This window comes from Megalopta genalis, unplaced genomic scaffold, assembly GCF_051020955.1.
Source record: "Megalopta genalis isolate 19385.01 unplaced genomic scaffold, iyMegGena1_principal scaffold0041, whole genome shotgun sequence".
NCBI lineage: Eukaryota > Metazoa > Arthropoda > Insecta > Hymenoptera > Halictidae > Megalopta > Megalopta genalis.
This window is the reverse complement of record NW_027476110.1, coordinates 1,728,750-1,800,838: the sequence shown is the minus strand read 5'-3', so window position 1 is coordinate 1,800,838 and position 72,089 is coordinate 1,728,750. Positions and strand designations below refer to the sequence as shown.

The following is a 72,089-nucleotide window of genomic DNA, read 5'->3' as shown; positions in this document are numbered from 1 at the left end:
CCTGGAAGAGCACCTGATCATAATATTTTTAGGGAAACATCAGGTCCGACTGGGTACAGTAAACGTAATATTATGAAAGGCGAAGTTAGGACGGCATTTTCTGTGATAATTGATAAGAATATAATCGAACTTATAAGAAAGTGCACAAAGGCAGAGGCATTTAGAGTGTTGGGATATAAATGGGAACTGTCTACTGCAAAGTTATATGCATTTTTTGAAATTCTGTATGCACGCGGCGCATATGAGGCTAAGAATATAGATATAGCACTTCTGTGGAATAAAAAGTGGGGCCCGCCTTTTTTCTCAAATACTATGAGTAGACATGACTTTACGGAGATTATGAGATTTATTCGATTTGACGACAGAAATCAACGAAGCCAACGGTTACAAACTGATAAATTCGCTATGATTTCCGAAGTTTGGTACAAGTTTATTTACAACAGTCAAAATTGTTATAAACCAGGACCATACATTACTATTGACGAACAATTGTTTCCAACGAAAGCAAGGTGTAGATTCACTCAATACATGCCCAATAAACCGGACAAATTTGGTATAAAATTTTGGTTAGCATCCGATGTACGCAGCAAATATATAATAAACGGCTTTCCATATTTGGGAAAAGATGAAAGTAGAGAACCCTCAGTTCCTCTTGGAGAGTTTGTCACTATGAAATTAGCAGAACCGTATGTAGGATGTGGAAGAAATATAACCACAGACAACTTTTTTACAAGCCTACCTTTAGCAACAAAACTTTTAGCAAACAAAACTACGATTGTTGGAACAATTAGAGCAAATAGGAAAGAGCTACCAAAACTAGTAAAACTGAAAAACGACGACATGGCACTTTTCTCAAGCAAACTCTATCGCTCAAATAATTGTATGTTGACAATTTACAAAGCCAAACCAAGAAAGAAAGTTTTAATTCTCAGTTCAATGCACAACTCCGTACAAGTTGAAGAAAACGACACCCGAACACCGGAGACAATTCAATTGTATAATAGCACCAAATTTGGCGTAGATGTGACCGATCAAATGGCCAGAAATTATTCGGTAAAATCTAAATCTCGGAGATGGCCTTTGCAAGTATTTTTTAATATCTTGGATTTAGCCGGGATAAATGCATGGGTGTTATATAAAGAAACTGCGGGAGGAGAAATTACAAGACAGGAATTTCTATTCCAATTGGCAGAAGAACTTGCCATCGAATATCAACGAGAGCTCGGCAAAGAAAATCAACCAATACCCATCGCAAGTACAAGTACAAGTACAGGTTCCCGTGAACGGAAAACATGTCAGATAAGGTATTGTAAAGATAATAAGACGAACAAAATCTGTCTAAAATGTAAAAAGTACGTATGCGGAAAATGTACAGTTGAGAAGCCCATTTGTAAAAAATGCGACGAAAAAGAATGAAATGTAGATTATGTACTCTTGAATAAAAGAAAATATATTTTTATACTGGTAAACTGGCTATTGGTCTGCATTCAATATTGAAAATATAAGTTGTGAAAAACCGGTCATTTGACCGGTCGCGGTAGGAATAGGTATACGTGAAGTGTCGGTAGGAATAGTGTTAATATGCTAGACAAGTTATGCAACGTAAAGTTACTTCCCTCAACTTCGCCTTCAATAAAATGTTTTAAACGCTGTGTTTGATTTCCTCTTGCATCAAACCAAGAGTCATATAAATCTTTAAAAGCTTTTGCAGCATTAGCTCCTGCTACATGCAAAATACTGGAAATATTAGTTAGATTTGTCTGGGTAGAATGCATCCGCAGCCCTTTGGTTTGTCGAGCGGTGCCAAACTACTTTTATGACACGAGCTGGCTGTGTTGGGTTCAGCAGTCAGCTCTATAAATTATACAGAAGCAAATACGTAAATAGCCACCCGCTGGCCTAACACGCTGTACTATTACTGTCGTGTAGCACTTTGGGGGTGACAACGCGGCAAGAAAGCCGTTGTAGCGGTTGGCGTGCGGTGCCGAGCACCCGCCAACGCGGTCGCCTAGCAGATCGACCATTCACTACTTTCATATTATTATCGCCGGCGAAATACTTAAAGCAGGCATACAACTCCTTGCAGCCGACAGAGAGTTAAGACCGGGTCTTCTGACTCCCCGGTCCAATGAACTTAAACAGCGAGGGCGCGATGGATCTAAGTCCCGGTTCCTTCGCAGCTGTTCACCGCTACTTTTCCATCGACGGTCATAAGTGATATCACACTTCGTACCGTCAGAGCAGGCTACGGCCTCATGAATGCTCTCATTAATAGACACTAGCTGTCCCTATCTACTAGCCTCCCCAGGCCGGAGGCCAGCTCAGGAACCGCCACCCCGCCCCACCCCCACCCGCCATCGTCCATCAGCATGATGGACACAGAGGCGTCGGACTCCGTGGGATACCAGAAGGTGATCAGCCGGAACCGGAAAAGTAAGCGCCGCATATAGTCGGACAATGACTCCGATACCCCCCCTCGCAGCAGTCCTCCCCCGCAAACCCAACAAGGCCGCGAAAAGATCCGTTGCTCCCTCCCCACCCCCGGTCTTCCCGCCCCAAATCCTGCCCCGTGCAGCGACAACCCGACCAAAGCCGCCCCCGTACCCGACCCCACCGCTAACGACCCACGGCTTAAGTCCGAAAAGATCACTATGGCCCTTATGCGGTTCCTTATGGACCAGGATAACGGCCTATACCCAGACGCGTCCCAGTTCATTGCCTCCAAGGTTGCTAAGTTGCAGAGCATACTCGGCGAGTCCCTGCTCCGCTGCAGCAACCTGGAAGGCCAAATAAAAGCCATCAGGTCCGAGAACAGACAGCAGAGAAAAACCCTCGTGTCTGTCACAGAGAACTGTCAAGCCCCGAAAGAACCCTCTCGGCCCACTACTTACGCCGAGAGAGTCGGGGTCCGATCAAAGACGGCCGCTCTCTCGAACCTGAGGCAGAACCCCCCCCCCAGCGCCATCACCATCCTCCCGCAGGACCCTAAGTCCTTTGAGTCTAGCGACAAGACAAAAGAAACGGTCCTCAAGCTGGTCTCCCCCGCGGATTGTAAGCTCCAGATTAAGAGCATCAGAAAAATCCAGGGGAACGGCATCCTGGTCGAGTCCCCGAGAGACTCTGACCTCAACACCCTCCGCAACAACGCCCAGCTCAAAGCTGCAGTCCTCATAGTCGGCGCCCCCCTCAGACGTAACCCCAGGATCATCCTTTATGACGTCCCTCAGCTGGAAAGTGACGAGGCCACCCTTCGAGCCATAGTCAGCCAGAATTTAGACGTCCCGGAAAAAGCTCTCTCCCAACAGATCAAGCTCGCGTTCAAGTCCGGAGACAGGACTAAAGATAAGAGCAACTGGATACTCGAGGTATCCAAGCAGGCCCGCGACTTCCTTATCAAAAAAGAACGCGTATATGTCGGATGGAGTTGTTGCCGGGTCAACGACTACATCGCGGCCACCCGGTGTTATAAGTGCCACAGTTTCGGTCACACCACCAAATTCTGTCGCGCCGAGAAAGACATCTGTGGCCACTGCGCCGAGCAGGGCCACTCATTTAAGACCTGCCCCAACAAGCCCAAACCAGCCCGCTGTCACAATTGCCACAAAACCGGCAAACCCTCCACCCACTCGGTCACCGACAGGCAATGCCCAGCCTACGTTGCGGCCATAAATCAGGTACTCTCACGTACGGATTATGGTTTGTAAACCTCACCCCCCCCCCCCCGCAATCTAAGCCCGTAATTAGGATAGGCCAGGTCAACGCGCAGAACTCCAGATCGGCTCTCGAGTAGTTAAAAGTCTGCGCCTTCGAGGAAGGAATCGACATTCTCACGATCCAGGAGCCCTACTCCTTCAATAACGCCCTCAGTAGCTTCGGACCGAACTCCCGGATAATCACCGACCGCAAAAGGTTCTCCAGCCTCTCGGTTCCCGACCTTCCCAAGGCGGCGCTTGTAGTCAGAAACCCCTTCCTAACCGTTCTCGAAATAGAAGCGCTGAGCAACACACATTGCATATGCGCAGAAATCACATTTCACGATCTGAAACTCATCGTCGTCAACATGTACTTCCAGTACAGTGACGACATCCAGCCCTTCCTTCACCACCTCGAAACCATCCTACATACCATCCAAAACCGTAACGTCCTGATCCTCGCAGACTGCAACGCCAAATCGCCACTCTGGCATAACCCATCCTCTGACGAGAGAGGCGAAATCATGGAGGACTTCATTGCCCAATCCCGACTAGGGATAGTCAACGAACCCGCCAACACCCCCACTTTCGATAACGCCCACAGTCGATCCAATATCGACCTCACGCTCGCCACACGCCTCTTCAGCCACGTCTCTTCGTGGACTGTCCACCTAGACAGGTCAACAAGCGATCACAATCTGATCACTTTCCTGATCTGTGCCCCCATGCCCACTGCCACCGCCCCCCCCCCCCCCAATCCCGATACAACACCAAGAGAGCCAACTGGGAGGATTTCGATAGAATTATCCCAGCTCTCACAGCGGAATACCCCCCCCCCATCCCAGACGACCACTATGCAGTTGACCTCGATATCCTTAGCGCGGACGTCCATCAAATAATCTCTTCAGCCTCCAATTCCGCGATCCCAAAGAAGACCAGATTCCCGAGATCAGTCCCGTGGTGGACTCCCCAGTTCACAACCCTCAGATCCGAGGTCCGCCACACGAAGAGAATCTACCAAACAGAACCCAACTCCGCTCGTAAAGAAATCCTGAAGGCCCAGTACAGGCAACTCAGAAACAGGTACACCGCCACCATCCGCAAATCCAAACTCCAAAGCTGGAGAGATTTCGTAACGGAACAGGGCAATGCCAACCCTTGGGGCATCCCATATAAAACGGTCACGGGCAAAGTCCGCGCCGAGGACTTCCCGGTCTCCATCTCCACCGAAAACGGCCAAACCACCTCCTGGGAGGAATCGAGTAGGGCTCTCCTCCACGCTCTGATGCCCGATGACACCCCTCAGACGGACTCCGCCTTCCACGCGGAAGTCCGCCAACTCGCGAACACCACCCCCGACACCCCCAACGCCCCCTTCTTCGAGATGGAGGAGGTCTCAAGCGCTATCAAACGCATCAAAAATAATAAAGACCCCGGCCAGGACCCGATGGAGGCAGTCACCCTCAAGCGTGCCTGGCGCCACCTCCATCAGGAAATCACTCTCTTGTTCAACAGCTGTCTCGCCCATGGCAAATTCCCCAGCATCTGGAAGACAGGAGTCGTAAAGGACCTTCTAAAGAGCACCGAGAAGCCCAGAACTGACCCAAAATCGTACGGGCCTATCTGCCTCCTACCTATCATTAGCAAAACCCTTGAAAGGCTCATCGCCGACAGACTGTCGAACCTCTTCAACAGTCATCCCCTAGCTTCCACCTCTCAGTTCGGGATCAAAACTGGGCTCTCCACCGAGCACGCCATCCTCCAACTACGCGAGTCCACCCAGAACAGCAACGAAAAATACGCGGTCGCCCTCCTATTCGACATCAGCGGCGCTTTTGACAACGTCTGGTGGCCCGCCATCCTCCAGCAGCTCAAAGCGAGAAGCTGCCCTAGCAATCTCTACAGGTTAATACAAGACTACCTGTCTAACAGATCAGCCATTATCTCCTCAAACAGCTCCGTAGTCTCCAAGAGGGTCGCCAAGGGCTGCCCGCAAGGCTCAGTCCTCGGTCCCTATCTATGGAATGTCGTTTTCGACGACCTCCTCACCGCCATCCACCGTTGCTGCTACGACGCAACGGCCTACGCCGACGACCTTGCAGTCACCGTTTCCGGCAACAGTAGAAAAGAAATAGAGTCCAGATCCGCCGTTATCACAGACATCATATCCGCATGGTATCGACGGAACAAACTTGAGCTGTCAAAAGCCAAGTCCGTAATCTTCCTCGCGAAAGGCTTCCTTGACACCCGCAGACCCCCTACCATTCGAATAGATAACTGCTCACTCAAGATGCCGGCTTCAATCCGGTATCTGGGTGTACATTTCGGCCCCCGCTTCAACATCACCCCGCACGTTAACTACGTGGCGGGCAGAAGCAAGACCATATTTAACCAGCTCTCTCGCATAGCCAAGACCCACTGGGGTCTTAACCAGAATAGCATGAGGACCCTCTACAAAGGCCTCCACGTCCCCATCGTATCTTACGCAGCCGCCAGTTGGGCCGATAGGCTCAACAAATGGCATGTCAGGAAGCTGAGACAATCACAGAGATTCGTCCTTATCGGTACCACCCGCGCCTATCGCACCACCTCACTCGACGCCCTGTCCATCGTTGCCGGAGCCCCCCCCCCCTCCCCCTAGACCTAATTCTTAGGGAGCGCAAAGCCCTCTTCCATCTCAGGAATAACCAACCCTTCACCATTGGCGAGCTACACCATACCCCCCACCAACCGAATACATCCCCCACAATAATCTCAGAAATAGCTAGTTCTATCAAAGAACAAACCCTGGCTACTTGGCAGAAGGAGTCGGATGAGTCGACCAACGGTCGTATCACCCACGACTTCTTCAGCAGCACGCACGAAAGAGTGCACCTTAAAGCCATCAACTTCTATGTGATCCAGCTCCTCACGGGGCATGGACGCATTAAAAAGAAGCTACACTCCCTCAGGATATCGTCAGACGACGCGTGTGCCTGCGGTGCCACCGACACTGTCAGACACATTATCTTCGAATGCTCCTCCGTCCACGACCACAGGGTGGAGCTCGCACTCAAATTGCGAGCAAACAACACCCCCTGGCCATGTCATCTCTATGAGCTAGCCAGCAAAAGTAACTTTCCACACTTTGCCAGTTTCGCGGTCAAAGTGATGAAGCTCAGAGATGACCTCATTATCGACGCCAGACCCCCGTCACCCCCCCGACCCCCGCCCCCAGGTCCCAGCACCCGCAGTGGTAGGCAGCCATCAAGCTGCCCGCCCCCGGACCCCGCGCAGACAACCACAAGAGCCAGAAGGAGTTATGTGTGGAGGACCAGAGCAAAAACCTCACGGGTAAAAGAGCTAGACCGCCCCAGCCATCCACCTAAGACTAACCCCCCCCCCCCCCCAAACACCCACCAGGCTACCGCCGGAATCGCAGGCACCAACTGTCCTAGACAACGCCCCCCCCCCCCCGTGGTTCGTACCTTGTCGTGGTGGGGGGGGCTTGCGAGCCTCGATGATCCACAAGGCTGTGCCGGCGGGGAACTTGATTCCCTGGCAGATCTAACCTAACCGGAGTGGCTTGAGGTGAGAGGCCAGACTAAAATTGAACCTCATACCGTAAGCCCGTGGTCATGTTTCACGGGCCCGGGGGTCTTGCCTTAACCGGCCGGACCGCAAGGATGACAACCTCTCTAAAAAATCCCTAACCCTAAGCTATGGTGCGCGGCGATGGGGTACACCCCGATCGATGGCATCGGGGTGTGACTGGTGGGTGCACCAGCCACTAGCGACCAACCTCTGAACGCCGGGCGAAGTTTAGTTGTACATAGCCTTGCCTGGGCATAGGGGGCTCTGCCCAGGTTGACCGTCTATCCCCCATACTCGTGGGAACATTATGAGAAAAAAAAATTCAAACATTAACTTAGAGACTATTTTGGGGTAGGGAAGGAGTGAGAAGGTAGGAGAAAGTAGCAATAGGGAGCCGGGAAGTGCTGAAAGAGGAAGAAATTCTGAAACGGGAAGAGGAAGTACCAGTAGGAGTCTGAGCAAGAGGCGAAAAATAGCAGAGAATGAGTCGAGTGATGAGGATGAAAGAAGTATGAGGTCAAATATGAGTGTGTGTGAAACAACGAATGTCCGGGATGCGGAAGCGAATGAGATGATGTGTATGAGAACAGTGGGTGAGAAATTGAGGAAATGCATATTTAATGAATCAAATCGCGTGTCGAAAGGTGTGAGTGAACTCGTATTGAACTGTGTGAGTGAGTATGAAGAATGCATGATGAGGCTGATATGCGAGAATGAGAGACTAAAAGGAAGATTAGAAGAATGTGTGAAAAACGCAAGTGTGCCTGTTACATCAAGTAAGACGTATGCAAATGTTGCTGGAGTGAATGTGATAAGGCAGAAGGAAAAAAGTAGAGTGAATGAAACAAAAGAGAAGAAGTATGCGGTAATTGTGAAACCAAAAGATGACAAGGTAAAAATGACCAGTGAGCAAGTGAGAGAGAAGGTGATGATTGAAGTAAGTAAGGAACTGAATGTGAGGGTGAAAGCGGTACGAAATATTAGAAGCGGTGGATTGGCTATCGAGACAGTCAGTATGGATGAGTTAAAGAAAGTGCGAGACTGTGAGAAGTTTTCCAAAGTGGGGTTGAAGGTCGAGATGCCGAGAAAAATTGGCCGAAGATCATGATATTCGATGTCCCAAACGAAATGGCAGGAGAAGATTTTATGAATGAGTTGTATGAGAAAAATTTGAAGGACTGTATGAGTATGGATGAGTTTCAGGAAAAAGTACGAGTAGTAAGTAGGAGGAGTAAAAAGGATGTGAGTGTAGGAAGCGTAATAGTGGAAATGAATGTGAAAATGATGAATAAATTATTTGAAGAAGGACGCGTGTATGTGAAATGGAGAGCATGTAAGTTTAAAGAAAATGTGAGTGTAATGAGGTGTTTCAAATGTTGTGGGTTTGGGCATATTGCCAAAGAATGTAAAGAAAAGGAGAATTTATGTCAGAAATGTTGTGAAAAAGGGCATGTGAGAATGAATTGCGAAAGAGATAAGTATGTATGTCGTAATTGTCGTTTGAAAGGGAATGAGTGCGACCACTCGGTTATGTCTGAACAGTGTCCGGAATATCTGCGTGTGGCTGAACGAGAGAGAATGAGAATTAGTTACGAGTAGAGGCAGTTTGAGTATGATACAGTGTAACTGTCAGCGGGCGTATACGGTGATGTGTGATCTGGGTGTGAGCATGAATGAAAAAAGGATAAGTGTGGCAATGCTACAAGAGCCATATGTGTTTACAGATGGGTGTGTGAAAGGATTGCCAGGTAGTATGAAAGTGTTTATGAACAAGAGTGAACGGGTTGGATCAGCTATAGTTGTAAATGACGTATGTATAGAAGCTGTTTGTGTGAATGAATGTACAAATGAATATGGAGTGTGTGTATGGCTGAAGGGAGACTTTGGTGAGCTGTATGTGGTGTCCGTGTATTGTAGATATGGTGAAGATATAGAGGGGTATCTTAGATACATGGACGCAGTGTGTGAGTGTTTACGAGGAAGAAAGATTGTGTTTGGCATGGATGCGAATGCTGTGTCTCCCTTATGGTACAGTAAGGGAGCTGGCCGCTCGAGAGAAAATGAAATGCGTGGACGAGAACTAGAAGAATGGGTGATAGCGAATGGAATGCAAGTGATAAACGAGCCGAGTGAGTGGTACACGTTCTCAGGCCCAAATGGACAGAGTGATATAGACGTGACTGTTGTGAGTGATTCGTGTGCCAGGTGTCAGTTTGAATGGAAAGTGGAGTGTGGATGGGGAATAAGTGACCATAATGTTGTGAGTATTAAAATGACAAGTGATGAAGAGCGAATGGAACGTTTCGATGCTGGGAGGAGGTGGACTTGTAAGAACGTTGATTGGCAAGGGTATATGAATGATCTAAGAGAAAGTGCGATTATGAGTGATCTAAGAGAAAGTGCGATTATGAGTGAACTAAATACGACGAATGGAAGAAGTGCGGATGAGTTGGTGGCCGAAATGTTGCAGTGGATTTATAGTGCGAATGATAAGTGGTTGAAGACACATCAGAAAGAAAGGAAGAGAAAGATTATGTGGTGGACGGAAAAGTTAGAGAGAATGAAGAAGAATGTAAGGAATATGCGAAAGAAAATGCAGATTACTCGACGACGAGGAGAGAATGTGAATGAAAAAGTGTTGGAGTATAAGAGAGGCGTGAATGAGTACAAGAAGGAGATCTGCAGAGTGAAGGAAGAAAGTTGGAAGCAATTTGTGAGTAAATGGAGTAACGAGGACCCGTGGGGCCCCGTTTACCGAGTATGTCGCGGGAAAGATCGAAATGAATGTTTGAATAATGTGTATGTAAATGGAACAATGACTGCAACATGGAGTGAAAGTGCAAGTGCGATAATGGACCATCTCTTCCCGGCATCGGAAATGAATGGTAGGGATGAAGTAATGAGTGATAACACTAGTGTAGTGAATAATGATGTGAATGAAGAGAATGAGAAAAAATTTGAATGGAATGAAATAGAGAGAGGAATAGGAGAAATGAGACTGGGAAAGGCACCTGGACTCGATGGTATAAATGCGGAAATGATGAGGAAAGTGTGACGAGCGATTCCGGAACGGATCAAAAGTATGTATGATTTGTGCCTGAGAGCGGATACATTTCCGAGTGAATGGAAGAAAGCGCGTCTGATTGTGTTACTAAAGTCTCCCGATAAAGTCAAGAGTGATCCTGGTTCTTATAGGCCGATATGCTTATTATCAGTACTAGGGAAAATACTAGAAAAAATTATGGTTAAAAGGTTAGAACAAAAGATGAGTGGAAGAATGAATGAAGCGCAACAGGGATTTATGAAAGGAAGATCGACTGAAACTGCGTGGCTGAAAGTGAAAGAATGTGTGCATCAGAGTAACTGTAAGTATGTACTGGGAATGTTTATTGATTTTAAAGGAGCGTTTGATAATTTAGAATGGAGTCGCGTGATTGGAAAGTTAAGACAGATTGAATGTGATGAGATTGGGTTATGGAAGGAGTACTTTAAGGATCGAATGGTTTGTATGACTGGAGTGAATGAAATAGTATGGAAGCATGTAGAGCGTGGATGTCCACAGGGCTCCATAGGTGGACCGTTTATATGGAACCTTATGATGGATGATTTTCTGACGAAACTGAATATGGAAGGATGTAAGTGCGTTGCGTATGCGGATGATTTAGTATTGATGGTTGAAGGACGTAATCGAGTGGAACTGGAAAGGAAGGGAACAGAATGGATGAAAATTGTTTGTGAATGGGGAAAACATGTGGGAGTGAATGTGACTGAAAGTAAGAGTGTAATGATGATGATGAAAGGGAATTTGGCATATACAAGAAGTCCGAATGTGCGTATGAATGAGAAAGCTATGAAGCGAGTTGAATGTGTAAAATATTTGGGTATATGGATGAGCGAGAGAATGCAATTTAAAAAACATTTGAACCAATTGAAGGAAAAGATAACGAAAGTGGTTGGGAAAATGAGTAGAGTAATGAAACGTGAGTGGGGAATGAGGAAGAAAGGCATGAGAGTGATATACAAAGGTCTGTTTGAAGCGTGTGCGATGTATGGTGCAAGTGTATGGTGTGATATGATGAGACATCTAGTGTGAATCCGGTCACCGCGAGGGTGACGCGGATATGTTACCTCGCCCTTACGGGCATACACAGCTAAGCGGCCATCTACCCCCAGTCCAACCACTGTCAAGGAGAGGGGCCAAGGAAAAATCCGCACGTGCCATTGAGCCGTTTGCAATGGACGAGTTCTTTAGCCGCTAGCGAGATTCTGGTTTTACCCTCCTCTCGCTAGCGCCCACGGGGAACCACGGGGAGGCGAACTCGTGACGCGACGCCTCGCGTCCACTAAGCGAAGACCTAGGAGGAAGGATGGGAGTTGGGAGGGATGGGTAGGGGTTTGGGGTTGTTGTTGATGGGGACATAAGTCGTCCCCTTCCGGGTCCTGGGGAGTACAGGTGTTCGGGGTTGCCTACATGAAGCCCTTTAGCCAAAGGGCTTCCCTACAGAAGTCGGAGAAGACCTGGAATGCCTCTGGAGACGACACGAAGTGTTGTGCCGCTTCCGGCCATTTCCAGTCTCCGGCTGGTACTACCTCGCGGAGGGCTTCTCTTTGCGGGTCGAAATTAGGACAGTCGAGGAGGAAGTGATCGACCGTGTCCGATCCGTGACCACACGCGCACTCCTCACCGTCGGAAACTCCGTACGCGCGTAGGCACGTCTGGAAGTTTCCGTGGCCGGTGAGGACTTGCGTGGTGTAGTGGTTCGGAAGAATTCCACATGGATTGCCACACCTTGTACGCCTCGACCGCTAACCTATGTTTTGCATCGTCGGCCCCCGCCGGAACGACGATGCTACCTAGTCTGGCGTCTTTACCTTTGCGCGTCTCGTACAAGACTTTGGTTTGCCTGAGCTTAACGTCAATGGGTATAGCACCGGCCACCACGCACATGCTGTCCCACGATGCCCGGCGATATGCGCCGGTCATCGCGATGAGAGCACGACGCTGTACAGCTCTCAGTACCTTGAGCTCCCCCTCCGTGCACCGATCGGCCCACCCGGCGGCAGCGTACGTTGCCACCGGGATGAAAACCCCACGGTACACGGCGGAGAGCGCCCCGAAGCGGAGCCCTCATTCACGCCTTGCCATTCTACCCAGCTTCGCGAAGAGCGAGCCGACCTTGTCACTTATATAGTTGCAGTGGGTTCGAACACCCATGCCCCTATCAAAGTGGACGCCGAGGTACTTGACGAAGGGTTTGAATTTCAAGGACTTATTTCCGATCCGAATGGTCGGTGGCCTTTTGACTAAGTCTAACTTGGAAGCGCGGACTGCCGTTCGTTTTCGGTCTGGGCGCGATCCTCCCCGTCGGCCTATTCTATCTCTCTCGATATATCCGCTGCGCAGGACAATCGCCTCGGATTTATTTTCGGAGATCTCTAGCTTTGCTGATCTGCACCAACCTAGGATCAGGTCAACAACTCGTTGACCCTCGATCTCTAGGTCTCTACGGCAGATATGATGAGACACAAGTATGCAAGAGAAATTATGAATAAATGTCAAAGAATAGTTTTGTATGCCTGTTTGAATGTGTGCAGGACTGTCTCGACCGAAGCCATGCAGGTCCTCATGGGTACACTCCCCTGGGACCTGGAGTGTGGAAGGAGAGGCATGATATGGAAAGTGAAGCATGATGTGAATGTAGGAGAGAATGAGTTATTGAGTGATAATGAAATGGCTGGAATGGATGAGAGTGAGAAAGAAAAATTTATGAATGAAAGAATGAGAGAGGTGTGGCAGCGAAGATGGCATGCAAGTGAGAAAGGACGGGTAACGTATGAATATATAAAGAATGTGCATTTTGCATGGAAGAATGTTGAGTTTGAACCGAGTTTGTATGTATGTTTCATGATGACTGGGCATGGAAGTATGAATGACTTTTTATGGGAACGTGGATTGTGTGAAACTAGGATGTGTGGATGTAATGAAGGAAATGAGGACTGGAAGCACGTTTTGGTTAGGTGTAAATGGTACGACGACCTCCGAAGGTTGAATGAAAGCGGTGTGAAAGTGTGTGAGGATGGAAGTGTGGATGTGGCGAGTGTGTTGGGTGATAGGGCAACATATGAATGTTTTAGTGAGATGGCTAAGAATATGTTTGCGAGGAAAAGGATGAAGGTTGCCGAAACGGTGGACGGGTGAAGCCTGGCGTATCCGAGGCGCAGGGGGGTTCCCTGCAGGTTGAAAGGTCGGTAGGATACGACTTGTCGGGTCCTGCCGGCTGATTCCTGTAAGGACCTTTGGTGAGTAGCGACACCACGAACCCGAAGCGCTGGCCGACCAATGCCGGGAGTGTAGGCCTCCCAAATTGGTAGTAGCTTTGCTACGAAAGATCCAACCAGTGATCACGACTGGTACCGCGGGGACCGGGCGCCCCCGAGGCTTGCCTCGGCCCGGTCATGGGTAGGACCATCGCGGGGGCAGTGGTAAGGCTGAATGCTGAGAGGCTCCTTTCCGGGGGCTTCGGCGGATGAGCTGCGCATGGTACAGCTCGGGCACCGTCCTCCAGAGACGGTAGAGCGTGGAAAGTCGCTCGGCACCACCGGTTGTCTGCTCACAGGACCTACATCTTGGGAGTATACCGGTAGTCCCTCGAGGACCCGCTGATTGGGCGATATCCCAATCCCGCGCCCGGGGGCCGTGTGGATAAGCCTTTGGGCAGGAGCTGCACGTTAAATCACTAGAGACTTAATGTCCTAGACAACGGTGTTCCGGGGTAACCCGCGGAGAATGTCCTCGCGAGCCGCTCCCCAGCGAGTCGCGACGACGGCCGCCGCAAATCTCTCAAATGGAGAACCTGTAAGAGATCGAGCGTTACGCTGGTAACTCCGCCTCCACATGGCCCCCGCTGGAAACATTCTCCCGGCGACTCGACCCCCCTCGGGGCCGAGCCGCCGGGGGAATGGCTAAGTGAGTTACCCCCTTTGTGGGACGATCTTCCTCTCCGATGAACCGTAAATGGTGAGGAAGGGGTTTTTCCGAGCACGACGTTCGCAGTTTCCGGATGCGGACCTCTCCCTTCGCAGTGGTCTCAGCTGCATAACATCGACTGGCATAAGCAAGCGCTGCTTCGCCCGGCCAGAGCCGGCCTCGGCCCTGTTGCTCAATTACTGTAGACATTAGATGTCCCTATCTACTTCGCCAGTATAAGCTGCATTCGGCAGCTTCGGTATGGCCTGAACCGGAGTAAGCCTTATCGCTCGAAATAAAAGTAGACAATTAAATGTCCCTATCTACTGGCGGGAGTTGCTAATGTATCTCTCAGGCGGGTGCGACCAGTCGGCGACCGCCTGAGGTGCTATCTCTTTTCTGGGCCGATTACGAACGCCAAAAAGTGCAGGATTGTGTCGGCCGGATTAGCCCATTACCGCCCTCTGTACCTGCACAGGTACAACTACTTAATCGATAAATTATGTATTTTATCTGTGGTAAGTGTTGAAAGTAGTTAGAAATTACAAATCTAGATGACACTAGTTACCATATAATAAATAAAAATAGGCGGTGTCGCGAAAACAAATTTCACTTATTGTGTAATAAAATACGGAGTCCAGACACGACATACAAGGTAAGATTATTTTGTTGGTTTTTATCAAAAATAGTGAAATATTTCAACTTCTTTTTTTAGTTTTATGGAGTCTATTTATTTGTGTTGGTAATAATAACATAAGAATTAAAGGTGATTACAAAACTTGTAAAGTAGGGTTTGTTTCATTTGCTGTACACAGGCGGGTACAGCGGGCAGATTCGTACTAAAATTTCGTTTTGTTTACAGTATTACTTATAAGTTGAAATGGCCAATCGGAACGTATTTACCAGCTATAAGAGACTGGAGGAAGCCTTGGAATCAATTATGGCTGATGAAAGCAATGATGAAGAGTACGATATGGTATTAGTGCCACCAGATCCGGCTGTGGTGAGTGATGAGGAAGAAGGTAATGAAGATAATTTGGCGGCTTCAAGATTCCCTATGGACGTTCCAGGGACTATTGAGGTAGGTCGGCGTCATCCTGACTACGATGTTTCGGAATTGAGCGACAGTGATGATGAGCCGCTAAGACCTATTCCTGCAAAACGTGCCAAAAAATGTGATGTACATTTACCTGTATGGAGGAAAACTCAGCCAACCTATAGTTCATCTTATGAAATTACCGATATCATACAAAAGAGACAAAAATACGTTGTTGAAAGCTTAGCAGACTGCAATCCCGTAATGTTGTTTGAAAAAATATTTGATCAGGACGTAATGGATTTGATAACAACTAACAGTGTCTTGTACGCTAATCAAAATAATAGGCATGGTTTTGAACTTGATAGTGCATGTTTGAAAAAATTTTTGGTGTACTGATACTGACCGGTTACCATGAATTGCCATCTGAACGTGCTTACTGGAGTTTGGATGAAGACCTTGGTGTTCCATTGATTGCTAATTGTATGTCACGCAATAGGTTTTTGGAGATAAAAAGAAATCTTCATTTTGTGGATAACGGTCTAATAGATGGTTCGAAAGATAAAATGATCAAACTCAGATCATTATGCGATTTGATTCAGCGAAACTCTAGTCAGTGGGGTGTATTTCATGAAAGCTTGTCTGTGGACGAGTCCATGATCAAATATTTTGGGCGTCATCCATCAAAACAATTTATACAAGGAAAGCCTGTAAGATTTGGTTATCGCAATTGGGCTGCGACAGGTTCAGATGGTTATTGCTACGCGTTTGATGTTTATTGTGGAAAATCCACAGAACCTTCTAATGATACCCTTGGTGCGAGAGTCGTGAAATCTTTATTGGCTAAAATGCCTGTAGTTCCTAAAGAGCATATCGTATATTTCGATAATTTTTTTACCAATCATCAATTGTTGCTCAATTTGGGTAGACTAGGTTTTAGAAGTACTGGAACCGTTCGAGAGAATCGGACGAAGAAATGTCCCCTGATCACAGTAAAAAATATGAAGAAGAAGCCTAGGGCGGAATATGATTATAGTTTTGATACAAAGAATGAGATAACTATGGTACGTTGGAAAGACAATAATGTCGTTACAATGGGAACTAATTTTGATGACATAGAGCCTCTGGGCAAAGTCAAACGATGGTGTAACATCAGAAAGCAAAAGGTTGACGTAAATATACCTAAAATGTTTGTCAACTATAATAAAGGAATGGGTGGAGTTGACCAAATGGATCAGTCTATCAGCCTTTATCGGATTTCAATAAAAGGAAAAAAGTGGTGGTGGGTTATATTTACCTATTTGTTAGATATGGCGATATCAAATGCTTGGCGACTACATGTTTTGCTCAGTAAAACTAAACAAGAGATAACTTACATGGACCAGTTATCTTTCAGACGAATTATTGCACGGACTTATTTACGTCCAACGAAAACTAAGAGCCGTCCGTCATCCTCAGCGGCACTAGGGGGTCGGAACAATAATGGTCATAATCCTGAACGGATGGAAAACCCATTGCGATGTGTTATCTGTCACCAAAGAATTCGCTGGCGTTGCGAAATATGTTTGAAAACGCTATGTGTTGAACGACCTTGTTTCAAACAATTTCACTCCTAAAGCGCCCATTGTACACGGCTGAGTACACCCCTAAAACTTGATATGTAAATATATTTTTTTCATTTTATCTTCTTATATAGCATAGTTTATCCCTTATGGACTAATAAATAGAAAAACAATAGAAAAATATACTGCAGTTTCATTTTGGGCGTTAATGGGTTAGAAGCGCATGGCTAACAAGCAGCGACCTCCCCGTGGTTCCTGCTATGAGTACCCCGAAGGACGTAGCAAACAAAAAAAAAGGAATATTCCACCTTCTAGCTATTACTTCGGGGAAACCAATGCTGCCGCTGCGAAAGGACTGGGGCCTGACTGTGTGTCTACGCTTGAGGGTCGGCAACCTCACCTTCCAGAGCCAAAAGTGTTTGTAGGGCCTAGGCCAGGTGATATCGGGCCTGAGGGAGCCCATGGGCAGGGTGGAGCCCATAAAAGAAAAAAAAGGGAAGTAACACCCAAACAAAAGGGGAGTAGTGCCCCGACTGGGTAATAACACCCAGAAGAAAACAAAGGGTTCGAAAGGTCGGAAGAGCCCAAGGGAGCGAAAGACAAAAGATAAAAGGAGCGAAAGACAAAAGACAAAAGAGGAAGAGCAAAGTAACGGGAAGGGTCTGACAAGGAGCCCAAAACAACGAGAAAAAATCGCCAGCCGAAAGCCGTACATTCACATACGACCAATGCTATTCAGACGGACATGAGAACGGAAAACGAACGAGAAAGGACGAAGGCGGGAAGTTATTTTTCAAAAAACCATTAATGCCAGACACAAAATACAAAGCTAGGGCCTCGGACACAGGGACTCCCGTCGGAATTAACCGCTAGGATTAGGAGGGACATCGGTAACGACCTAGGCAATGCAACAGGAGTAGATTCGGATAAACAATTGGACGGGATCGGTCTTCGCGCCGTCCGCGTCCACCTCGTAAGGTGCGACGCTGCGAATATAGGGAATATTAGGAAAACCAACCCCCGCGTCCCCCCAGCCCCAACGAGAAACCGCGGCCCCGCGATCGCGAATGTAACCACGGGAGTTAGGATCCTACAGCTGAACATACGACGTTCAGCTGAACATACGACGTTCAGCTGTAGTAACGGGCGAAGTTAGGGAACTTATAGCGCAAAAGCGGCTGGACGTCCTGCTCCTGCAGGAACTACACGTCAGCAGACAAGGCGCAGAATAAAGGGTAAACGGATTAGGGACCGGAGTGAGGGTGGCGACGGTGAAAACCAACTCCCCATGGGCCGCTGTCGCCATCCCCAACCCTCACTTTGAGGTCACTTTTATCTCGCAGCTCAGTAATCCGCACTGCGCATGTGCGGAAGTGCTGGCCCCCGGCTTCTCCTTCTACGCGGTGTCTTATTATTTCCAACAACAAGATGAGATAGAGAAGCACCTCAAGCATTTGGAGACGGTACTCCTGGCATTGAGGGGGAAGAGAATAATAATTTCAGTCGACGCGAACGCGCAATCCTCGCTCTGGAGCCCGCACAGCACAGACGAGAGGGGAGCGCAGTTAGAAAGATTAGTCTCCGCGTTTAGATTAACTGTAGCTAGCGACGCTAGTCAACCACCCACCTTCTGGACGCCAAAAGGATCGTCATACATCGACGTTACCTTGGCATCCCCCTCCATGGCCCCATATATCAGAGAATGGAGAATAAGAAGCGAATGGGCGACTAGCGATCATAACGCCATCGACATCCGGCTGCGGGCACCTAGGGCCGGGACGGGAAATCAGGGAGCAGCGAACTCTCGGTTCGACACTCGTCGAGCGGATTGGGAGCGGTTCTCGGTGGCCCTGTCCGATCACTCACGGTCGAGGCTCGAAGTCCTGAGTTTGGGGTCGGTGGAAGATGTAGGTAGAATGGCAGAGACGCTCACAGCCGTCATCACTGACGCCTGCACCGCGTCAATGCCTAGAAAAAGGAAATTTAGGAAGTCCAACCCGTGGTGGACAAAAGAGCTAACTAAGCTCAAAAAGGCCGTGTACAGGCAGAGGCGTGCCTTCCAGAAGACGATAGACGAACCCTCCTGCCTCCAAAAACTGCAGGAGTACCGTACTTCGTTGCGGAACTACAGCAGGGAGGTGAAGAGGGCGAAACAGGAAAGCTGGCAAAATTTCGTGACGTAGAACGGGAACACGGAACCCTGGGGCATCGTATACAAGCTTCAGGCGAATAAACTCCGTGTAGAGAAAGTAATAAGCACACTCCGGCGCAACAATAAAAGTACCACCGGTGCTTTAGAAACCGCCAGCGAGCTTCTGGAAGCCCACGTCCCTGACAACCGACCTGAACTCGACTCGCCGACACAAAGGGTTCTCCGGGAAGAGGCGCGAATCGCCCCGAATACCGCCGACGCCCCGCCCTTCTCCTTATGGGAGGAGGCCGGAGCGATTCGTTCCTTCGGTAACAAAAAGGCGCCAGGACCGGACCTCATTGAGGTACAAGTCTTGAAGGTCACCGCGAAAACAATCCTCGGGGAACTCGCGCGATTATTCAATGGGTGCCTTCGATGGGGCGCCTTCCCCTCCGCCTGGAAGGTGGGCTTTCTGAGAATCCTCCTGAAAGGCGAAGGAAAGGACGAGAAGGACCCAAAGTCCTACCGACCGATATGCCTCCTCTCCGTGATCGGGAAAACATTTGAAAAGCTCCTTAAGAGCAGACTAGAGCAGACGGCGATGGCGACGGGACGCATCTCCAGCAGACAGTACGGGTTTACGCGCGGAAAGTCGACTGAAGATGCAATTGTCGAGTTGCGCCGCATGGTCGATGACACCGAACATCGGCATGTGATCGCACTACTCTTCGACATTTCCGGAGCCTTCGACAATGTCTGGTGGCCCCTAGTGTTAGGTAGTCTTAGGGATCGAGACTGTCCGCGCAACGTCTTCGAGGTAATCTCCAATTACTTCGAGGACCCTAAGGTCAGTCTCACGGTAGGAACAGAAAGGATCTCCAAGCGCGCGACAAGAGGATGCCCGCAAGTTTCCGTCCTCGGCCCCGCGTGCTGGAACCTTATGTTCGACGGTCTCCTGAGGTTACTCGAAACCTCAGTTGAGAATAGATTCGTAGCGTTCGCGTTGTCGCGAACTCTCGGTTCGACACTCGTCGGGCCGACTGGGAACGATTCTCCGAGATCCTGTCCGATCTTTCACGATCGAGGCTCGAAGCCCTGAGCCTGGAGTCAGCGGAGGAAACAATAGGAATGGCAGAAACGCTCACAGACATCATTACAGATGCCTGCACCGCGTCAATGCCGAGAAAGCGTAGATTCAGGAAGTCCAATCCGTGGTGGACGAAAGGGCTTACGGTCATGAAGAAGGCTGTCTACCGACAGAGACGTGCCTTCCAGAAGGAAAGAGATGAGTCCTCACGCCTCCAAAAACTGCTGGAGTACCGCACTTCGTTGCGGAACTACAGCAGAGAGGTGAAGAGGGCGAAACTCGAGAGTTGGCGAAACTTTGTATCGTCGTACGGGAACACGGATCCTTGGGGCTTCGTGTACAAGCTGCAAGCGAACAAGCTCCGTGTCGAGAGGGTGCTCAGCACCGTCCGGCGAGTCAACGACAATACCACGAGCGCGATAGAGACAGCCAACAAACTTCTGGAAGCACACGTCCCGGACGACCGGCCGGAAGACGACACGCCCGCGCAGCGAGAGATTAGGGAGAACGTGCGAATCGCGCCAAACACCGCGGACGCCTCTCCGTTTTCACCGGACGAGGTCGTGGATGCGATCCATACATTCGGAAATGACAAGGCACCAGGACCGGACCTCATCGAGGTCCGAGCGCTGAAGGCCGCCGCGAAAGTAATGTTAGGACAGCTAGTTCGTCTATTCAACGGGTGCCTTCGTTGGGGCGTCTTTCCCCCCACCAGGAAGGTGGGCTCCCTCAGAATGCTCCTGAAGGGAGAGGGCAAGGACGTGAAGGCCCCGAAGTCCTACCGACCGATCTGTCTCATCTCCGTTGTGACAACTGAGGGGAATAAAGACCCCTGGGGAGTAGTCTATAGACTACAAACCAGGAAAGTCCACGCCGCTAAAGCTTGCAACAACCTCACAGACAACAGCACACACACACACAATGACATGGCAAGACACTGCTGCACTGCTTCTGAGCAGCCTCGTACCTGATGATGAAACGAGCACTGAGTCGCAACAGCACAGGCGACTTCGGTCCACCGTTTTCGAATCGCCCAACACTACTGACACCACTCCATTCACCATTTCAGAGATCGACACGGCCATCCGGAAACTGAAAAGGGGGAAGGCCCCAGGCATTGACGCAATGGAACCGGAAGTAGTACAAAGGGCCTTGCCCATACTACACGCGAAAATCACACATATGTACAACACGTGTCTCTCATCGGCGACATTTCCGGTAAGGTGGAAGCGGAGGGACGTCAAAGTTCTTCTGAAGAACGAAGAAAAGGACCCCGCCAACCCCAAATCCTACAGGTCTGTATGCCTCCTCCCGGTCCTTAGCAAGGTTCTGGAGAGGCTAATAGCAGGAAGACTAAAAGGCATCTTTGAGAATCACCCACATACCTCTGACCAGCAATTCGGCTTCCGTCCAGCCAGATCCACGGAGGAAGCAATTGTGAGAGTCAGGCGGATCACTTCATAAAGCCGAGAGAGATACGTGATTGGAATACTATTCGACATAGCTGGCGCATTCGACAATGTCTGGTGGCCCTCAACCCTGGACAACCTGAAGAAGCGCAACTGTCCGGCGAATCTGTACAGGCTTATCCAGAGTTATCTCTCGGGGAGGTCTGTGCAGATCAAGAACAATAATAACATTGCAGAAAAAGGGGTGACAAAGGGTTGCCCGCATGGCTCAGTCCTAGGACCGAGGTTTTGGAACCTGGTGCTTGACGGTTTTCTAAACACTCTGGCTCGCTGCAACATAATTACCATAGCATATGCCGACGACCTCCTGGTCCTGATCCCTGGCGACTCCAGGAGGGAACTCGAGGTCAGAGGCAATGCTACCACGAAGACCATAGCCGACTGGTGCAAGCAACACAAGCTGCATCTGTCGGACTCTAAAACGGAAATGATCCTTCTCAAGGGACTCCTTGACATCAGGCGCCCTCCCACGATCAAGATCGGGAATGGATCAATAGCAATGGAGAAGACCGTCAGATACCTAGGCGTCAACTTCGGCCCCAGATTTAACCCTTTCGCGGCGAACAGCGCCTTTAGGCGCTCATCTATAGATGCTCACTCTCAGCGAACAGCGCCTGATGGCGCTCAGGCAAATTTACCCGCTGCGAACGAACAGCGCCAGATGGTGCCCATCCGGAGCCGCTCTCTTCGAAAGAAAGCACCGTTCGTTTGTTATCAACAACTGCCCAATAATGTCCATTAAGTCGTTTGTTTTTGACGTGCTAGCAGCATACGCTTCTTGTGCAAAGATTTTTTTTACATAATCAAATATAATTATCCACAAATTTTGCCCTAATCATGGATAAATGGACGACGAATATGAGCTACGATGATATGGAATTTTCATCGGATTCTGACCTGTCTGAAATGTTTAGAGAAATTGGATACAAAGGTAGAATTCCAAATGCATATAATAAAAAGCGCCTAATGCCAAGTAGTTCGGAATCAGATTCTGAGAACATTGAGGAATTACCAGACATCGATCCGCGGCAATTCCTTTGGAGCGCACAAAATTTGGCTTTCCGAAAATATGGTTGAACATATTGTAAGAGAAAGCAATGCTTATTATACTACGAAAACTGTACGCAGTAGGCACTCACGATTGTTGGCATGAAAAAATACAACAGTTACCGAAATGTATCGATTTTTTGCTCTGTCGATGTTAATGTCAAGAGTAAGAAAAGTATCAATAGAAGAATATTGTTCAACCGACGAGTTATTACGAACGGAAAATTTTCCAAGAATAATGACAAAAGACAGGTATAAATCTCTATTACAAATGCTGCACTTTCATGATAACAATAAAACAACAAATCAAGACGTGCTAATAAAAATTCGGAGCATCATCGACAGACTGCGAAATTCTTTTTCACGAGCATTTTAGCCGTACAAGTATTTATGCATCGACGAAAGCTTGCTGCTTTTCAAAGGACGATGTTTCTTCAAGCAATATATACCTTCGAAACGAAACAGATTTGGCATCAAGTCGTATGTTATTTGTGACTGTTATACTGGATATATCCAAGATTTTATTGTCTATTGTGGAGCGCGCACGGATATAACAAACAATAATTTAGCAGAAATTTGAAAATCAGGAAATATTGTCATGACGTTGATGGAACCGTATCTAAATAAGGGTCATGTTTTGGTCACCGATAACTGGTATTCAAGCCCGGCATTATTTTCTCTCTTACATCACAATAGGACACATGCATTTGGAACCGTGAAGAAAACCAGACGTGGAATGCCTAATATATCCAATAAATTATGCAAAGGCGAAGTTGCATTTCAATCTACGGATAAATTATTAGCACTAAAATGGATGGACAAAAGAGAAGTGCTAATGTTATCAAGTTATCATTCTGCTGAGTATACAGAAACAAAAAGAAATGATATTAAAACGGGAAGACCAATTCTAAAACCAACTGTCGTAGTAGACTATAATCGCGTTATGGGAGCAGTTGATAAAACGGATATGATTTTAAATTCCATTAATACTATTCGTAAAACTCTAAAATGGTATAAGAAATTATTTTCCCATGTGGTGGACCTTTCGATTTACAATACTTACATACTTTACAAAATTACGTCAAAACAGAATATAACATTTGCGAAATTTCATTTACGTCTCATTAGAGAAATTCTACTCAAATATTCAAATAAAAATATATGTAACAATAAGTCTGGAGGCCAAACTGCATCCAAAGATAATCTGTTACGTTTGGTTCAAACACATTTTCCATCCAAATATATCAATCCCACAGGAAAGCGGCAGAACGGTCGGCGGAAATTTGTGGTTTGCAGCAAACACAAAAAGCGAACCGAAACTCGATTTGAATGTAAAGACTGTAAAGTTGGTTTATGTATTGAACCCTGCTTTAGATTGTACCACACAAAGGAATATTATTAAAAATTATCTAAGATTATTAAAGATTGTTAAACATTACTAAAATTGTTATTATTATTAATATTATTGTTTGATCGGCGTGCCGGCCAGCCGCGTTAGAGAAATGACCAGCAAAATCAGCTCCGCACACCGCGTTCGGAACGACTCGCGTATTTTGTCCGCGCGGTCGATCTGGCATCGGCTGCTTAGAGCGCAACTCATTTCAGAGCGCTCCGCCGCGAATGGGTTAAACAGTCTGGCCGTCCTTCAACAAGTCGTTCAACACAAAACATTGAAGCAGTTCGAGAGAGTGTTGCTGAGAGTCCAGGAACATCAATTCGGCGCCGTGGTCAAGAATTGCATCTTCATGCTTACAAAGTTCAATTGACTCAAGAACTGAAGCCTACTGACCACGCACAGCGAAGAGAGTTCGTTGAATGGATTATGGAACAACAAAAAGTGGATGCTGATTTTTCGAACAAAATCATCTTCAGCGATGAGGCTCATTTTCATCTGGATGGCTTTGTTAATCGACAATATTGTCGCATTTGGGGTTCAGAAAATCCACAAGTGATTGTTGAGAAACAAATGCATCCACAACGTGTCACTGTTTGGTGCGGATTTTGGGTTGGAGGCATCATCGGACCATTCTTCTTCGAAAATGCAGCTGGTCAGACAATAACGGTTAATGGTGCTCGCTATCGCGACATGATAATGCAGTTTTTTGTGCCAAAATTGCATGACATGGATGTGGACGGCATGTGGTTTCAACAAGACGGTGCAACATGCCATACAGCCCGAGAAACAATTCAATTACTGCATGAGTCATTTCCTGGTCGTGTAATTTCCCGTTTTGGTGATCAGAATTGGCCGCCCAGATCATGCGATTTAACGCCGTTGGATCTTTTTCTTTGGGGTTTTTTGAAGTCTAAGGTTTATGTCAACAAGCCCACGACCACCCACGCCTTGAAGGAGGAAATTGAGCGCTGTATCAACGAAATTCAGCCACATTTATGCAAAACAATCATGGAAAATTTCAACAAAAGAGTGCGTATGTGCCAGCAAAGTCGTGGAGGCCATTTACCCGATATGCTATTCCATACATAACCCTGTATACTATATAAATCAATAAAAAATTTACAATTTTTAATTATAAACCTGTGTTTTCTATCAAAATTATTTCTTGCGTGAATTTTGGGACACCCTTTACAATCTCCTCGCGGCAGAGTGCGCTGAGAACAAAGAAACGCAGGGGACTCCCGAAAATGTCACCACACCAAAAGGGAAGGGCAGAATGCCACCAATATATATAACAAAATCAAAGATAAAAGCTATAATAGCATTGATTTCAGAAAATAAACTTAACACAGAGTCATTTATGGTAAAACAACTAGACGGAGATACTGTGAGGCTCAACGCCAGTGATGAGTCTGCTCACTTTAACCACTTGTGGTGGAAAGACGTGCCACGCACGTCAACATGCTTTTGTTACCGGAACGCCAGCGACGTGTTACGCACGTCGTTGGGCTATTGTTACAGAAAGATAAATGACGTGCGTGGCATGTCCACTGTGCAATAAAATTCTTTACCGAGGCACAGTTTCTGCTTGCTCTTCATCGTGTAAAGTTATTAGTATTGACCCCAGACTGTAAAATGGAAAGTGATAGCGAAGCCAGTGATGTTATTTCTATAAATAAACGGAAAAGACAAGACAATGTAGAATCTGACAGTGATTTAGAACAAATTGTTTTTCCACGTCGGAATCGGCGTAGAATTATATCTGACGACGAGGAAGATGTTCAGAATGAGAATAGAGAAAGGAATGTTTCATCCCAGGAATGGATTTGGAAAGACGCGGAAAATATAACGCAAGTATGGGAATATTCAAGAATATCTAGAATACATATTCTTGTTGGGCAAAATGTCACAGCTTTACAAATGACAAGAGAAGTATTAGCAGAAGACTTTTGGAAAATTATTGTGACAGAAATTAATCGTTACGCCAGTCAAACACTACAAAATGAAAACCGCAAATTACGAAAATTTGAAGACATTTGGTGGGACACCAATATAGATGAAGTACATGCGTATTTTGCTTTGTGCATTTTGATGTCCCAAGTCAAAAAATCTACTGTGCAGTCATATTGGTCTAAAAGAAGCGTAATCGAGACACCAATATTTCGAAAAACAATGCCCTATTGGAGATTTGCACAAATTTCACGCTTTTTGCACTTTACTGATAACGAAGTTGTAAACGATAATGACGATCGTTTATGTAAAGTGCGGAGTGTAATCGATTATTTTAATGAGAAATTTCAAAATATTTGCACTCCCGCGGAATACATTTCGTTAGATGAGTCGCTAATGAAGTACACGGGTCGGATCTCGTACAAACAGTATAATCCGTCCAAAAGAGCACGTTTTGGAGTGAAATTTTATAAGTTATGTGAATCCAAATCGGGTTATTGCATTAAATTCAAAATCTACACTGGTCAAGATTTAGACAGAAATGCGAATGTAGGTGTCTCCGAAAGCGTCACAATGCTTATGTCCACAGTACTAACTGGTTACGGGCATACTCTATTTTTGGACAATTGGTATTCTTCGCCAAGCCTATTTCAAAAGTTACAGTCTAGAAAAATTAATGCCACAGGAACAGTGAGATGCAATAGGAAGAATATGCCTAAAGAACTCGCAGCTGCAAAACTAAAACGTTCTGACGTGATATCGCGCTCCTGTAATGGAATTTTGGTTGCAAAATGGAAAGACAAAAAAGACATATATGTAATGTCCACGAAACATACAAAAATTGAGATGATCGAAGTGGAAAAAAAGAGGTGGAAAAATAATAATAGCCTTACAACAAAGCCTAACATCGTTTTGGAGTACAATGAGGGTATGGGTGGAGTGGATCTGCAAGATAGTTATTTATCATCTTTTAAATTAATGAGAAAATACGTTAAAACTTATAAAAAAATATTTTTTTACGTAGCAGATATGGCACTGCTCAATTCATATATTTTATATTGCAAAAAAATGGAAATACCAAAATGTAAAAAGTATTCTTTTTCGAAGTTTCGAATCGATGTAGCCGAACAGATTTTAGAAACAGTATGTCTTCCTGATTACCAAAGACGTGGAAGGATGTCTGCTGGAAATGCTCCGAGTCGCTTACAAGCGAAGCAATGGGGACATTTCCCAAGAAATATACCACCTACAAACGCCAAAAAAAATCCACAACGGAGGTGCGTAGTATGCGCTAAACATAAAAAACGGAGTGAAACTATATGGGAGTGTAAAACATGTCTTGTAGCGTTACACATTCCAAGTTGTTTTGAAAAGTATCACACCCTACAAGATTATTAATAAATAAATTTAGTATTGATACAGATGTAATTTTATCCTTCTGCCTCTTTATATTCTCTTCTGGAACTCACCCGCTGAACGCGCCGCGAAGTGATTCCCGCTCGATTGTTCTGGCACGCGCAACCGAGAATTTCTTTGCACCGCAAGTGGTTAAAAGCATGGAAATCCTGAAGGAAAATAACCTCCAATTCCACTCCTTCACCCCAAGCCATCTTAAAAACAAATCATTCGTCCTTAAGGGCATTCGAGGGGGCTTCAATGAAGCTGAGGTAATGGCTGCATTAGAACTCAAAATCAATAACATAAGCATAACCAAAATTAACAAACTACAATTTGACCGCACAAATAGCAATAAATACCATTTTATAGTGCAAATAGACAAAAATAGCAATCATCCGGAGCTACTCAAAATCAAAAAACTGCTAAGCCAATCAATAAGATGGGAAAGGCTTAGAAAGCCTAAAATTTTCCAATGCAAAAACTGCCAAAGAGTAGGTCACGCCAGGTCTAACTGCAACATGGAGTACAGGTGCGTCAAATGCGCACAAAGCCATAAACCGGGAAAATGCAAAATCGAGAAATCAGGTAATAAAAACGTGCTAAAATGTGCTAACTGCGGGGAAAATGGGCACCCGGCCTCTTACCTGGGCTGCCCATATATGTTTATGATAATGAACATGAAGAAGCAAGAACACGAAAACAAAAACAGAAAAGCTTTCGAAAAAACACAAAAAATTCACAGACAAATTGACCCGAGTATTTCATACGCAAACATCACAAAAAACAATAGAATTCCATACACACAACATATGGCACAACCCGAAACACACACCAGAAACGAAAGGCTCACCCCCCCCCCCCCAAGAATGCTGACCAACAGCAACGAAAGAACACAATTTCAAGTAACGGACAATAATAACCACAACAACATAAATATAAGCCAAATACTCGATATATTCAGAAGTAGCTTAGACGAAATCAAAGAGCAACTAGTCGATTTCAATAATAAAATCACCCAAAATACACTGAGAATCGATTACTTAGCACAATGGTCAATCGAGTAATGGCTCACACAACCACCAGCAACCCAATCAAAATATCAGCGATAAATGTAAATTCACTGTGCACAATTAAGAAAAGACTAGACTTACAAAAATATATTGAAGCTTACAAACACGACATTATACTGATCTCAGAAGCCAAACTTAACAACAAACACAAACTGAAATTAAACAACTACGACATAATTAGGACAGACAGAGCTCCAAACTCGAGAGGCGGAGGTACTGCAATAGTTATAAAAAACAACATCAATTACACCATGGTCCCATACCCAAACTCAAAGAAAAATAGAATCATAGAATACACAGTGATAAAAATAATAGTAAACTCAAAAAAAACATTACTCATCTTCAGCATATACGCCCCACAATCCACAAAAAACACATTCATAATCGAGTTCGAACAACTTTACAAAGACTTTCATCTGGACAACGAAAACAGTTTCTTCATCATAGCCGGCGACATAAACGCCAGAAATACACAATGGGGTGATTCAAACACGAATGAAAGGGGCAGACGATTACTACAATGGGAGGTCGACAACAGTATATCACATTAAACAACAATCTACGCAGCTGCCAACCCTACGTACACCAAAGCAAACTCTTTCCTGGATTACTGCATAACAGACAGCAGATTAGAAATACTGAACCTCAACAACAACAAAATAAGGACAAACCCATACGATAGCGATCATAATGCACTAACATTCGCAATAGAACCAACCACACTGTTCCAAGGAATAACACCAACTCCTCCTAAACCCCACTCATTCAACTATAAAAAAACTAATTGGCGAAAATACGCCAAACGGGCCGATAAGTACCTAAAAAATAAACTACCGGATAATAGGAATCTCGCGATAAATGAAATAGACGAAGGTATCAGCTACCTCGAACTGCTTATCACAAAAACAATTAAAGAAATAGTCTCAACAAATAAACCTAGCAATACAAATTATTGTCAAAAATACATTAGCAATAACACTAAAAAAAACTACACGCGGCAAAGTCATTCCTAGTATCAAAGTTGTATTTCATCAGGTACCAAAGCTCGAGCAAGCACAGCAGACAAGAGACAAACAGAATTAAACGGACAATAAAAATACTCAATAAAAAACTCCACATTGAAATCTCTAAAGCTGCAACCGCATACTGGGCCTCCATCATTAAAAATATAAACTTCAAGAACGCCAATGAATTTTTCCCGACCATTAACAGGATACTGAGACCACAAAAACACATTAGCATCGAAAACCTCAGACTTAATATTAACAAAAACGAATTTAACAAAGAAGTAGCGAAAACTTTACCAGACAGGACCGACAACAACGAACTTTACATTACAGATCCGATTACTAAACTCGAGATAATAGGAAAGTATCTGGAAAGAATAAATTCACCAAGATACGACGAAACAACAGACAAATACAGCAAAATAGCAAAAAGAATGACAGATACAAAGGCAACTTTTACAACATTCACAGACGCTAACCCAGCATACAGGCCAGTACACCTGGATAAAGAAACCAATCATTTCATTTCTTGCAGTGAAGTAAGCGAAATTATCAAAAAGCTAAATAATAAGACTTCGTCAGGGCTGGACAACATCCCATCAATTGCCATCAAAAATCTACCGACAACCATCATAATAGAATACACGATACTCTTTAATAATGCAATTGACCACGCCTATTACCCAAACAGATGGAAACAAGCTAAAATCCTACCGATACTAAAAAAAGGTAAAAACCCAGAAGAGCCACAAAGCTACAGACCCATTAGTCTCACTACGAACATTTGAACACAATATTATACCAGATAACCAATTCGGATTTAAGAATAAACTTTCTACCACACACGCAATTCACAAATTAACTTCTGACCTCAACAATTACCTACACAACGGACTGACAGTGGGGGCAATATTGCTAGACCTTGAAAAAGCATTCTATTCAGTTTGGCATAATGGGCTAATTCATAAACTAGACAAATACCAATTTCCAGCAGGACTAATCCTACTAATAGCAAATATGACCAAAGGAAAAACGTTCCGCATATGGGACGGAACGAAAATGTCTACCACCACATTCAAAATCTCAGAAGGCCTACAACAAGGAACAGTAACATCACCAATACTCTTCAACATTTATAATAGCGAAGTTATAAACGAATTCGGACTCAACACCGTAGACAGACTACACTCGATTGCCTACGCGGACGACTTAATAATCTACAAAGCTGACACGGACGTAGGACAAATCAAAAACTCACTACAAATGACATTAAACCACATCACTGACTACTATAAAAACTGGAACTTGAAAATTAATCCCACCAAAAGTGAGCTAATATTCTTCCGCAGACCGGTAAAACAAATCAAATACTCAAACGTAGTAAAGATAGAAAAAGCAACAATCACAGCTAAAAACATTCACACTAACGAAACTGTTGAAATCCCCCCCAAAAAGCTAGTAAAATATCTAGGAGTACAACTGGATCATCTACTAAGACTGAACAAACACCACATTACGCAACTGGACAAAGCCAGAAGAACCTTCAAAGCTAACTCTAGACTTTTCTACAACAAAAATCTTTCCACCAAAGCCAAACTTATTTGCTACCAGCTATTAGTTAGACCCATATTAACGTATGCCGCACCCATATTCTGGAACACCGGGCCAACAATTATAGAAAAAATAAGAAGATTTGAAAGATCATGCCTCGGCCGATATAGAACAGCTGAATCAAATTACACCAAAAGAATCAGTAACATTAAAATATACACAAAAGCTGATATACCAAGAATAGACTGCTTCAACTTAAAACTCACCCGAAATTACTTCAGCAGGATTGGCCACACCAAAAATCAAATAATAATAGACACAATGAAAACGGAAGAAGAGACGACCCCCAACAAGTTAAGCTCAGGTTACATACCCCCAGAGCTGTTCCTCTTCTGTGACCATAATGGAATAATCCAAGATCAACATAACTTACCCATAATCTACCATAGGAATAGACACTCCGCTAATAAGAAAATCAATCCAGACGACAACAAATACATACGATAACAATCCAACTACTCAACAGCACTCTCTATCAAGGACAAAATGGACAGGGATAGACTAAACAAAGATTACTCCTAGCTAGCTAACGACGCCAGGCACATTGACGAACTCCGCAGAAGAACCCGTAAAAAGTGAAAAAATAGACTAAGTTCCGGAAAAACAAAGGTCATTAGTTATTATCAGTGATTGTCTTAAGACCTGTATACAATCCTTAAATAGCGCAAAATGCTTAACAGCAACATTAGTTTTAAGTTCCCTTGTAAATAGATCCTCCGAACCCTAACCCACCCATCCCAACTCCTCACCCCACACCTACTGCCTTATTTATTTATGTTTTAATTAGCCTAAGTCATATTTAAGATAGATGGTAAAAGTTTTTTTAAGACTCTTCCTTTTCTTTTACTAACAACTAACGATACAAGACTGATAGCATATAAATCTCTCGCCCTAATAACGTGCCTAAAACATATCATATTACCATAGCTAGCTATAGAGTTTATCCAAATTGATAACTAATGGCTATCAAAATTTTTATTATTAATGTTAAAAGTATTTTTGAGTAGGATTATTTTCTGTATATTATGACTGAAATGAGAAAAATAAACTTACTTTAAAAAAAAAAAAAAAAAGACAAAATCTGATATAATACTGTCGATCAATCCGTCGGAATTAAAACAAATAAAGGATTGTAGAACATCGAACGAGGTATGGCGGAAACTCGAGCAGATCTATCAATCACGGGGGCCTGCGCGTAAAGCTACGCGCATGAACGAGGGCGAAGATGTTCGCGAACACCTCAGGAAATTCTTTGATACTGTCGACAAACTACACGAAATGGACGTGGATATCAACGCAGATTTGCTGGCAATTTTGTTGCTGTTTAGTTTGCCACAGAGTTTCGAAATTTTACGCTGTGCAATTGAGTCGCGTGATGAGTTGCCACCTCCCGATACTCTTCGAATTAAGATCATCGAAGAAAGCGACGCACGCAAAAATGAATCGTGTGACACAGTGCCTAACGCTATGGTTGCCGGAAGACGTGTAAGACCAAATTATGGGAAAAATAATTATAACAGAGCTGCGGAAAATATACCGATGAGGACCGCTCAAAACCGAAATGTTTTCGATGTCGGAAATTCGGCCATATAGCATCCGAGTGCCGCAAGGGTAGAAACACGAGACACTCGGCTAAAGGTGCTAGCAGCGATATCTCCTTCTACACAACGTCGGAATTCGGGCAAAAATGCGAAATAACACGAGTGAATAACGGGGTGAGCGACGGATAGTGGCAGCACGCCTCACCTGTGCAAGGATCTAAATAGCTTCGAATATATCGACAAAAGGCTGCATGGAGTGGAACTTTGCGCGTAGTTATCGATGAAAGGGGTTCAGAAAAGAACTTGACGCTAGAAGACGCTCTGCAAGTACCGGACCTAAGAACAAACCTGTTATCGGTCGGGAAAATAACGGATCGTGGATACAGAGTGCTTTTCACAAAAGATCAAGCCAAAGTCATCGATGGTAAAGGCAATAACAATTTGACCGCCATTCGTAAAAATGGCCTATATTACGTGACGAAAAAAGGGTCCACACACAGGGCCATGGCAGCAGACGAGGACGCAGCGAAGTCGCAACGGAACAACGAGCTCGAGATATGGCACAGGCGGCTTGGACATTTAAATCAACAGGATCTACTGGAAGCGAGGCGGAAGTGCATCATACCGAGTGGCAACGTTGAAGATTTTAAACGGACATTGTGTTGCGAAATTTGTATCGAAAATAAGATGACGCAAACGCCGTTTGCGGAACAATCGAAGCGTGCGACGGAAGTCTTAGAAATAATTCACAGCGATGTCTGCGGCCCCATGCGAACGCACTCACACGCAGGTAACAGATATTTCGTCACGTTCATTGACGATTATTCTAGGTGGTGCGAAGTTCGGTTTATAAGGTCAAAGGACCAAGTATTTGATGCGTTCCGAGAATTCAAGAACTATATATAAAATCAGACCGGTCGCAAGATGAAATTCCTACAATCGGATAATGGGAAGGAGTATATAAATTCGCGGTTTGATAAGTTCTTAAGCGATAACGTGATTAAACGTAGGTTATCGGTCGCATACAATCCACAGCAAAACGGGGTAGCCGAGTGGAAGAATCGGACGATAGTAGAAACGGCGAGATGTCTAATCGCGCAATCCGGTCTACCGCGATCTTATTGGGCAGAAGCCGTATCGACGGCGAATCATATTCGTAATCGATGTCCGTCAAGAGCTACAGCCAGAAAATCTCCTTTTGAGAGGCTTTACTACTTTCTAAATAACGATCCGAATAAAGGGAAGTTTGAACCACCTTCGCGAAAGGGGACTTTCGTCGGGTATTCCGAATGTTCGAAGGGATATCGAATATGAAATAAGGATGCAAAACGGGTAGAAATCGCGCGCGATGTAAAGTTCCTCGAAAATTTCAGCGCGAACGACATTCAAAAGTCTGCCGTAAAGAACGTTCCCTCCGAAAATATCCCGCAAAATGATTTAGGCCGCGACGAACACAATAGCGAACCATTAACTTTCGATGTCAATCTGTCTTCTCAAGATTATCAAAACGATAATATTGATTATCTTCAAAGAGAAGATAATCTACGCATCCCAACTCCCGAAGCTCAAGAAGCACCGTCACAACCTGAAATCCCTGTCGAACAATTATCGACGAACGATATAATAAATTCTAGTCCTAAAAATCATGATGAAATGTTAAATAGAAAACGACGACAAAATTCAAATTTGCAAATTAAAGAAGTTTATGAACCATTAGATTTAATTTAACTTATGAAAGAGTCTAAAATAGGAAAATTTTGTAACCAATATAGTAGTCCACACAAAGTTGTAGAAATCTTGCCGAATAGAAATACTAATTGGAGGTAATCTACGTATAGTACACACTAACAAATTGAAAATTGCACATGTAAGATCTAAATTTAATTAACAAATAACGGTACAATTAACAATAATGTCACATATGTATTACGTATCAACGAATGTTCATTAGACTTTAAAATTCCAGTACCAAGACAAGGTAAATTCTCAGAAATTTCTTGGAATTCAACGAACCAATGGATGATGTCATTCTACCAAATCACGACGAACCTCGCTGAAGCCTACCACAATCAAAGCCGTTATCTGTATCCGATGAGACGACTCGACAACTTCCGTGATGGTAGCAGATAGTTGTTGAGTGTCATGAAAACATCAGAACCACATTTCGAAACGTACCAGTAGAAAAGAGCATCCTATATAGCAACGATAAAAATAGCATCTATAGAATACGATATAATAGAGAAGTAAAATTCGCCCCAGGAGTTCATTCGCATTAACTTGATTAATTATATCAAAGATAATTTATTATTTTTGATTATAGAGAAATAAGATTTTTGAATATTCTAACAATTTAAATTACTGTCCTAAATAAAATATAATGTTTTAAATAATCTATGAGGTTCACAAAATTCGAAAATGTCAAAATTACTTAAAAAATATTGTCATTCCGAAACTAGTCTCGAACGCATTTCCGAAACTCGATCAAGCCCAAATTATGCAAATAACTTCATTTCACATAGAAACAATGTTAGCGAGAAGGATTTTTTGAAATTGGAATGTTACGACCCAAAATATTGCGAGAAATCTATTGCACTGTTATGTAAACAATAAACATTTACCATTTCTGTCTTTTTTAAAAACGTTTACAAAACCTCCAATAAGAATGAAAAATTACTTTCCTGGCCGAGTCTTTTCCGTACTTCAACCTAAACCAATGCAGTGTCTCACAATCAGTGATAGTACCAAATTGCAGGTTCGAAATACACAGCGTTCGTACTCAAACACATAATATACAACGCGATTCCATTTCACAAGAATAACTGCGATAAATACTGTTCGATATAAATCATAGACCTATTTAAACCAATAACACTACTATGAAAAACCTCAGGAATAAGTTTATTAATTGCATTAACTCTGTAATACTATAAATGCTTGAGTTTGCTCGAAAAGATTCGACATACCTACTCTAGCTTACTTAATAGACAACAAGGTTATATCCTCGCAAAATTTGCTACAACTAGAAAATCTGCATTATCAATTTCATCGAATGAATGTTCCAAATTGATCATATAAACATGGATTTTTATAAATCTAGAGTATTTGATTTAATCGTGTCAGAATCGGAAGCAGACGGTAAATTGATCAACGTACTCAAGAAAGCAATATCTCTAGTGACAGTAGGATTTGAATGTAGAAATAAGTAGCAAGGCAATCAATCCTCTGAAGCTGTATTGCTTGTTATCCAAACATGGTTGCAAGTTTTTAACTAATGGAAAGCAACAGCAAATAATGACGTGTAAATAAAAATTACCGATTCAGATTTCAAGTTTGCTTCTACATGACGTTTAGTGCCATTACTGCACAATTTGATTCATAGATAATATACACGACTTCGCACAATCACTTCCGATCCTGTTCACCCCGAGAAGTAAATGTTTCAGACTGTTAACCAAATTCAGGAAAGTTCGGTATGAAAGATCCAACATCAAATCTCAAATCCTTGCTCCAAAAGTACATCGAAATTCAGATCAATGTAGTCTTCCTTTTCTTGTTGATTACTTCCGCAATCGCGCCATACAAAGTCTCAAGCAGAAGAACCAGTCTTCTAGATATCTGCTGAACACTGACGTGAATCTTGACATGAAAACTGCATCACTCAATCTCCATATTGATCCAATCGGTTTTTGGTGACGATTAAAGCCGTAAATCTTCAAGCAAACAAATTCCTGCTTTCTAAATTTCCACTTGAATGTTTAGTAGGAATCGTGCAATCTTGGTATTTTTCATTATGTGATTAATATTTGTTGCCCGTTTATTGAGAATGTATCCACTGCAGGTTACATTTCTGGTTATGTATATCACACTATTTGAAATTATGGAACCAAATTTCCAAATACTTTGGAAATTGAGATTGATAGTTGTGAACATGCTTTGAAAATGGCTATATTTACCTATAATTAATACTTAGGGAAGCATCGCTCCAATATCGAAAGATATGAGATAATTAATAGTCCAGCCATAGTTTTCTTCGACTACTGAAACCAAGCTGCAGTAGTATCATTAATGCATTTCGAATAATTTGGTTTCGATGAATAACATAAGAGTGGGTGTTGCACTGCTTTTCTTCCTCTATATCATAACCACTACAGAAACTCATTTAGTTATTTCGGGCGCGTAGAGTACAAGAAATGACCTGCAAACTACCAAGAATGCACAGCTCTGCAGTAATAAAAAATGGAGTATTCTCAATCTGAATGTTCCATTTAATGCAACTCTTCATTTGTGGTGAAATTAGATGTTGGCGATTCCGTTGCTGATTCCGAATATTGGAAATTTGTCAAGCAACAACCCGACCCAACTATAAATTTTCCAATACAGATCCAGTACGCTGAAGAAAATAGTCTCGTGTGTCTAAAATCAAATCGATCAATTTTAAATCGCCAGCCGATTACCTCCTCTTTACTGGTATCACTTGGATCGATGCATAAGAATTCTAGCGCGACCATTATTTATTTTCCGTCGTTTCCCATGCAACGTTGTTCGTTAGGGCATTGCCATCGTACACTGTAACGAACATTCAGTTCTGCTTAGTTTTCAATATTCACAACGAAATAAATAGGCCCTCACACCGCGACCGTGGTTAGTTTTCATTTGTCATGAGTTAGCAGCTACTGTTACGTAGATACATATAGTTACGCTTGTAATTCTTCTCTGCTATTGTGCACGCGATTCACGTTACGCTTGTAATACTTTTGCGCTTGCAGCCTAGCTTCGCTACAACCGATTGCGCTTGCAAATTTCGATACAGCTTTGTAGCCATAAATTGATCGCTTAATCGTATCATTCATGACCTTCACGACACATCGTCACATTTCATCATTCTATTGTATATCATCTATAACCTCCTCTGTACGAATCTTATTGGTTAAAACATATTTAGCGTTATTACACCAGCGTTTTTTACCATACAGTCCACTATCCAATTCATCCTTCCAATCCTTCCTCCAATTCATCCTTCCCAACGAAAAGATACATTTGCAACATATTTGGAAATTTGAGAAGAATAATAAACTAGTAATTTTGGAAATTGTCGAACATTTAACTTATTTCTGCACTTTATGAGCCTTCCCGGGTACTACATATTTCCAAAACTTCATCCTCCGGTTACGTAAATACATACAACTGTGAGATGTAGATGGTTCATTCTATTATATAATATTTCACATAAAACATTATGATTCAGATTCTGATAATACTCTACATTGATGTTTAAACCCACGATTTAAAAAAGTGATGAAAAAAGTGATGTCAATTTTGCAGGTTGTCTTCGCTATAGTAAGCATGAAAGTAGTATAATAATACTTTACTATCCACACTTTAATTATGCATGATTCGTACTCAAGCCGCTATATGCACTATTCAGATTTGACGAGGAGATGACTATAAACAGCGCGGGCATGTTCGTCGCAAAAGTCTTCTCGTTAGCTTTAAACTATACGATAGTAGGAGTTATGAATTGTACATTAAAATTAATATAACAATTTGCGTTCAAATTTTTTCGAGCAAACTTATTATCATACATACAAATACACTGTATGTTACCGTGTTCGTTTGAACAGTTCAAACAGATATATGTATAATTCTTATAGTTCAATACTGTGCATAGTACAAACAGAATTAAGTCTTATTACGAATAATTTCTTTCACGAACCATAACTGAACGCGACATCGGGACAAAAATGTGTAAATTATACATCCGATCGAAAAAATATAAAAACTCGTCTCGATGACTACATTGTGCAACATATGTCCAAAATGATCTATTGGAAACAAAAAATACTCCATAAATACTGCAGAATTCGTTTGAATTGATAGAATTAAGAATTAACTTTCCTACCTCGAGTATAATGATATAAGAAAATGATCACGTTTTCAGCTGGCATTTATGCATTACTATCCTATAAATGTAAGTTTCATAAATAACGCTAAATATTTATTAATAAAAATAAGATCAGATTAAATAAAACTAATTAAAACAAACACTATGTGGTATTACAACATAGTATAATATAAAGAGTATTTTCCCGAAACTACAGAGATTTAAATTATTATATTATCATTAAAAAGAATTTTTTCAGCTACTTTTAAAGTACACCTATGAGATGATTTATTATGTGTACAACATTATTTAAAATACCAAAATTATGAAATCCTTTTTCGAAAATCATCGATTAGTGTAAACCAGTGTATTACAAAAGATGAAAGGTAACATTCTCTATTATTCCGAAAATGTCTAGTCATATAAGTCAACATAATAAAAAACATGGAGAATACTTAGGCAATTATACAAACTAATATTTTTGTAATTTCTATTGCGTGTTTCGTCCAAATTTTAATAGGAGTTTGTAGACAAATGTTTTATTTTATTTTCTTCTCATGGTTACTCTGGGGTTTTAATAATGTCAAGTAGAAAGTTGATTGAAGTCATAGAAAATGCTCACTGGAAGTGTGACATACGAAGAACATTCCTGACATATTTTTCATAGCTTATCTTTCACGTACTTTAAATTCGCTCAAGAATAATTATTCAGCCACAGGAAAAGAACGTCGAACATAACGTCGAAAACGTGGGAATTTAAGACAGCGTTAAATTCATTTAAGACATCCACAACCCACACTCTCGATGAGAGCCAAACGTCCAAATATCCAAATAACCAAATCGACGACCCAAGCATCTTTTGCAAACGCAATTCAATAGATGAAACTGTGATAACAGCGAAGCCAAGATTAGAAGAAACAATGATGCAAACACCACTCATCTACAATCTCCCAGGAGCCTCATCTACGCCATTACATCTACCAATAATCTCACCTGCCAAGATCAGTGAACCAAGTATAACTTAGTCTATACCTGATTGCGAATCTAAATCCCAGGAGAACAGCAGTTCAACTGATGGAGACGAACCAGATATTAGCCCAGTTTTGCCACAACCTACGAACACGAATAACATTGTCACACCAGCAGATGAAATTCGATGAAAATTAATAGGAGAAGCTTGCAGTAGATTAATCGCAGGTCACAAGGGTGTAACGGAAACCTTAAATCAATTAACCCTTTCGGTACTACCGCCGCCTATTGGCGGCATCCACGGAAAGTTATGTGGGCACTTTATGTGGACACCGTGAACAGCACCAACGGAAAGTTATGTGGGTATGATTACTCTCTATAGTACACATTACTTTACTATTCTGTGTTTAAAATTCCCGGCTGTTCTAATCGTTCCATTATAATATATAATTAGTAACAGTCAACAGCGTGCCTTAATTATATATGTTTTATAATATATAGATAAGCTACGAAAAACAAATTGGAATGTTTGCTTATATCGTTAATTTTTTTAATGTATAACTTACAATTTGAATTTAGTTCCCTTCAGGATGAGTGTAAAACGCTTGAAAGGAGAACAATGAATAAAAGAAATCATTGATTCCAAAAGAGATTCTGATGAAGAAAATCAATATAATTTAGCATTTCGCAAAAGGAGGAACAATCGAGCACGTGTACTTAGCACCTCAGAATCTGAAGAAGCAGAAGAGCCTGAAGTACGAATTGATACTCCTTCTAGCATCAAATGGACATCAAAGAAGCTCAGTCCAAAAATTCATGATGTTACGCCACATCATTCGGGAGTAGTTGGGAACAATTTAAATCGTTCGTCGAGAATTTTGGATTACTTCAGACTACTTTTTTCTGAAGATTTAGTTAAATTTATTGTGGAAAAAACAAACAATTACTGGTGTCGACAGAAGGGTTCAGAAGGGATGGAAGTGGATGAATTATATTGTTTTATTGCTGCGTCGTTATTAATGACGCGAACCAAAAAGCTATCCTTAAATGAATATTGGTCTAAAGATAAGCTTCTCCGAAGCGATATATTCAGTCAAATTATGAGTAGAGATCGCTACTTTTCATTATTGAAAGTGTTGCATTTTACGGACATAGTCGGTCGCACTGCTGATCGTTTATACAAAATAAATGAAGTAGTGGAAATGCTACGAACATCTTTTTATCAATGCATTTCAGCCATACCAGCGGTTATGTATAGACGAAAGTCTACTCCTCTACAAAGGCCGTCTCTCATTTAAACAATATATTCCCTCGAAAAGGAGTAGGTTTGGTATAAAATCATTCCCACTTTGTGACTGCAAGACGGATTATATCCAAGATATAATCATTTATTGTGGGGCTAGTGCTACTGTAGCTACCGAATATCAATATATTGGAAAGCCAGGGAACTTTGTAATGTCGCTTTTGCAACCTTTTCTAAACAAAGGCCATTGGGTTGGCAACTAAGACTATTGTATTTATCTGGATAACTGGTTTTCCAGTCCCATATTGTTCAACCTACCCCACGAAAAAAGTACGAACGCTTGTGGCACTGTGCAAAGAAGACGGAAAGAGATGCTTAAAATAACTGATAAATTGAAAAAAGGAAAGGCAGTGTTCCGCTCATCTGAAAATCTGTTTGCAATGAAATGGTTTGATAGAAAGAAATTTTATATGCTTTTCACTATCCAAACCGCAGAATTTGCAGAAGTACCTAAGAAGTCAAGAAAAAATGAAATTGTTCTAAAGCCCAAAACGCATACTGCCTATATAAGCACACCACAAAAAAACAAATCCCAATGGCGAAATTTCACCTTCAGTTGATTAAGGAAATATTAGAAAAATAACACAAGAATCATGAATATCATCGGCTAACAGGGGGACATTTTCCTTCGATATATCAGTCGGGGAAAAAAGATCGAAAACGAAGATGTGTTGTATGTGCGGCTGGTGGTGTGAGACGTGAATCCAAGTATCAGTGCGAACAATGTAATGTGGGCTTGCGCGTTTCCCCTTGTTTCGAAAACTATCACACCAAGTTACACTATTAGTTTTGTCGTTGATTATATTTCACTATTAGTTTTATTATTTATTATGTTACACTATTAATTTTGTTATTTATTTTAATTTTGTAATATTGGACCATATTATTTATATCAATGCCATTTACTTTAATTAATGTACTGTAAAGAAAAAGATATGATTTTAAAACGTTAAGCGCCATGCCTGTTTTGTTGTCTGTCCTTCCGTCTGATCGGCGAGATAAGATACCGTCGAAATCGGTTTTCTGCCGAGGATTGGTTTAGGTTACGACTAAGCAGTATAAACATTTTAGAAATGTTTTTCAAACACGTTAAATTCCGCGTCAGTCACCGATGTCGCGGTCCGAATGAAAAGTTTAGTGTCAATCACGCTCGAGATTTCTATGAATGCCGCAAAACATGTTTTCGCGGTTTACGCTGTCGGACAGAGCAACCACTCTTGCGAAAAACTTCCTCGTTCCACGAATGTATAACCGCGGCCAGGTCCTCCGTACCGAAAGGGTTAAAAGAAAAATATCACTGCCCCGAAATGAGAAAAGATTCACAAGAATTCATTCGTTCACTTATCAGAACAAAACCCGTCAACCCGTGATTATTACGGACACATCTCTGGAACCTTTTGACGAACTTGCCATCGACACATTTGGACTACTTCCAAAAACAATCAATGGAAATTGCTACATTTTAACTATGCGAGACAATTTAAAAAAGTATTGGTTAGCAGTTGCTTTATCAGATATTAAAGCCATGATAATAGCTGACGCGTCCGCGAGTCATTTCATTGCAATACGTGAGACACCAAAATCCATTTCGATAGATGAAAACACTAGTTTCTTGGGAAACTAATGCTACATGTTGCCGAGATGGATCGTTAAAAAGGAGCCATATATTGTATTAACAGAACATCTAAAACAATACATCGAGTCATATGAAGAATGGGACCTCTACTTACCATTTGCCATGATTTCATATAAATACCTCCGTCCACGAAGCTACGAATTTCACACCCCACGAATTAATCTTCGGGAATTACGATAAGTGAGCTAATCCGACATAACTTATGGTGGAGTAATACGTCCATGTGTAAAAAGAACCTGAAACAAGTAAATTCGATCCATGTTACATCGGGCCATACGAGATAGTAGATGTCGGATATAAATAATGCAATTTTAAAAACAGATGCGACCGGACACCTAATCGCGAAACATCAGGATAAATTAAAACACTCCTTCGTCTTCGATAGTTCGTCCGACACAAATTAAAAATTGGAATCACTTTCAGGATGAAGTAAATCCCGCTGATTATCCAGAGGTGCACGAGGATCTCTTAATATGCCAATGTATAAGGAAAATGCAACTCGTGTTTGAAGCTGAAGAATACAAATTGTGTGAAAAATGTTGGTCTCGAGTGGCAGCAGAAGAAAGAGAATTATTTCCTGAAGGCTGCTGGCATATCATCGCAGGAAACCACAGAAGTGAGGCAGATTGTCATTGTGAAGGATATGGTTCTGTAATCCTGGAAACATCAAACGCTAGTCGATGCCGAGAATGCATCGAAGAATACATATTTCGAAATGTAACTGGAGACATTACAGTAATTAAAAAATGGCAAGGCCATTGATGTGGTTACTCAGTGGTAGCATCATGACCATTGACAGCAACACACGCACATATATACTGCAAATAATTAATTTATACAAGCAGGAGAGTCATCGGATGAGAGCATTAATACTTTTGAAGAAATACTTCAATGTAGCAAGGGAAAAAATGTAGACCTTATATTTCATTGTGGAGATTTATTTCACGATGCGAAACCAACAACTTCTGATGAATTAAAATGTATGGAATTGTTAAATAAATACTGTATGGGTCCCAGGTTAGCAAGATATGATAATATCAATATAAGATGGTATTTGAAGTACGACAAATATTAATGATTGTTTTTTCATCAGAGCAATTAACATCCAATTTTTGAGCGAGCCAGAATTAACATTCCCACACTGTACCTTTAAAACTGTAAATTTTTAGGATCCAAATTTTAATATTGACATGCTAATATTTTCCATTCACGGGAAAAACGACCATCCAAGTAAGAAATATAATATCAATAGTTTAAGTACAGTGATTTTTCAACATTGATTCAGCCATTAGTAATTATAATCAAAATTATAGGTTGTGGAATAAATGGGCCAAATGGACTTGTTGTCTGTGTCTGGTTTCATAAATTATTTTGGAAAATGGACAGCCACCCCTAAAATGATCATTCCTCCACTGATGATAAAAATGGGTAATACCCATGTTGCAATTTTTGGTTTAAGCTGCATGAACGATGATAAATTAATACGGATGTTGAACGATTTTAAGGTGAACTTATGAGATCCATATATGTATTGAGAGGTCTTTCCATTTTTTTTTATTGCAAATGATTTTCATTCATAGGTGAAATGCTTTAATTTGTTTGTTTTACATAAAAAACGTGCACCATGTCTTAAACGTGGATATACTTCGGAAGCCCACCTTCCCTCTTTTGTTGACTTTGTCGTGTGGGGAGGGGAATAGGAATGTTGTATCACACACGTGTTTAACTCTAAAAGACAATACTACATTTCTCAAACAGGTATATTTTTAGATTTATTTATTAATTATGATGCATGAAAAATAAGAAACTACTGCTTAAGAAACGCACTTACAGATTGCGATTTCTTTATGCGAAGGCGAATCAAAGGCCAAACACATTGTCATACTTAGCGTAAACGGTAATAAGTTTAAGTTGAAGAAATTGAAATTAAAAACCGTTAGACCATTTGTGTTTGACACTCTGGTCCTTAATGATACAAATATAAAAAGTAACAATGATAGATTGCTATCAGAATCAGTTTTTAATATCGTCGATCGACGCATAGAAAATGAATTGATTCCTAGTACCGCGGAACAATTGTCAAATCATCCGAAGCAACCGGTCTTGCCGTATATTCGATTGAAAGTAATTTACTTGAAAGATAAAGAACGGTTCGATTCGACCAGGTAAGATTCTATTAGTATATTAACGAATACAAGTAATATGTGTATTTTAGATTGGCACAGAAATATTGTGATAAAGTTGCTAATTCTCACGAATTAATTGTATTCTGTAAAACAAGAAGTTCCGGTAAGTACTCCAGGATACGACTGACATTATGAGCTATACTGAGGTAAACAAAAATTGCGATATTCTACAAGGTGCTCGAAGGTAAAATTTGTGTTTGGTTTTTTAACTAGGAGAATTAAGGTTTTGTGGAAACCACATACAAGCAAAACTAAAAGGACACCAGTTTGGTTGAAAATAAAAACCTATGAACAATACTAACAGTGAATGATCTAAATAAAGCATTAGGTAAATTTGTTAACAAAAATAACACTAACGCTTTTAATAACCTACAGAGGTCAAGCATATACAATGTAATATTTCAAAATATTGATTTGCCATTATAAGCTCGATTGTATTGTTACAATTAATTCTTTACATATAGTCGTGAAATAAAAGAACTTGTGCTATGTTTGGAAACTACTGAAACAACTGCAGATATTGGAAATATCAGGAAAGAAATTAAAAATTATTGTGATAAGAGAAAGGAGGAAGCACAAAAAGAAAAGACAGAAGTATATGTATACTTGCAAACAAACTCATTTAAAAATGATAATATACTATCAGATTTGACAGATTGGATAATCGCATGCTATTTTATAGATGCAAACATTATTTGCTAATAGACCGGTAAAACCCTTCAATAATGACGAGATAATAGTTATTGTCAGTAGTAGTAACGATGAAGAAGAAGCGGAAAAAACAGATAAAGCTAATGGCAGTGGAGCATGTAACAAAAGCAAAGAAACCGATAAAAATAATGAAAATCATAAAAGTTCTGTTGGTATAACATCTGAGAGGTAATTTACTTCAACTCAAAAACAGACAACAGCGCAGGTACATCATCGAACTCTATTAAACGATTCACAGTTTATATGCATAGGTCTTTGATTTACTATTAACCATGACATTTTATCATTTGCTACAGGATGAAGCATTGGGCGGTGATGTAATAAAGAAAATAAATTGAGGGAAGCCTAATAAAATACGGTTCCTACGCAATTTCGATTCCAATTTAGATTAGTTTGTCCATGTCCGAATCCTTGTTTATACACTACTTGTAAAACATTATATTAAACAAATACTTTTCATTAAATCTTGAAATATTTGATAATATATAATATATATTATATATAATTCGGACATTCAAGTTGCAACAAAAAAAAATACATACTATAAACAAATCTTAAAATCGTATAAAATAGAGATTTAAAAACGACATCAATCTTAAATAAATACTAATGACAGAACAACTAGTACAAGAACTAGTAAAACACCGTTTATCTGGACTGTGTTTATCCAACATAGTAACCCGTTACCAACAATTGGATGTCAGGAACGATGCTCCTCTTATCCAACTCCAGTCTACGCGACATACCCATTATACAACACACTGTTTTTGTTTCTTAGTTAGAAATTCTAGCATAGTCTTCCTGCATAGAATGTAAGATAAGTAACGATTTAATTCAGTTACTTGTATCTATGTGATTCGTCCAGAAACTATATTCTCATTACGTCTTCACACAAATCAAACGAAAAGAGAAAAAGAGTGGTGCTTTGTATTGAAGAAAAATTTGAAATTAATAGACGCTTCAGAAACAATTAATCTCTTGTCTCGTAAATATAACATTGGTAGATTTACTGTATATATCATAAAAAAATTATAAAGATAACATATTAAAATGCAAAGAAGATGATGCAGCAAACACGAATAGAGGAATAAAAATGAATAACAGCTTCTAAAAGTCGGTGAAAGTAATTCATCTTTGCATGAAAGATCAGATAGCGAACAAACCGTAATCACAAAGTTATATATATAATGTTGCAAGGTGCATTTCACACTGCGTAGAGTGCGATGTAGAAAATGTGATTAAAAATGATGGAAATGATAAAGGATTTCATATTCTTAACGACAATAAAATAATATCTCAAGTTATAGAGGATCAATCTGAAGTGAATGTATAATCAGGTACGCTATACAGTATGTTATACAATACTTACATTAAACAACTTAAGAAACAGTTTCAGATATCTAGAAATAAAGAAATAAATACAAGACATGCCCATAAAGCGACATTTTATTAGAAAATAAGCTTACATATTGCAAAGAAAATATATTAGGAATTGTAGATCTCGATAAGTTACATGCATGCCGAAAATTTCATCGAAATCAGTTAACGCAAGGTCATAGTTACGAGCATTAAACAAATTTTAAAACAGCAACTTTCTCACAATTATTGGACAGAAATATTAAAAATCAGGACAAAACTGCGATTTTTGCGATCTTTAATTGTTTACCGCTTATACCAAAGTCAACCGATTCCGCTGAAATTTTCAACATGCATATAAATTACCGAGATCTACGAAATGCATTTCTTAAATCATCGTTATATATATTTCGTCATATATTATTTTCTTTAATCATTCTAAGCAATAACAAAATTCAAGTTGTTCAGTCCAGTTCTAAGCAAGTTATGGCGTTTTAAAAGTTGTCCGAATATTAATATAAATAAATATGGCCGCGACGCCATATATCCGCAAGAACCGATTGCCCACGTGGAAGACACGTGCTTCCAGTTTCGCAAGCTTTCTCGAGACGCCATATGCGTAACGCACGTGGCGTGTAATAATTTGCACTGGCGAATAATTAGCCCATCCGAGAGAAGGTGTCCGAGCCATTGAAATGTAAATGAAGAAATTCGTACTGATAATGAGACTTACCGAAAAACTGATCAGAAATTCCCAGTTACGAATGCGGCTTCTGGCCGGTCACTAGTCTTGCCATATCTTTGGAACGGTCGCTGCCAGTTGTTGCCAGCACTGTCCTTTATTATTTCGCCTGCTGCCCTATGGTCTTTAGCGGCTATCTTCCTTCATTTCGTATGAATTAATCTCGGCTCGAATTGTCACAGTTACACTTATTTCTTCCAAATACCCAACGCTACGGTCTACGCGACAGTGATCCTCGTTCTCGGCAGATCGCTTCCTCAGCCAGAAACGAGGCATTCCCCACTCCCCAGACTCACGGCTCGGCACGACGCACAAACCCTACGCGCACTCGCCGTTGCTCAGGGCCGGCACCATTCGACTCAGCCCACGCTCCGAGCGTCCTAGATCTCGCGGCATAATTCAGTGACTGTAGAGAATACCGCAACATGTTACAATTTCAAGAAATTTCATTTTGTGCAAATACGATAAGCTCAATAAATGGAAAACCAAGAAAGGAATTGGTTTCTGTAAGAACTTTAAAGGACAAACATCTCGAAAGTGAAAACATGTGACATTCAGTGTTTTTTCTTCCAGCCGCAGAATTTCCTTCTTTCCTGATTTTGTTAAAAGACTTACTAATCACTTTGCAAATAAAGATAAAAAAAATACAAAAATCATGTTTTCCACAAAACAAAAAAATAAATTATTATATTCAAAAAACTCTACCAAATTGCAGAAAAACAGTCTAGACTGAGCCCTCTTATAGCAAACTACGTGTTACATTTAAGATTACTTTTTTTGTCCGTGAAATGTGTATACGCTATACGTGATTGTACTGAACATGTGTAATAAATTATGATACCCAAAGCTCATACAATTTTCGAACTTTAGTATTTACCTAGCACTCTTTATAGTGATTAGATCAGTGCACAGAGATTGACATATAGTAATTAGATGAGTGTGCAGATGATAACTAGAAAAGGCTCAGTAAATGAACCGTTCAGTGCACATATCGCTTAACTCCATAAAAGAAAAAGTTGAGAAACGCGATGAAACGATGTACATTGTTTTCTAAAATTCCTGTTATAATATAGATTCACACATATAATGTAGAGTGCATAAATACAGATATAGCTTTCATCTGACGCTGTATAAAATTAATAAGAAAGAATAGCCAAAAAATAATCGTCAGTAATGTTACAGCTTTTATGTGACTGGTGGAGTTAATCAATTTGGCAACTGAAAAAAAGTAGTAAAGTTAAATTCAGTCTTTAAATTTTTAAGTTTTTTATTACAGAAAAAGTTAGTTATTATATATTTTTATTACAGCTTTTGCATAAACATGAATGTTCACAGTTCTGTTATATTATATTATTTGTAATTAATTCATCAGAAATATTATAAATAATGTCTTCTTCATCAGCTGGATGTGAGGATTCGTCATTTCGATTTGTTGTCAAGTTTTTATAGTAATCATGTTCAACAGGAGGAATGTATTTTAGCAGGTCCATCATGTCTCTCCATTTTTCCCTTGTCACAGTTCTGCCTTTAGGATATAATAAAGGCTGATATATATTTTTCAAACTTTGCGGTCTACCTGATACAGATTTTCTTAAATTAATGGCTTTAAATTCTGTATCTTCATTATAATCACATTTGAATTGTATGAGATGGGGTTTGGACCTTTCTAATTTTATCCAGCGTATTTTAAGCCAATTTACTGGAAAGCCTGTGACGGTTACTTTTCTGTTAATGATTGATTGTTCTAAAGGTTTTGTTGAAAAAATATCTTGGTGGGTCATTTGGATTAGATGAAATGGAGCTTTCTTTTTACATGTTTTGATTATATTGTACCAATCATCTGGTGAAAAAATGTTTTGATTTTTTTTCGCACGTGACTCAATAATGGCAAAATCTGAGTCATTAGGCAAATAGCTGTGCCCACTTACCAAAAATTTCATTTCAATTGACTCAGCTCTTATTTCCATACTCTGAACAAGTTTCAATAAACTTAAGACAGTTTTAATATTTCTGTTTTGCCCGGTACACGAATCCGAATATGTTATTATTTTTTCAAAGTTTGTAGCGTAAGTCTTTATGTACTTTATTAGACAAGATGAAATTTCTTGAGACCCACGAGATCCTTCAGTTTCTGGCCAAACAAACATGTGGCTTATATTTTTAATGAATTCATGACATCCGAAATTATAAACATATAAATTACGCTTATAATAAGCTACGGATGTGGTCAGCTTGGGAAAGGACAAAGCTTCTTCCAAGTCGAAAGAAAATAAGAAAACTTTTTCTGATGTTGCCATTCGGTCGGCAGCCATTTGGCTGCGAGCCCGTTTAGCCTCTTCTAAGTGAGTTTCCTTTTCAATTTCTGCCATCTTCTTTGCCTCACCGTCTGAGGATTGAATTTTTATTTGCAAAGCATCACAATTTTGACACGTATCCTTTGATGGTTGTTTAAAATGTAAATTAAATTTTGTAGAGAACACATTATAGTAATACTTTTCTTTCACTGGTACTACATTTTCCTTTTCACATTCTGTGACGTATAGTTCACACATCTTCTTAATATTTAAGTCAGGATCTAAATATTGTCGTCTTGGATTATGAGCTCTAGTGTAGTGACTACGGTATCAACCAAAGATGTAACTTGTTCTTTAGGACAACATTTGTATATCCGCCCATCGCTCACCTGATAAGTGTCTCTAAAATATTTTTTGCAAATGAGAATATCACGTGTGTCTTTTCGAAAGTAATATGTAAAAGAATGTGATCTTCGTTCTTTAGTTTCATTCGTGGGGCGCCTTCTTTTTATTTCGTTGACTTTAATACAACCTCTTAAGAAAATATTTTGGTCAAGCTGACTATGTAATCTATAAAATGCCTTCATGGCAGTCTCTCTCTCATTTGAAAAAATTTTTTGGTTGCACTTTTGGCGGCATCTGCATTTTATATCGACAAATGTTTTTGCAGGTATTAAATTTCCTCCCCTATTCCTATATGCCAAACCTTTTGTTCTGTTATGCTTTTGTAAATTTCGTGTCCATTTATCAGGATTACAACTTCTTTTCCTCCCGATCAACGTGTTTGTTGCGAAATTTGTACTGTTGCAATCAGATGAATCCGAGGAAAACGATAAACGTCTTCTTGAACCACACTTTCTGTTAATAAATCGTATTGAAGAACCATCACTGTTTTCGTCATCCACGTTGTTATTAGTCTCACTCATCTTGGTTATAACGGTATAATATTTATTTCTTTAAAAACAATCTGGGAGTAATGATGAAAAGACCAAGAAAATATGTAGGCCGTGCAGTAATGGTGAAGTAGACAGTAACATTCAGCGTGCGAGATCACTGTTATACTAACTACCGTTTGCATTGCGCTTTTTTTTAATCTGTTTGTCGATGCGATTTTATTACCAATATTATTGAGAGGGGGGAAAGCATCTTCGGCTGTTTAAAACAAAGCGTTGATGCATGACAATAAAGCAACGATTACATTAGGGTATGGAGTTAATCAAAATGACTTCTGAAATAAATTACTTATTTTTCAATGGCCAAAAAAATGTTGCCGTTTAATGGTGTTAATTTTTATTACACAGGGAAGTTATTATAAATATAAAAAGTTATGACTATAGCAAGTGCTTTGACACATAAATTTAAGATTTTTCAGAAAGTGGAGTTAATCGATGTATGCACTGAACGGCTCAAATAGCACGCAGTAGTAAACTTTTCATTCTTACAAGGCACAGTAACTCGATCGAAAACTACTATTTATATTTTGTTAAATATTTTATGTTCCTTATATATTTCAATTATAATAAAATTAGTAGTTATGTAAAAGACATCAACATATATGACATCAACAACATAAAAGACATCAACATAGAAAATCATATAATTTATCGAAAACTTCAGACGCCACTTTAATGGGCACAGTAAGTGACATACTAATCCTATCTGGTTATCATACAGAACTGAAAATTAACAGTTATGGACCTATATACATAATATCGATTTTAAATGTCGGCATTCAACTATCACATTTCTCCTTGGTGCTCGAAGACATCGTCGCTACTCGGCAGTTATTTTGTGTGCGTTGAGTTTTTTGTTTCAATTGATGGGTCAAACAGCGCGTTCTAGTCAGCCTGTCGCAGTTACATAAACGGATATAAAGGACATAAAATAGCACGTGTGCATACTTCGAATAAAATATCATTATTTAATTGGATACGCGGTATTGTGCTTTTTGTTTATTTCCATCATTAAACAATGGAAACTGTTTGATGAGAATTTTTGGATTCTCCATAATTCTTTCACGAACTGAAACCTATGTCATAATTGTTTTCAATCTCTGCTTTATGAAGGTATATTCAAGAATGTAAAAGTTTGAATCTTCAAAATTCTGGCAAAAGTTATCCGCAAATCTATTCGTAGCCTTCATATAAAGATAAAGATAAAAGATGAAAATTATATTCAACGCCACGAATAAATACGCTTTGAATAAAAAATGTATGTATTGGAAATGGATGTAAAAAGAAATGTGCACTGATACTTTCTGATAGAAAAATATCTTTACTTCGCGACATGTGAAGAAGCTCAAAGAAGAAGAAACTCAACGAGCTACAGTGCCGGACGAATAGATAGCACACTTTAAAATTAACGTAATTTAGATTTATTTAAGGTAATAGCCGAGATTCTAATACTATATAGATTTGTAAATTACTGTTATGAACATACACAAATAAAATAAAATTACGTTACGCCAGTTTAAACAATTTTACTTAGAAAAAAAGAATTTTTATGGAAATACGGTGGAAAATAATGATGGCATATTTCACTAAGAATTATGTTGCGACTCCATGTAATTCCAAATAAAAAAAAACATGAAAAAAGTGTAAAATAAAATATTTTTTTGTTTAGGATTTAGTTTTCGAGAAAATCGAGATTGAAAATTTGCTAAGCGCTGTACATCGCTTATAGCCGGAAAAGCGTATGTACAAAGCAAGGTTTAAAACCTGGTTTTCTCAAAAACGAAATCCTAAAAAAAAAGAAGTCACTCTATATCTTTTTCATTTCTTTTTTATGAAGAATAACCCGGTGACCGCTTGTATATAGTTTCAGGAATACCCTGTACATATTTTTCAACAGGGTGATGCCGCGAATTTTTTTCTCGAGGATTAATCAGCAAGATCATATCGTTGAAAATTGTTGCGAAAATCATAACCATGCATTATGCAAATGGCAGATAATTTCAAAAGATTGCCGAATGATAAAAATGTATTTAAGATGATAAGAAACAATTAGAACAAAAAACTAATAAAGAAACTTCGTAGATAATGACGACTGTTAATAAGTGGAAAGATGAAGCCACAAAACATTAGGCATTCAATATTATTGCTTGATTTATTGACATACATAATTTTTAGTTAAGTGTGCTAACATTTTGTCCGACTGTATTTGCATAAAAATTCTCTTTTTTTAAATAAAATTGTTTACACTTGCGAAATGCAATTTTATTTCATTTGTGTATGTTTATAGTGGTATTTTGCCAATTTATATAGAAACAGTATTTTAGTTGTAATGTTACATAAATAAAAATTACATTAGTTTTAAAGTATGTTATCTTTTTGTTAGATACTGTATTACCCCGAAATGAAAACTAGAGAGCATAATCGGAAACTTGAGACCAAGCATCCACATATTCGACACTTTCCTATCTTTATTTGAAAAACGATTCTATGAATATTGATTTGTTTTTGTTCTGGAACAATGTAGTTACGTGTTGATAATTAAGTGGTATTTTTATTTGTCGGACAAATTCTCGACTAATAAAATTATTTATTTCAAACACATCGAATAAAGATACTTATTTTATTAGGACCCTCCACAATATTGCATAAAGATGAAGAAATATCTTTTCTTCGTAACGTTTCTATAATTTATTATCTAAATAATGTACAACTCTGCTAGGTTGTCATTTGTTTCGCAATTACAAGATGCAAATGAATTTCAGCATAAATTATACTGCAAAAATATCGTACAGTATTTATGATGAAATAGTTGAAAATGTTAAATGCTAGATGTTTTTAATCGAGTAGTACATATATTTAATCGATCCAAAAGTTTCAGTCATATTACTACGAGATCGATTAATATTGTATTAAAAAATAATGCACCGTCAGACATAATAAAATTCGTTTATTAGAAGTAAGTTAAAAAGATTAAATATTTAAATTATGGAAAAAATTACAACTTAAATTACATTGCACACACACACACACAGCTACTGCAGTAACTCGAAATTTTATATTATTTTCACGATTCCCTTAGTTTCGTTAATATCATTTAGTCCAAGTAGACTAATAAATATACGATCAAACCCTACCAGAAAATCTGAAAAATTTAAAACACTGATTGCAATAGATTATGTATTGAGGAACAGTCTTTTCTCTATTCCTGCGAAAAAGAAACATATCAATTATTTTTCTTCCTCATTATTTTGAACCACAATTTTCAACAAAGAAGAAGCTGACAAAATTCTTTAATATATTAGGAAAGGTCTATGGTTTATTTAGAAATGGTTTCATAAAAAAGAAACGAAATACGTCGAGATACACCATATGCTGTGCAATGCTTCGAAATTCTCGTTTACGATAAGCATAGTTTCAGGACAGTCCTTCCGTCCTTGACAGCAATTGCAGGGAATACTATTTTATGGCACCTTCAAGTGGCTTTCTCGTTTAGGGTCTCCGACGAGAAGAATCAAGCCGTCAGAGGAATGACTTACAGACGACTCGAGACAATAGATACGAACATGTGTACGCTAGAGGCGAGCAGGACAAGGATGGCTCGCAACATCGAGATCCCATTGAATTAGGAAAGGACGAAAGAAATAGTATAAGCTTCTGATAGAATTGTTCGGTACCTACGAATGCATAGAAACATACGCCGCTTAAGTTATATAATCACTTTTAATGAAAAACAGCGATGTATCATTGACTGTAGTTTTCATAACAGTCTAATAAGATGTTGGATAACCCTTGGATTTGAGGACTGCATTGCATCTGTGTGGCATAAATTCAGTCAGAATTTCTGGTCATATTTTCGTGATTGTTTCCATTAATTCTGCTTTATTGTTAAAAGATCCCATTCCCTTGTGATAAATAACCAATTGTCGGATTTCAAAAGACGTATTTCTTCCTTTTCATCCCATTTTCACAAGTAAAGCGTCTGATATCACCAATAATTTCTGTGGTACCGAGTTCTTACAACGAATTTTTATTTATTTATAAACAATATGTGTTAGCGGCGTCGTCAATGTAATACAATATTTTACTCTGGCATCTAAGATGTTGTGTCCGAATATTTTTGCGACGTTAAATTCTGTCACAATCTTGTTTATCGCTTGTTATACAAAAGAACATGTGCAATAAATAAACAAAATTTATTTTTCTACTTACTTTAAGAAGTGCTTTATTATATGAGGAAACGATTCAATAATACTACCATAAACAATAAAAGGGAGCAATAATTTTTCTAATAATATCGTGTCCGAATATTAATGGGAGTCACATGTATCTATTTAATATAAAGAATGTGAAATAAAACTGTAATAAGAAGTATATACATTCGGGTAAACGATGGAATAAAAAATGCTCAAAAATTACTTTTGCCTATATCTTTATCCGAAATATATTTAAAACATTAAGAACTTAATTTTGAAAAAAATCGAGAAAGAGCAATACTTATGAAAAAAATTAGCCTCATCGGCGCTCGCACAACGTTCAAAAGACTCGTATCTCGCTCGCTCCATCAACCAACGACGTTGTAATCATAACGAAGATTTTGTATATCACGCATATCATAGTTTCATATCTTGAATTTCGTGTTCCTAGTTAAGTAATCGTTTCTTTAAATGTAAAACCGTTTAATACTGCATAATATACTTATTAAGTGGACAATATTATACTTAACCAAGTTAAGTATGGAGAAAATGTCGAAAGTTTGGTTTTTAGTTTTTATAATATTGTTTCACCCCCACAAAAAATCTGGCAGAGATTGCTGACAACATCAGAGATTGCTGCTTTTGGCAATATCCTCCGATAGAATTAAAATGGCGAAGACAAGATGTGTCATTTCCGAAAAATTTGCAACTTTCCGTTTTGTTTTTACGTTCTCTATTTTTTGTGATCACATTTTACGATCGAAAAATCTGAAAAAATTCTCTAACATGTGGCCTGTTATACAAAATGGATCAAATCTTTTTAAAAATTTTAAAATGCCATTGTTCATCAGTTGGTAAATATGAACAAAACTTTGAAACTGTTTTAAGTAATTATATTTAATTACATATTTTGAGGTTAGCAATCTGTTGTTAAGAAGTTAAAAATTTTTAGGTTAAATCACTGCATACTACGTCGACGTATTTTTCGTTTGCTCTCTAATGCGGCTCGGTTTGCGCCGAATGACGTGTTTATGATTAATCTATTAATTTAATCATTTTCCAGTTATTTTACCTTATTATTAATAAAAATATTAATACAACTTCGACAAACACAAAAGTAGACAGCAAATAAAGGATGGATATCATTATAATGCAATGCGACACTTTTTTATTTCTTATTTTTTCTTAACGGTAATTGTAAGATTTTTCTCACTGTAATTGTGAGGTTTTTGTGATTAAATTAAGATCAAATACAATATAATTTTTGTAAGATTATATCTTATAAAATTACAAATTTTATAAAAAATATAAATATACTTTTCATATTAATACTTACTTGATTATAATTTATGGTAAAAAATTTGTTTGTTCTTATTTTAATCAGAAAAATCTTACAAACACATTTACGCAAATTTTATTTAAAAATAAACAAAAAGAAGGATGTTTCATCTTTGCATTATGTATTTTGTACCTGTTGTCCCATATTCAAGCCCGGATTAGATTACGATCCATGTGACTCGTTCGACTTTGAATTTTTTCGGCATGTCAAGGGGAGCCCCCAACCCCCCTCAGTAGTAAGTGAAAAACTACCTAGAACTACCATGCACTTATGCAAACAAAAATTACGTGTTCTAAGCAAAATGACCTATGCAAACGTAATAAGTGGTACCACTCAAGAAGGAATTGAACGAATTTTCAAGAAACCAATCACATTTCAAGATAGGCGTATACAATCCTGTATGAGTGGAGAGTGTTCACAGTCGCGATAACGTGGGAATGATTGGCCTCTCGAATGTATTTAGAATATTGATTCAATTACGAATTATTTTAATCACGAGTGTAATTGAAATACAATATAATATATATGTATGTATAATTATTTGTTGTTTGAAAGTTTAAATGAAAGAGAAAACAATTACTTATTAATTATCTGAAATAATAAAATTTGTTTATTAATTACGAATACGATTTCAATTGTTACTTATTAATTATCATTTAATGGTTAAGTATTTATTATTCATGCGGTATACCGTGTCCAATAAATAATAATTACGTCGTAGTTATTAATAATATTTTAATTTATTTATTAAGTACATTGTAATTCGTAATTAATGTAATTGAAATACTTAGTATTTTGTAATTATACTCCTATTTAATTACAAATCACCTTGTATTTTAATTAAATGGCGATCTCAATATCGAATTACATTGTAATTGAATTACTTTGTAATTATAATTCCTTGAGAAATTCAAATGTTCGCCAGATCCTTATCCTTAATCGATAAGGATTTGATGAATTGTCCGCAAAAGACCGCAATTTCTAAAGAGCATTCCATAAATCGCTCAAGTACTTTTCCAACTAAGGAAAATCCACTGTAGGTTGGTTCCTCAACTTTCTCAACTCAACTTCCAAAGCTATACAATTACGCTGTAAAGGTCGTGACGAAGAAAGAGAGTCCCGCACAGCGGTGTGGCGCGTCCACCGCGTGAACGTTATAATTTTGAACATTATAACTTTTTCACCCGCTAGACGCGCCACGTCGCTGTGCGGGACTCTCGCACATGCGTCGCTTGTCCTCACTCCTTGCGTAGCCTTTTTCGTGAACAGGTTGGTCGTAACATATAAATTCCTTACCAACAACAAATACATATATAGGAGTGTGGTGACATGAAACAAACGTCTGACTTGCAGAATGTCTTGTCGAGCACTGTCGTTCGAGTATGTTCAAGTAGACGCAAGTGTAGCGCGAGGCTACGCCTACTAACAATGCTGCATGTTCGATAATTTCAATCCCCGATTTACATGGATGGATCTCTCGATAGGAGTCATATAGTATTACATAAAAGTCATTGACGTACCATATCAGCCGCAAGTTTCGAATCGTTATCCCATTAAAAATAGTATGTCATTCCCATTCCTAATTAACCCGCACTTTTTTGCTAATTTTCCTTTCATATGTCAAAATTCAAGTGTTTACCCATTATTTCGTCTATAAACACTAATTCTCCGACTCAGAGAGAGATTTGCTTCGCAAATTCCACTCTCTTTGTTTTATTCACTTCAGTGATGTACGGTTGCTTCCTCACAATTTTGCTTTTAAATCCTGCCCAATGTAATCTGAATCGTTCTTGTATGCATTTGATTTTTATTTCGTTCCTGGACTTTTGATACAATCTCAGACGCACTTATATCTGGCTTCTTTTTAATAATCCTAAGAATTTCATGTTTTTGTACTGTTAATTTTTTTGGTCTGCCACTCGGTGCAATATTCTTTCTTTTCTATATTTATTTACTAGGGTAAGTGGGTTATTTACTGTGTTTGTTCCGGCCGAATCGCGGACCGCGGGTCAACGCACGTTCGACATTCGATGTACGCCGTCTCGCCGTTTTTGTCGAATAAACGGCGAGGCGGCAAGACAATAACACGATCGACGTGCGTTGGCCCGACCGTCAAACGCTCGCCTCGGCCGTTGTAAACACGCGGCGTTTTGCCTTAGGAGGCAATGACCCGGCATTCGACGCCTGACGATGCTTCTCCTTGAACATCGGCCAGGTGTCTATATATACTGCCGCAAATTCGATAACGGATGGAATTGTCAACAATTTCAGTGCAGATACCATTACAAGTTTTATTCAGCGCCCTTGCGCCCGTACGAAGCCGTGCTTCATTTTTATAGTCTGCGAAGTCGTGCTTCATTTCATACTAAGTTCGAAGCCGTGCTTCAAATTTAACCTCTGAACGGAGCCGTGCTCCAAACATTGTAAACGAGGACTGCGGAGTCCAACAAATAAATCGTTGTCGTCTCCTCACAACTTCCGGCGGTTTTTTTGTGCCGTGCGCAACAGTGTTCATTAAAGTGTCGTCCTAAGTTTTCGACAAATTAAATGGTTTTCTTAACCCTTATCGCAATTCTTAAAATATTTAAAATATATGTTGATTAGTTGTGTGCGTGAACTCGGGATTTCCCGAAACCCGATGCTTGGAACGGGATGAGGAGATGTGTATCGGGTCGGGACGAGATCGGGACGACAATATTCAAGATTCCTGAAAACATTCGATTTCCTATGCTACCAATTATTACAAAACGACACATCGCCGTACCTAGTACAGAATTGACTAGCGAAAAGATGTTTTCAACAATTGGAAATATCGTTGCAATCGAGAGAACCAAGCTATTACATACTGTCATACGTAGAGAATTTTAAATCAAACTATACATATCTTACTTTTCTGGTTTGTTAAAAAATATAAAATTTTGCAAAATAAACTGCAACAATGGAAATCAAAATTTTTTAACCAGTATTTTAAGAAGTCCTAAACATTTTCGGAAAACCCGAAAGTTTCAAGATCCCGTCCTGATCCGTACTCGCACACCTCTAACATTGATGTCTATTATATAATATAAATACACAAATTTTATGATAACCGAAATATATAAAGAACACAAAATAATTAACAAAATCTAATATAAAAATCAGTTTTCGATCGAATTACTGCGCTCTTAAAAAATGAAAGGTTAATTACTATGTGTCAGTAACTGAGCCTTTTCTAATTACCATGTGCCAATTTCTGATCACTGATCTAGTTACCGTGTGTCGATTTCTGTGCACTGATCTAATTAGATCTAATTTGATGTAATCAGTTCTAGGTAAATACTAAACTTCGAAAATTGTATGAGCTTTAGGTATCATAACTTATTATACATGTTTCAGTACTTGCAATATTATTTTAAAAAAGGAAAGAAAATTACGTGCAGTGTCCATACATTTCACAGACCAAGAAATTAACGTTAAATGCAATACGCAGTTTGTCATAAGAGGGCTCTGTAATCACAACGCACACATAAAAAAAGACATGAAAACTTAAAACAAGACGCAAATATATCTAGGCAGTGGATTAATTATTATTTTTCTGTAATTTTGTCGAGTTTTATAGATATAATAGTTTATTCTTTTGTTTTGGAAAGCATGATTTTTGTATCTTTTTCGTCTTTATTTGCAACCTGATTCATAGGGCAAAATGACGTCAAACCATTATTAGAAATTTAAGAAGTTAGTTTCTGCATTTCATAAATCTTAGGATGTTAAACTTTTGATTCGGTTGTGAAAATTACAGGTGAAGGGAACTAGTCAAATAAAATGGTTTTCGTTCTGTGACACTATGTTTCCTGAAGCATTCTGTTATATCTTGAATATATTAGATCAATTGAGAATAAACACAAGAAATTATCGTAAGATCGGCAGTACCCCAAAGTAGCCATGTTGCAGTAACGAGGACAATCGTTTCCGACTTCAAAATGTCGTGGCCACTTAACATATAAGCGACTTTTTAGCCGACATTTCGAGCTCTACATTTAATTATTATACAATGCACTGAAACACTTGACTGAGCATTCATCGCAGGTAACTGTTAGGATAGCTGTTAAAGTGATAAGGTACCCTGCGAGTTATTGACCTAAAAATATAAAAATAACTGTCTGTTAAATATGAGTTACCTAGAATCATATGATACAGCAACCATTAACTGCTATTGTAAAAAAATACTTAGTACCTAGAATTGTCGTAATGGGAACGTCAACTTCTGCCAATTAAATTCTTATTCAATGAAGAACGGCTCCATTCCATTCGTAAAGTAATACATTCAAAAATAGCATATCAGTCATCCCTTTCACAATACATACCTGGTTTGTGAGAAATAATATTCACAGCCTGTCTGTAATTTAAATGTTTACAAGCGAAAAATAGTTTATCAAGAAACTTATAAGAAACAGGAATGCCTTGCAGCGACACACGGTCGGCGATCAAATATCCATTCGAACTGTCTGCTTTCAGATGTCATGGATTAGGTGAGAAATATCTTCCCTGATGTTTATAAGCCTGGAAATGACTTTATTCTTTTACTATTTTCACGTGTACAGCAAACTTCGCTGATGAAAACGTCGCCAGCCGTGTACCGATACGGAATTATAGTCGTCGATTGTCAACAACAATAAAAACAAGTCGTGAGGATTAGCCTAGCTTCCGATGTAGCTGAGTAGAATCCATTCTTCTTTTAGTTTAATAGCGAGGTTAGGACCTCGTCATCCGGTCTGGTAACGGTCAGATGTAGTTCAGAACAACACTTTTCCGTCAGCCCGGCCGTCTTACGGCGAGGCCATGTCTGTGGACCGTACTGATCTGTTGGTGTGAGTTTTACGATGTACCCGCGGTGACGTTTGTATAAATGGACCTCAAAGGTCGTTACGTTACCTTTCATTTGGCATCCTTACGGGCATTCTTACACTATTGTTTCAGATGCATCGTAATCGGCTGATATTGGCTAACGAGACCGGCGATACCGATGCTGCAACGAAGCATCCCGGAGGATCGAGAGCTTCCGAAATATTGAACTGAAAGAAACAGAACGTCGCGATCATTCTCCAGCATTCCAGGAACGTGTCCAGGAAGAAATAAAAGAAGATCGCGGAGACACCGCAGATATGTATCAATTTCGATCGTGAATGTACACATGACCATTGTACCATTTTTATATCTTTACATTTGTAGCGACCAGTCGTGCGCACAATAAGATCTTCAGTCCTCGTGCAAACGGCCAACGTAATTTATGACACTCCTTCGAAGAAGCTATTTTTGAGAAGACAAGCTCACCACTTGATAGCACATGTTTGCACAGTAGAGTCTTTTTAAGAAATTCCTCAATAGCTAAAGAAACCGTCATAAATTAGGAGAGTTTCCGAAGGGTACTCGAAGCGGGCCCAGCGACCCAAAGGCCATGTGGTCCGACGTGGGTGACCCGGAGGAAAATTTCCACACGTTGTCACGTACAACTCATCATCCCCTCCGATTACCGAGCCATCCCGAAAATACGCAAAGAGCGTAAGGGGCGGGCGGTAAAAAGGACAAAATGAGCAACGCTGATTGGAAAGGCCCAACGCGTGGGGTTGACCAATCAGGGTTGTTCAAGAATTTTACCAGAGCAAACGGCGAAACGAAGAATCAAACTCGATCACTGTATCACGACTCGTCCACAGACATAGTCCGCGAAATAAAAAGAACTTTCTACCACCGCACGCGAGAGTACTATTAATTACGAACAGACCCTACCCGAAACATTTTTACATTTTTATTAAATTATTTCGTCATTAAAGTTATACTTCGAATACGCCCATCCCAATCCTACAAATACTCCGGCGGACAATGATAAGGAACCTCAATATTTCTGAGGATGAACACCTATTTGTTTATATACATGGAAAATGAATACACGTCACAATATGGTAGTATTTTTGACGTAATACATGAAGAAATGAAATAAATCGTTCGATTCATTTGTTATTTATGCAAAAAAGTGAAATTTTGTGTGGACGAAATGATAAGGCACTTTAAATATGGAACAAAAATGCTTTGACGTTGTCCCCGTTTTGACCGGTGGTCAAGCTGGAAAATGAGGCCAACTCCGGGATTTTACAGGCTCCTAGGCAGACCACCCGACATAATGCACGATATTCGGGAATTCGATTCATGACGCAGGAAAATTCGTTCGGGTAGAGTGCCAGGCGAGCCCACCTGAGACGCATTCGACCAGCCTATCTTTCGGACATCCGATCCCTTTTACCTGCGCTATCATGTACGCCGTTATAATTGTACATGCATTCGATCACGTACGCCACAATGACAAAAGGTATAAAAGAGTAATAAAACAGTCGTTCATTGGTAATCAAGCATAATACATTCCTTACCTTACTTATTAGCTCTGTATTATTACGCCACGGCTAACATACGTAAATTACTGAATAAAACCGCGCAAGTAACATGCAAATACGAGGCATAATTCGCTGATCACAGCACAATACACGTGTGCCAATAATTAGGCCAGTATCCTCCCCCTCCCCTATATGTACTTCGTTTATGCTAAAGTAGCTACTACCATTTGGGACCAATTGTTTTTTTCCACCTTGTGCCATCCACGTAGACCGAGAATTTTTCTCATCAAGTATACTTAAAACCATTTATTTGTTGATCGCGTCTGCGATTCTGTAATAAAGACTCGACGTGTTTACATGTATTTAATCGTTTATTTAGGTTCAACCATTCCGACTAACAGTCTCCCATTCTGGGATAGTTCCAGCCCCGAACAGAAATGAATAACACATGGAAGGGATGAAGCTGGGTTATGTTAGAGGAGGAGGAAACACAAATTTTTTGAAAAGATGATTATTTATTGTATAATAAGGATGACGAAGAATTATGACAGAGGAAGAAAATTGTAACTTTGTTTTTAAAAATTAATTATTTAATTATTTATTTTTATTGGGATTATGGCTTGGATTATTTATTTACTGTACAAAGTTTTACTAAAACTTTTATTATAATTTTTATTTTTAAGAAGATATATGTACGTTATGCACGAACGACTGATTGCCCAATTTCAACTAACAGACCGCGACTGAATTTCGTCCGCGTATATACCTTTTTGATGTGATCCTCTCCACCAATTAAAGACGGTCATTTATCGCGTTTTACATTGTATGCTACCGCTGGTGTGCTCTAACGACACCGGCGATAATGGGTGTGTATCGCGGTGTGTATTTATAAATTACAGTTTATATTACCGCCTGTGCGCGCTTAAGAAACCGGCGCAATGAAATCTGATAATTTCGAACTTCAGTCCCAAGCAAAGTATAAATTAATTTTTGTCCGAGGCTACAGTTACTTCTTCAACAATTTTAGATTACAACTATTACTACTACTACTACTACTACTATTGGTTGTCCTTTTAATAAATATATGTACTATTAACTCTGAATACACTTGGTAATGATATAATGAGTAAAAGAAAAGTGATAATAATAGAGTACACCTATATCGGCCATGAATTGAATTTTGATGAAATCGAATCGATTATGAATTGGGTACGAGGTGTGAAATCCAATCGAATAAAAAAATGGATCGTGTGCTACGAATTAGTTCGCGGTCAATTAGTATAACAACAATCCACCACCGTCCCTGATAGATCCGCATTTTTTAAAAATTGCTACGCAATACATCGTTCTTTTCTAGCACATGTTTATATATTTTGCATGTTTGTATTTTTTCAGAAGTAAACAAGCTGTAGGATCAAAAATGATGCGCAACGCAGGAGTCGACGAAATGAAGATTATGCAAGAAATGCTCGAAAAATCTCAAACCCATATTCATTGTCAGAAAGCATTTCATCATCGAGGCAGGGATGCAGAAGAAATCACGTGCACGATCCATCATCGCCGAAGGATTCAACATTGTGGACTTACGGTCCGTGGTCGAACAAGCTTAGTGATAGGATATTACTCACGAACGTTTGCATGTTCCACCGGTTTAAGGAGCTCAGGATTAACAACAACAATGTGCGTCCCGACATTTCACCGGGACGTTCGAGCGACTCAAATGAGTTGCGAGCTAAGATATCTTGACGCAGTATTGGAACCTAATACTTTAGAAGAGACATTGTCAATTAAACAATATCAAGACCATACGATTCGTGGATTAAGAAATAGATTGGAAACAAGCGAGGAAAAACATTATGAATTAAGGGACGGTTAGTTTATAGGAAAATAGAAAAATTAATAATGATAAATTGTTATTTTACGTACCCGCGTGTTTAGAAAATAATATTATTAGACTAATGACAATATATATATATATATTATATAAATATATATAAATATATATAAATTATTAGGCTCATGACAATTTGGGGCATGTAAGTATTGACAAAGTCATCGATGACATAAGACAAATATACTGGTTTCCGGAAATGCGACAAAAGATTAAACAATATATTAACAATTGTTTGAAATGTATTGAATTTTAGCTAATTAGTGGTAGACAGGAGAGGTTTTTGCATAGTTTACCTAAAGGTGACCTACCATTTCAGACAATTCATGTGGATCATTACGGAGAAGTGTGGAAAAGGTTTTATATATGTTTTGGCAGTAGTGGATGGGTTTATACCAAATTCGTTAAACTGTTTGCTTGTAGATCGACAAGATCTGAATAAGTGATTCGAAATTTGACAGAGTTTGAAATGAAGCATTGTGTCAGATTGTTCGAAAACTAAAACGATACCGGATTGTGAATAAGTTTAAGTTTGTGTGTGTTTGTATGCGTATTTGTTGCATTCCGTAAGACTTATTTTTATTATTTCTTATTTACGTTTTGTGTAATATGAATTGTATATTTTTGAAGATCTAACTCTTGGAAATAAAGTTGTGATTCTTTGGTGACCATGGATGGTCATTCTACAGTTCAGGATTGGCTGAACTGTAGAATGAATCGTGTTAGCTGTGAGATGCGATCGATAAGAAGATTGTTTAATACATTACGATGTTTATTCGAGCCGAGCCTTTGTGAAATAAACAATTTAAAACTTCGACTCAGAATAATAAATTTGCCGATTCATTTCCTACAGTATCATGATACAAATGTAGAGCGACCAGATCTGGGATGAGATCCTGACTACAGGAATCCTTCCCAACTCCCCAATAGTTCAAGAAACCGAGCCAAAAACAAAACTATATCAGTCACCTCCTACGAAAATGCCAAACGAGAATACGCCCCAACCAAGGACCAAGCCATAATACTGCATGCTGTAGATGGTATTACCGTCAGGGACTATGCATTAGCCATAGGAAAGATAATAGGCCCCAGATCTATCAAATACATATCGAGAATTTCAAACGGTAGGGTATGCACATACCTAGATAACAAAGAAACTGTCAGCAACATAACAGCAATATTTAAATCAATTACCATCAGCAACACAAATATTGAAATCCGTCCTATGATTTCGCCGACCCAACGTATCGAGCTGTCAAATGTAGCATCGATCATCCCAAATTCAGTAATTGAAGATGCATTTAGAACCAATAACATCAAACTCTGCTCAAGAATAACCGATCAGAGCAGAGATATCTGACCCTGAATTTGTGCAGCTTCAGACGTCAAGTATACGTCGATATCGACGTCCTGAACAAATTTCCAAGCACATTCTTAATTAATTTTGACGATACCCTACACAGAATTTGTGCCTCTACTGACAAACAGATTTGCTTATTATACAAAAGAATATGCGCAATAAATAAACAAAAAATTTATGTTTCTACTAACTATAAGAAGTGCTTTATTATATGAGAAAACTATTGATTCAATAATACTATCATAAATAATAAAAGGGAGTAATAATTTTTATAATAATATCGTGTCCGAATATTAATGCGAGTCACTGTACTTGAAAGCAGTAATCACAGACCCAGATTTTGCAAACATATTAAGTTTCAGAAGAAGACAAGTCTACAAACTTGTTTATAACAAGTCTCTGAATATTCACCACTTCAGAGAAACAGATCTGCTTCAATTGTAATCAATCAAGCTATAAGCAATGTCCTAACAATACAAACACGAACGAAAACGGTTCCCAAACCGATCCGAATATAAATCCCCTCCCCCCGCATTAACGTATCAATCATCAATGATATATTCATATCGGTCTACGTATTGTCGAATATCAAGAAGGCAGGACAAATACAATGGAAATAGAGCCAGAAGAATCCAACACAAACAAAACGGAGAATAAGAGACCGCTATCTATAACATCAGAAGAAAGTCATATCAACCCAATAAAATTAGCGACTTGAATTTCAAGATCTCTGCTACAATAACATTAAAAAAAGATTAATCAAACGAACAGAACCACCCTTTTGCAACACGTGCAACCAAACTATGTCGACCAACCACGTCCTTTTCGAATGCAGAAAATACGAAATATCAAGACAAAAATACAAGATACTACCCGTCGTAAAATTCCTAAAGGAAACCAACATCTCCCAAGAAATAAAAACAAGAAACAGGACAATAAACCGTCGCTAATGACATGAAGGTCGATGCGACGTTAAACCTGAAAAAAAGATTCTTGGTCTTTTCCACAACAGTTTTCTTGTACAAATTCGTTGTCTATTACCATCGCTTATCAAAAATGAATATCACGAGCCAGGCTCGCGAACGAGAGTTAGTCGCGATTCTTATAATTGTTGTTACAAAGCAGTTTAGTTATTAAAATTTAAGAAATCCCTACAAAATGCAAAATACAAAAGTGTTAGATAAAAGCAATCATAACGAATCCAGTGATAGTAACGTGTTTGCGCCAATCACAAAGCGTGTAAGGCGTATGATTATAGTTGGGAGTAGTGAAGAGAAAGGTACGACAATCATGGATTTGCCAGAAAGTAAAAAACACACCAATAGTTTGGAAGTATTCTGAACATCATGGAAAAAAAGCGTCTATTTTAAATAATTTAAGCGAGAATCCAACAATGTTAGACCTATTTTTTATTACATTTGATAACAAGTTTCGGGAAATGCTGACCATGAAAACAAATCGCTTCGCACATCAGACAATTCACGACGAGCGAAAAGACGGCATGTGGACGACACTTGGTATCCTGTTATCTTAGATGAAATAAAGGTCCATTATGCACTGTGAATTTTGATGGGTCAAGTGAAAAAAATCAAATATTTAACTGTATTGAACTAGAAGAGCTGTAGTAGAAACGCCAATATTTAGACAAACGATGCCTTTTAAGAGATTTCGGCAAATTTCGAGATTTTTACATCTCTCTGATAATGAAACTGCTGGTAGTAATCACCGACTTCTAAAGATAAAAGCTATCATCAACCTTTGGAATGAAAAATTTAAAGAAATTACACACCCAATGAATATGTCAGTATAGACGAATCCTTAATGAAATATAAAGAGCGTTTAGCGTACAAACAATTCAATCCATCCAAATGAGCCTTATAAGGCGAATGTATATGAAGATGTTGCAATAATTTGATAGCTGTGAGGTTGAAGGACAAGCGCGACGTGTATATGATATCAATGAAACACGAAACTGCACAGATGGTCGAGTAATCAAACAAAGAATTACAGAAAGTAATGAAGCCTAAATGTATCCTGGAATATAACAAGGTTATGGGTTCAGTTGATCATCAAGATCAGTTGTTTGCCTGTTTCCGAATCATGAAAAAAGTCATCGAAGGATACCGAAAACTTTTCTTTTGCATGTCAGATATGGCTCTGTTCAATACCTACATTATGCATAAAGCTATTCACAGTTGAAAAAGGGAGACTTATGTTGATTACGGTATAAATATAGCAGAAGCAATTTTACAAATTGTCGAATTACCGGACTACAAAATGCGTGGAAAATCTAGATCAGTTGAAACACCTCTTCGACTCCAAGCTCATACATAAACATAAAATTCGAAGCGAAACGAAGTGAGAATGCGCGAAAGGTAAAGTATGTTTTAAGAAGTATCATACCGTGGAGGATTTTTAGAGTTGTACGTATTTTCTTATTAGATATTCATTCAAGGTAAACATTTTTTATGATTGATTTTTTTTTGTTTATAATATGCTATGTAACAACAAAAATGATTTCTGAGGGTGAAAAAATAATGTACGTAAAATTTCAAAGCGACTGGATAACGGTAACCCGTGTCGCATCGGGTTCAAAGATTTTTAATTTCTATTATGTACATTAATTTTAATATAAATGTGTACCACTGTTTTAGAGGCGGTACTAAATATTTTTTATAATGAAAATGTAATCTTACATGTATATAATATTATCGTGACTTAATTTAAAATTATACGTTATAATAAAATTAATTGAAATATCTTATAAAATGTCACATACTGGTCAATATACAGCTTTTATTCAGATTGATTTGCTGGCATCTGGATGACGTCACCGATAATCTTCTAATACTTGTAAAATAAATTGTTTATTATATTCATTTTTCATTATAATAAGCTATTACATTCCGTGATAAACTTCAAGCCTCGTCTTACACTGTCATTAACTAATTTTAAATTCCTTACTATTTCTAAGGCTCTTTTATACGTTTCATCGCTTTTCGGAATGGAAGGATTATTATATAAAAATGCTCATTCCATTCAATCAGACACGAGAAAGCTTGAACATGATTAACTAGACATTATAAGTACGATTATAGGAGAACGATGCACCCCGATACATGTCACACAATTTTTATTAGACTCTCAGGAGGAAGAAAGAAGAAACGTAAATAAAGAAACGAAAGAACTTCAAGAAGAACCGCAAGATATGATTTTTCACAGTAACGAAATTGTGAACAGAAATTACGTATTCTAATCGAGAGAATAACATTTGAAACTGCACACGCTCCGACGAACTCTCCTCACTTTCTTTCATTTCTCAAGGCCCATACCCAATAATAACAATCACATTCACATTCTCCCTGTTTTTTATTATGTTGACTTATATGTCTAGTCATGTTTGGAATAATAGAAAATGTTACCTTTTATCTTTTGTAATAAACTTGTTCCGTTCCGTAGGACCTCCCGTAGACCGCTTTCGCGAAGGTTTATGGCGCGGACAAGCGAGGTTCATCTAAAGAGACGGAAACCTTTTTTCCATCTGCCGATCATCTGTGCAGTGTCTTCCGTCTTTTTAATGACCGCGACGCGTCGTAGACCCGAAAGGCCCGGAAAACAACCCCGTCATAAAACTTAAGAATTTTAACGGGTCTTGGGAAAGTTTAGTCCCAACCGTCGCTGGGATGATATCTCAGGCCCCAGGGGACCTCCCGACCACGCAACTACGCGACACCCCCCTTTCCTAGACAAGGCCCGTGTAGGATGATACGAGAGAGGGTGGTGACAAAACGTTTAGAGGACACTGATTGGGAAATCGTAATATTCGAGAAAAACCAATCAGTGCATCCCGGCGTGGAGGTGAGGTTCCTTCAGGAATCTCAAGTGGGGGTAACCTGCATAAAACAACGCGACCAGTCGGGGCGCGAACACTCACACGCGCTCTCTCTCTCGCTCTAGCTCTAGCTCTCGAGTACATTACAGTCGGTGATACGGTGTCGGGCATTCGGGCAGTCAGTGAATCGGACACTCTCTCGAGATCACACGGAGTCGTTCGAATCGTTCGAGTCGTTCATCCGGAGACAATCGGACAGAATCATTCGGCCACTTCGTCAATCTTCACGACCACGACGCGGCCGATGGGGCAGTAACCACCGACGGAACAGTGGGAGATTGCAACTCGGCTCAGTATCAACCGTAACATTGATACTTCGAGCCAGATCACGAGGCATTCTGTAGAATCCTCATCCGCGGCATAAATTCGCTAACGAGCGAACGCAATCGCGGGTCGAAAAAGCTCGACTCGCTTCGCACACACATTTTGGTCCTTCGAGCCGGATCCGCGACACATTCCGGTCCCTCGAGCCGGATAAGTGCGAAACAAACTGGTTTAATTAATTCTGTTAATCTCCCGACCACAAGTCTGGAAATATGTAGTCCTATGCTTTTCTGGCCAGTGCTCAGCCGATACACTTGACTAAACCAATTTCACACCAACCGATGATTTTCGAAGAAGAATTTCATAATTTTGGTATTCTAAATAAGGTTGTATACATAATAAATCTCACAGGTGTATTTTAAAAATTGGTGAAAAAAATTTCTTTAATGATATTACAATAATTTAAATCTCTGTAGTTTCGGGAAAATACTCTATATACTATATTGTAGTACCATATAGTGTTTGTTTGAATTAGTTTTATTTATTTTGATCTTATTTTTATTAATAAATATTTAGCGCTATTTATAAAACTTACATTTGTAGGATAGTAATGCATAAATGCTAACTGAAAACGTGATCATTTTTTTATATCATTATACTCGAGGTAGGAAAGTTAATTCTTAATTCTATCAATTCAAATGAATTCTGCAGTATTTATGGAGAATATTTTGATTCCAATAGATCATTTTGGACATATGTCGCACAATGTGGTCATCGAGACGAACTTTTCTATTTCTTCCATCGAATGTGTCGACCCGATGTCGCGTTCAGTGATGGTTCGTGAAAGAAATTATTCGTAATGAGACTTAATTCTGTTTGTAACATACACAGTATTGTACTATAAGGAAATTATACATATATCTGTTTGAACCGTTCAAACGAAGACGGTAACTACTACTAACGTATAGTTTAAAGCTCACGCGAGAATACTTTTGCGACCAACGTGTCCGCACTGTTTATAGTCATCTCCTCGTCAAATCTGAATAGTGCATAGAGCGGCTTGAGTACGAATCATGCATAATTAAAGTGTGGATAGTAAAATATTATGATACTACTTTCATGCTTACTATAGCGAAGACAACCTGCAAAATTGACATCACTTTTTTCATCACTTTTTTAAATCGTGGGTTTAAACATCAATGTAGAGCATTATCAAAATCTGAATCATATTAATGTTCTATGTGAAATATATAATAGAATGAACTATCTACATCTTACAGTTGTATGTATTTACGTAACCGGAGTATGAAGTTTTGGAAATATGTAGTACTCAGGAAGGCTCATAAAGCGTAAAAATAAGTTAAATGTTCGACAATTTTCGAAATTACTAGTTCGTTATTCTTATAAGAGTTTATGTTGCAAATATATCTTTTCGTTGGGAACTCTAGTAGTGTTGGAAGGATGAATTGGATAGTGGACTGTATAGTAAAGAACGCTAGTGTAATAACACTAAATATATTTTAACCAATAAGATTTGTACAGAGCAGCATAATATACAATAGAATGATAAAATCTATTGATGTATCATGAAGGTCACGAATTTATACGATGCCAGCTGTAGCCAAATTTGCAAGTGTAATTGATTATAGCGAAGCTAGGCTGCAAGCACAAAAGTATACAGACACTGGACTTCAAGAGCAGAGAACTTAGAGTTATATATACTAGCACAACTATATGTATCTACGTAACAGTAGTTGATAACTAATGCCACGTTCGCGGTGTGAGGGCCTATTTATTTCGTTGTGAATATTGAAAACTAAGCAGCACTGAGAGTTCGTTACAGTGCACGAAGACAATGACCTAACGAAGAGCGCTGCATGGGAAACAACGAAAAATAGGTAACGGATTTGATATTGGGATTATTGGAAGGTGATAAATACATTGCGACGCTGCAAAAAAAAACTGTTTGAAGTGTTTACTACGGGTTGTCTACCTGGACGGGCGTTGAACTCGAACAGCTGAGCTCGACTTAATGTAAAAAAACTAACGTCGCGCTAGAGTTCTTATGCATCGATCCAAGTGATACCAGTAAAGAGGAGGTAATGGACTGGCGATCTAAAATTGATCGATTTGATTTTGGAGATACGGGGCCATTTTCTTCAGTCTTCTTGCATTAAATGGAACATTCAGATTGAGAATACTCCATTTTTTATTACT

The 72,089-nt window shown here is 39.8% G+C and overlaps 2 long non-coding RNA genes across 2 annotated transcripts in view; one reads left to right on the top strand and one right to left on the bottom strand.

Moving 5' to 3' along the window:
• Positions 1 to 1,469, top strand: part of LOC143261211 (uncharacterized) — a 1,998-nt gene extending 529 nt beyond the window's left edge. The window contains exon 2 of the long non-coding RNA XR_013035399.1: positions 1 to 1,469. This exon is cut by the window's left edge and continues 327 nt beyond it. This is a non-coding gene — a long non-coding RNA (uncharacterized LOC143261211).
• Positions 1,470 to 12,758: 11,289 nt separating this feature from the next.
• LOC143261206 (uncharacterized) lies at positions 12,759 to 47,596 on the bottom strand. The gene is made up of 3 exons (XR_013035394.1): positions 47,313 to 47,596; positions 42,421 to 42,562; positions 12,759 to 15,386 (listed from the first exon to the last, which is right to left on the bottom strand). It is a non-coding gene; the product is annotated as an uncharacterized LOC143261206 (long non-coding RNA).
• Positions 47,597 to 72,089: the final 24,493 nt, after the last annotated feature.